This window comes from Anopheles gambiae, chromosome 2 (assembly GCF_943734735.2).
Source record: "Anopheles gambiae chromosome 2, idAnoGambNW_F1_1, whole genome shotgun sequence".
In the NCBI taxonomy this organism is placed as follows: domain Eukaryota; kingdom Metazoa; phylum Arthropoda; class Insecta; order Diptera; family Culicidae; genus Anopheles; species Anopheles gambiae.
The window spans coordinates 66,147,082-66,218,442 of NC_064601.1; the positions used below are offsets into that span (position 1 = coordinate 66,147,082).

General features: G+C 39.2%; 7 protein-coding genes across 9 annotated transcripts; 3 read left to right on the forward strand and 4 right to left on the reverse strand.

The window, feature by feature from the left end:
- Positions 1 to 4,936: 4,936 nt before the first annotated feature.
- Positions 4,937 to 8,169, reverse strand: LOC1278518 (probable arginine--tRNA ligase, cytoplasmic). The gene is made up of 5 exons (XM_318119.5): positions 7,847 to 8,169; positions 7,435 to 7,766; positions 6,307 to 7,369; positions 5,929 to 6,235; positions 4,937 to 5,836 (listed from the first exon to the last, which is right to left on the reverse strand). Exons 1-5 carry the CDS (start codon positions 8,024 to 8,026, stop codon positions 5,727 to 5,729), a joined length of 1,992 nt encoding a protein of 663 aa, XP_318119.3. The 5' UTR covers positions 8,027 to 8,169; the 3' UTR covers positions 4,937 to 5,726.
- Positions 8,170 to 11,315: 3,146 nt separating this feature from the next.
- Positions 11,316 to 12,073, forward strand: LOC3289841 (large ribosomal subunit protein uL18m). The gene is made up of 2 exons (XM_554644.3): positions 11,316 to 11,560; positions 11,619 to 12,073. Exons 1-2 carry the CDS (start codon positions 11,391 to 11,393, stop codon positions 11,965 to 11,967), a joined length of 519 nt encoding a protein of 172 aa, XP_554644.2. The 5' UTR covers positions 11,316 to 11,390; the 3' UTR covers positions 11,968 to 12,073.
- LOC5667168 (cytochrome b-c1 complex subunit 9) lies at positions 11,987 to 12,435 on the reverse strand. The gene is made up of 2 exons (XM_001689050.2): positions 12,185 to 12,435; positions 11,987 to 12,100 (listed from the first exon to the last, which is right to left on the reverse strand). Exons 1-2 carry the CDS (start codon positions 12,314 to 12,316, stop codon positions 12,062 to 12,064), a joined length of 171 nt encoding a protein of 56 aa, XP_001689102.1. The 5' UTR covers positions 12,317 to 12,435; the 3' UTR covers positions 11,987 to 12,061.
- A 2,317-nt stretch (positions 12,436 to 14,752) lies between these two features.
- LOC133391241 (uncharacterized) lies at positions 14,753 to 17,365 on the forward strand. 2 transcript variants are annotated; one of them, XM_061643442.1, is made up of 4 exons: positions 14,753 to 15,226; positions 15,295 to 15,688; positions 15,754 to 16,061; positions 16,131 to 17,365. In XM_061643442.1, the coding sequence occupies exons 1-4, from the start codon at positions 14,806 to 14,808 to the stop codon at positions 17,309 to 17,311; spliced, it is 2,304 nt and encodes a 767-aa protein (XP_061499426.1). In that variant the 5' UTR covers positions 14,753 to 14,805; the 3' UTR covers positions 17,312 to 17,365. The 2 variants fall into 2 exon arrangements, with proteins under 2 accessions (XP_061499426.1, XP_061499427.1); XM_061643443.1 differs by having other exon boundaries at positions 15,754 to 17,365.
- Positions 17,366 to 17,404: 39 nt separating this feature from the next.
- LOC133391242 (uncharacterized) lies at positions 17,405 to 18,987 on the reverse strand. Of its 2 annotated transcripts, XM_061643445.1 has the most exons (3): positions 18,867 to 18,983; positions 18,494 to 18,649; positions 17,405 to 18,418 (listed from the first exon to the last, which is right to left on the reverse strand). In XM_061643445.1, exons 2-3 carry the CDS (start codon positions 18,642 to 18,644, stop codon positions 17,544 to 17,546), a joined length of 1,026 nt encoding a protein of 341 aa, XP_061499429.1. In that variant the 5' UTR covers positions 18,645 to 18,649; positions 18,867 to 18,983; the 3' UTR covers positions 17,405 to 17,543. The 2 variants fall into 2 exon arrangements, with proteins under 2 accessions (XP_061499429.1, XP_061499428.1); XM_061643444.1 differs by having other exon boundaries at positions 18,494 to 18,987.
- Positions 18,988 to 20,199: 1,212 nt separating this feature from the next.
- Positions 20,200 to 22,308, forward strand: LOC1278516 (ATP-dependent RNA helicase abstrakt). The gene has a single exon (XM_318117.5). It carries the CDS (start codon positions 20,258 to 20,260, stop codon positions 22,202 to 22,204), a length of 1,947 nt encoding a protein of 648 aa, XP_318117.5. The 5' UTR covers positions 20,200 to 20,257; the 3' UTR covers positions 22,205 to 22,308.
- A 32,537-nt stretch (positions 22,309 to 54,845) lies between these two features.
- On the reverse strand, positions 54,846 to 57,087 carry LOC133395107 (uncharacterized). Its single transcript, XM_061663804.1, has 3 exons — positions 56,599 to 57,087; positions 55,192 to 56,514; positions 54,846 to 54,875 (listed from the first exon to the last, which is right to left on the reverse strand). The coding sequence occupies exons 1-3, from the start codon at positions 57,085 to 57,087 to the stop codon at positions 54,846 to 54,848; spliced, it is 1,842 nt and encodes a 613-aa protein (XP_061519788.1).
- Between the last annotated feature and the right edge of the window lie 14,274 nt (positions 57,088 to 71,361).

The following is a 71,361-nucleotide window of genomic DNA, read 5'->3' on the forward strand; positions in this document are numbered from 1 at the left end:
AAATTTAGAAAACCGCGTATCTCCGAATCCGCGTATAAGAGGTACCGTGTATCTCGGGGACCGCCTGTATATTCGTTTTATCAAAACATAAGTCATTTCGCGTAGCCAACCCTGAGCTATAAACGTCATTTCCATACATTTTCAGATTGCGCCAAGATTGCGCATAAATTTTCAAGATTATATGTCCGAGATATATAAATATTTTTTGACAGATAAATATATCAAACCGACCCGTTTGACAGATAAATATATGCGCAATCTGAGATTGCGCATCGTCTATTGCTACGGTAATATGCCAAATAATTTCCTTTTTGCTCAAATGTTAAAAACCATTATAAAGGTTTATAACTTATACATTCAGTCATAATCATATCAAATAAATAATTAATAGGCTAAAACCACCCCCTGCTTGCAAAATTATTCGAAAATATGTGATATTTTGGCTAGAAATCACGAGATTCGACTTACGTGGAAACTTAAGATACGCGGTTTTTTACGGCCGTTTTTGGTCCCCATGTATCTCGGGAACCGCCTGTATCTGTCAAAGCCTGTTTAAAGGATAGATTCCAAAATCGAATCACAGTATTTTCCTCCGTCTCAGGCCCATGGACGCCGTCAGTACGAGTAGGTTTAGTGTAGAGAGTAGCTGTGTAAAGGTTGCTGGTTGGAACAAGACTATATTTCTAGAATCTTACATTAATAATCATAGCCTACTATTTTACTCAAGGCTTGCTCTTCAACACTCCTCCTCAAGCCTCAGAGATACCCATTAACTCGCGACTAATCTCGAATTTAGTCCGTTGCAATGGTTTAGTAAGTCCATCTGCAATCTGGTCCTCCGTGCTAACATATTCTAGAGTGACAATCCCACGGCTGAGAGCATCTTTGATGAAATGGTGACGAATATCAATGTGTTTCGTTCGTGGATGATACCCACCATTCTTCGCGATCGCAATGCAGCTTTGATTGTCACAACGAATTTCAATCACTTCATCCGCATTCGCCAGTTTCGCAGAAAGTCCGCGCCACCATGAGGCTTCCTGTACCGCCGCCGATACAGACATGTATTCAGCCTCACACGTAGATAAGGCTACCGTCGGTTGCTTCTTGCACATCCATGAAATTGCTCCTCCTTGCGCCATAAAGATGTTGCCAGTGGTGGATTTTCGTTCATCTGGATCAGATCCCCAATCAGCATCACAGTAACCGATAATTTTCGAATCTACATTTTTTTTGTAAACCAATTTAAAATTAGAAGTCCCTCGAAGATAGCGCATAACATGCTTCACTCCGTTCCAGTGTTTTTGTCCTGGATTTTTGTTGAATCGACTCAGCATGTTCACCGCGTACAGAATGTCTGGTCGAGTACTTTGTGCCAAATACATCAAACACCCAACGGCTTCTTGATACGGCACATCTTTCATCGCAGCAGTTTCATTGTTACTCTTCGGACTTTCTTCCTTGGTCAGCTTCTCACTGTTGTTCATTGGAACTGCCACTGGTTTACATTTATCCATATTGAACCTCTTTAAAATAGATTCTATGTAGATTTCTTGATCCAACTTGATGGTTTCTTTTGTCCGTTGAATCCTTATACCTAGGCAGTGCTGTGCTGCTCCTAAATCCTTCATACGGAAACAACTACAAAGATGTTTCTTCAGCTGCTTTTTCCATGCCACATCGTTGCTAAAAATCATCATGTCGTCAACGTATATAGCAACGATAATGATCTTACCTCCTTCGCTACCTACATACACGCAAGGATCGTACTGAGTTGGTATCAGGCCGAACCGTTGTAATGCTGCATCCAGTTTGTTGTTCCAAACTCGGCTCGCCTGCTTCAAACCATAAATAGCTTTGTTAAGTTTACATACCAACGTTTTCCGCTGTCCATCAACGAAGCAAGGTGGTTGCTCCATGTAAATATCTTCATCAAGATCTCCTTGCAGAAATGCTGTTACTGCATCCATTTGATCTATCATCAGATCATGCTTGATAGCCAGGGCAAAAAGGTATCGCAGCGAACAATACCGTACCACGGGAGCGTACGTTTCATCATAATCTTCCCCCTTTCGCTGTGAGAATCCTTTGACGGCCAAACGAGCCTTGTATCGAGTTAAATTTCCAGATGAATCGCATTTAGTCCGATACACCCATTTGCATTTTATGGCTTGTCTTCCTTTCGGGAGCGAAGTTAGCGTCCAGGTTTTGTTCTCCATCAGAGCGTTATACTCCTCCTGCATGGCAGTCCCCCATTCTTTGCTATCATCCCTAGCGAGTGCTTCTTGGTGTGAAACAGGATCAGCATATGTTCCACTGTACATACCAGACGCAACTGCTACAAAGCCATCGACATCGCTTCCGGAAAACCCAAGAAAATCACTCGAATCGTCTTCAGATTGTACCATCGTTTCTGTACTACTGTTGTTTTCGTCATCTGTCGTACTTTCATCGAGTTCACCATCCGTTTCTGCATCATTTTCTTCCAACGTGCTGTCTGATCCAGCATCGGGTGCAAAATTGGGAACCGGGATTTGCACAGGTTGGATTGAAGTTGTTTCCTCGATGTCCAGTCTAACGAATGTTCTTCTTGGCTCTTGCATTGCTGTAACTGTCACGTTCGATGAACAACCTTCATCTAAAAAAATTACTTCGCGGCTAATGATCGTTTGCTTCTTTTTATGGTCGTACAGACGATATCCTTTCGTTTCTTCATCAAAGCCAGTCAGAACGCACTCATGAGATTTCGGATCCCATTTACGTCGCTTCTCCTTCGGAATCATTACCATCGCTTTCGTTCCAAACACACGCAGATGTGAAAGATCAGGTTTTCTTCCATTCCACGCTTCTTCAGGAGTTAAATTGTGTCCACGTGTAGGAGAACGATTGATAAGATAAACTGCTGTTGAAACCGCCTCCGCCCAAAAACCTTTGGTCATGTTTCCTTCGAACAGTAAACACCGCGCCATTTCCACAATAGTTCTGTTGGCACGTTCCGCCAGTCCATTTTGCTGTGGTGTGTATCCGTTCGAAGTTTCATGGCGGATGCCCTCTTTCTGCAAGAACGATGTTAGGGATTTGTTCATATATTCCTTACCGTTATCTGTACGTAGTGTTTTAAGCTTCCTTCCGCTTTGACGCTCCGCCATCGCGTGGAATCTCTTGAAGGCTTCGAAAACTTCTACTTCAGATTTCGTCTTAAGGAAATAAACGAATATACGCCTCGTCTTGTCATCGATGAACGTGATGTAGTATCGATGTCCACCAAGCGAGTGCGTTTCCATCGGTCCATTAATGTCCGAATGAACCAAATCCAAGACATTTTCAGCTCGAGAACCTTTCTTCGGAAACGGTAACTTCGAATGTTTGCCTAACGGGCAAACTCTGCAATCCGCACCGTCCATATTTTTCAATGTGATGCCAGTTGCCAAACCACCAGCAAGTTTCTTGAGATTCACAGCACCCAGATGCCCCATCCGTTTATGCCACAATTCGAAACTTTCTGCTGTGTTACACGACAGAGCCTCCTGCATGTTGTTCGCTACCTGTTCCACCTTGAACTGATTATTGTTGTGAATACCAGTAAGCACCAACTTGCCGCTAGGGTTATATACTTTGCAACCTTTGGTGTTGAATTGAACAGTATATCCCTTTTCTACCATCCTGCTAACCGAAAGTAAATTCGATGTTAAACCTGGAATCAGCTTTACATCGCTGATCGTTACAATCTCTTCCATGCATTTCGGTTGTATTATAGCAGTTCCACGAGCGACAATGTCCAGAGTTCCTCCGTTAGCAGCAACTACTTTACCTGTTGCGTTTTGCAGGTTGCTCAATAAATCCTTGTTGCTAGTCATGTGCGCATATGCTGCCGAATCCAAAATCCACTCGTTAGCTTCACTGTTTCCAAATGTCGATAGCACCGTACACAACGTTGTTCCTCCTTTTCGATCATCCTTGCAGAATTTCGCAATATGACCATACCGGCCACATTTCCTACATTGCGGACCTTTCGACGAAGAAGGCTTCTGTTTTGGCTTGAAAACTTCACGACGTTTGTTAGTGGCTAACGCTTGAACATTTTCGTTACGTAGCAACGGCCTCTCTTGAAGAAGTTTTGTCTTCACATAGTCGCCTGTGATTGCAACACCAGAATTCTCCATAGCCAAAATCATCGGTCGATACTCTTCCGGTAAACCAGCCAAAAGAATCATTCCTACCCACAAGTCGGGCAATTTGAAACCAATGGCATTTAGTTGGTTTGCCGTGGATATTACCTGATTCACGTATGAATTCATTGAGCCACATGTATCCAAATCAGACTTAATCAGCTTGTGAAGCAAGCCGATTTGCCTAGAAAGCCCTTTATCCTCAAACGCCATTTCCAATTTGTCCCAAGCAGATCGAGCCGATTCCGCGTCTTCAATATGGACATAAATTGTTGGGTCGAGTAAAAGGATGAGCTTCAATCTGGCTTGCAAATCCTTTTTTTCGTCCACCGTTTCGAAAGTTCCATCCTCTTTTTTCACAGGTTTTACTACTTCCCAAAGTCCTTCGAGTTGTAGAAACGTTTTAGCAGCAAACTTCCAGGATGTCCAATTTTCCCGACCGAGCAGACGTTCAATGGAGGGAATACTTGTCGAACCGACGAAACTTGACGAGGAATTGCTTGAGCTAGGAAGCGCCATTTTCACTAAACTTTCTAGATTCAAGTCTTCGATATTCTGGATCTTTAATCAATTTTCGAGTCTGGGCCCATAACCTGTAGAGAGTAGCTGTGTAAAGGTTGCTGGTTGGAACAAGACTATATTTCTAGAATCTTACATTAATAATCATAGCCTACTATTTTACTCAAGGCTTGCTCTTCAACATTTAGCCATCTTGCATGCTTTTTAAAAGCAGGAAGCGCTGGAAAACTCATCAAACCCTAAAACCATTTTTATTAAAAGAGGCATGAATACAATTGGTGAAACATTCAATAATCAATTTACAATTTTCTTTTGATCACCAGACCGATTTATCATTTTTATCACAATTAAATTTTGAATCGAAAAGGGCTCTTAGATGTCAAACTGCCTGTTACGAACTGTTGGCTACTTGTCAAATCGTTCTACATTACTTGTCCTCGTTCCTACACAGTCCTTGCTCCGTCTAATAAGGCCTTGGGTGATCATTCGGGCGAAAAACTGTCAAGAAAGTACAGGCGGTCCCCGAGATACACGGTACCTCTTATACGCGGATTCGGAGATACGCGGTTTTCAAAATTTGACAGTTCTTGGAGCAAATTGTACTGATTTGACACATCCATTGTGAAATACCAAATAATTTCCGTGTTGATCGAATGTAAAATGCCATTTAAATAGGTTTAAAACTGTTCAATTCATTAGAAACATATCAAATAATTAATTTGGTGGCTAAAACCACCCCCTACTTGCAAAATTGCACGAAAATTAGTGATATTTTGGCTGGAAATCACGAGATTCGACTTACGCGGAAATTCGAGATACGCGGTATTTTGCGGCCGTTTTCGGTCCCCAATAACCGTGTATCTCGGGGACCGCCTGTATATTTTATTATTGAATCATGAGAATGAACAAAAATTGAAAAAAAGATTTCGAGCAGCAAATATACTAGTCGAAACATTTGCAATGTTAACCGGGTAATTAGTAAACAGCTTGATTTAATTTTGTTGTTGCTGCGCATGCTACCTCAAGTGGATGTATCGTTTATATTTTATGCACAGGCTTCAGTCCTAAAATATCGAAACATTTTTCCAGCACCTTTGATGTTGCTTCGCATAGCAAGACGCGAGAGGGATAAACAGTAATAATTTCACCTGAAAAATACAGACAAACAAAATCAATTAGCACTTAGATGAGATGGACTTGAATGTCATCCATTATTAATAGGTTCACTGTTTAAAAATACCTTGCTTATTTTTTTCGATGCAATAACAACTGTCATAAAACTCACTAAAAGCAGTGCATATTTCGTACACAAACTCACAAAGATGATGTAACGATAGATTTTTCATGATCAATAACATAACGTCGGTAAAACGAAGCAACACCTTGGCGAGTTTCCATTCCTTTTCATGATCTAATTTAATAACTGTGGAATCGATCACCTTTTGCATGTCATTTGCAAAATCTCCGCCACATTTTCTTGCAATAGAACGAATGCGGGTATAGGCATACAACAGATACACGGCAGTATTTCCTTTGTCCTCCAGCATCTGGGAAGGATAAATGAAAAGAAAGATAACATAAGAAAAGTCATATCGCACGATTTAGCCAAAATGTTTACCTTATCGAAGGAGAACACATATTCGTTGTTACGATTATGCGACAGATCCGCATATTTAATACAACCGTAGGCGACTGATTCTTGTGCTGCAACTAGCTCCTCTTGTGTGAGCACTAAGTTCCTTTCCTTCTGAACTAGTTTTTCCATAGCCCTCCTCAAACCTTCATTGAGAAGTTCTGTCAATTTCACCGTATCACCAGAACGAGTCTTGAATTTTTTACCATCTTCGCCTAGCACCACACCAAATCCGACGTGATCCACACGATGTTTGCTCTCTTGTAGGATTTTGGCTCGTTTTGCACAAGAAAAAATTGTTTGGAAATGAGTCGCCTGCCCAGCGTCAGTTACATATATCAACCAATCAGCCTTTTCTTCTTGCAAGCGTTGTTTGATGGCGGCCATATCCGAAGTATCATATGTAAATCCTCCGTCTGATTTTACGATGGTTAAAGGAATTCCAGCGCGATTTTCGCCCCACATGATAAGACGGCCTTCGTCTTCTTCAAGGAACCCATCCTGCTTAAGTTCTTCTACGATTTTTTCCATTCTGCTTTGATAAAACGATTCACCACGTTCAACTAGTTTCACATCCAATCTGTTGTAGATGGTTTGGAATTCTTTGCGTGAAACATCGCAAATTAGATTCCAGGCCTTCAAATAACTCAGCTCTCCACTTTGCAGTTTGACTACACATTCGTAGGCACGCTTTTTAAATACTTCATCGCTGTCAAATCGGACCTTTGACTCCTTGTAAAATGCTTGCAAATCGCTGATAGGCGGGGACTCGGTTTGGAAATTAGGGAAACGGTCCTGCAAATGAGCAATTAACATACCAAATTGCGTTCCCCAGTCTCCGATATGGTTAATACGAAGCACATCGTGTCCGAGATATTCCAAAAATCGACAAATTGAATCACCAATGATGGTCGAACGTAAATGACCGACATGCATTTCTTTCGCTACGTTAGGCGAGGAAAAATCGACTATCACACGTTTCTTTTCTATTAATGGTACCACAATCCCATGCCTCAAGATGCTCATAATGCGTTGTTCTCCATAAGATCTGCAGTAAAAGAAACAATAGAATTATCAAAATACTGAGGGTAAACAATTAAAGAAAATGCATACCTAGACAGGAAAATATTAACGTATCCCGCTCCAGCGATTTCTAATCTATCGACACAAGGTATTGGTTTTTGCAATTCAGCTACCAGTTTTTGGGCCACTTCACGTGGCGACGATTTAACAGATAACTGCTTCAAATGCTGCGCAATCTGCATAGCACTATTGCATTGATAATCGCCAAACTTGGGGGATGACGAAATAGTAATAACCGCCTCAACCAACACACTTGGAAAAGCTTTTTGAATGGCTTCGGTAAATACTTGCTGCAGTTCGCCAACAATGGATTGGTTGCCAGAATCGGAGGATGCGATTGATCCGCCTTCCTGTACAATAGCCTGTAAACCATATAAACATAATAGGATTGGAAAATGGTTTAGTGAAAGCCTCGGTATCCATACATTGTCTTCATACTTACCGATTGCACTATCTCCAAACGATGCTTTAATCTCGTGTTTTCCTCCATTAACTTTTTAAGTTCCACGTTATCATCTTCCAGCCCAAGCCCCTCACGAGTCTTCAAAACTTCGGATTGCAAGAGAAGAATTTCTTTTTCAATGTTTCTGATACATTTAGTGGCACTATCGAAGTCAGCCATCCTAAAGTCTGAAATTTAATATCCAACAATGGACAATATTTGGTTTCTATGTTTATATTAATCGGCAGAACAACGTGTTTATGATAAGCTGGTTCCAGACGTGACGTCTAGTAAGCGGCTATAAATGACAGCTATAAAGATTACAGTCTGCTCCCGAGATACGCGGTTTATGCGTTCTCAACAAATCTACGTAAGGATGCGCTCTGACACCAATCAAACACGACATTCGACTCGAACAAACCCATATAATCATATGGAGCTTCACTGTCACACATAAACAAACAGACAAGCAAGAATAATGTATTTAGAAGGTTGATTTTTATCAAGGTGTGTTTATTAAGGAGGTGAATTGTTAGCGCGTTTTCCGGGCGCCATCATTGAGTATTGTTATGTCAAATCGCATACAATTTTCTATACCCCCCTCCAGCCCTCCCCGATTTTAATACCGGAGCCCCCAGTATTGTTATGTCAAGTCGTGAAATGTCAATTTGCTCTGAAGCACTTCACCTCCTAATATCCATACACCTTGGATTTTTATCGCTTTTGCTGGGTGACATTGTGGGGGACATCTGTCACTTTCTGCATACAAAATTTCATTACCCCGCACCAGCCCTCCCCGATTTTTATACTGGAGCCCCCGGAAGAGAAATGTCAAGTCGAGAAATGTCATTTTGCTCTGAACAACTTCACCTTGTCATTTATAACACCTTGCAGACAAGCCAAACCTCGAGTCGAACATGCCAGATGATTCAGTCTGTGTTGCACGGTACCCACCAGCGCTGTGAGTACCTTGACTGTCAAAGGCTTCAAAGCTACAGTAGATAGAATACAATTGGGGACATTTTCAAGTTTGGGTACGTAGTTTGTCTCTTTTCTTCTACACTTACGTGCAAAACTTTAAAAATAGCTATCAAAAATGATTGTAATGCTTCACAATCAATTATAACATTAAATATGTATGCAGGTTTGAAACGTATAAAAGTATTATGTGTACATAATGCATGTGTTTGCACTGTACAGGCGTCCCCCGAGTTACGACCCCATCGAGTTAAGACGATTCGCAGATTTTGATTTTGACAGTTAAAAGTTGTCATTGACAAGAAATTAACCGTTATACACACATTTCCAAAGATTCCACAACTACTCTATCTTGAATATCTATATTGTGTACGTCTTTTCAAATATCATTATTACATTATCGAACATTATTTCAAATAAAATACACGATATCATAGATTCCAACTCTTCAACTTCGGTTATAAACTTTATATTCATAGATATTCGACACACGACTTTTTCGACTTACGCCTTGCTTTGTGACATTTTTTCGGTCCCAAATACAGTCGTATCTCGGGGGACACCAGTATGTGTTTTGGCATGGACGTTTGTTTACATTTTTCAATTTTAAATTTGAATCATTTTTATAATCTTATTAATTATAACTAGTAGTAAATTATTTGTTAAATCTTCCCCCTGTAGATGGATATTAATTTGAACTATGAAAATGCTTCATTATCAATATGAAAAGACAAGTGTCAGACAGACAGACAGACATGACAGCTCTATAAGACAATCGAACAACTGACAGAGAACCTATCGAACAGAGTCGTGTTTGTTTGTCTCGTTCCATTGTTGCCAGAGCGCCGTCTAAGGCAGCGCTCTAGCAGCAATCGAACACGACATAGAACAAGGTGGATTTAAAAATATTAGGTGGTGGACTCTAGCAAAGTGGGTATAGGGACTAGGTGGGCTTATAGGTTTGGCGGAAAGGCCATATTGGACGAACGAATGACAGGAGGGGATTCGATTGTGATACGTAGTTTTTCACCCACACTACGACACATCAACCAAAACAGCCATTGGAATTCTCACGCATACATCAACAAATGATCGAATCCCCTCCTGTCATTTCGTTTTCATTTTTCTACAGCACGGCTGTCAGATTTATGCGCACGGTTAACCTTCGTTTCTATGAACAAAAATACACCCTCATCTTTATGACCACCTACCCGGGTAAGTAATACATTTTATAAGGAAATTTGTATTTTTATTGGTCAAAAAATGTCTTATTCAATTTATTCTATGCAGCTTTAATAACAATATTTCTTTTTATTTTATAAATTTATGAAGTATGGCTTTTAGTTACATAAATTGAATGCATAGCAATTAGTTCAACTGACACTAATACACCGCCATTTCTTCCCGACTGTCGGTGCAATCATTTCAATCTATGTGACTTTAGAAGAATATTTAGAGCTAGAAAACTTTTGGAATAGATTCTATAAATATAACTACATGCATTGCTATACATATCATTACAAAGTTAGCGACTAATCGAAACCAAAATCCTTTATTGTATGTGTTACCTACCCGGGTAGTCGGTTATAGAAGTAAGGGGTAAAAGTTGATTTTATTTTTTAAAGCACATTTCAAAAAATTTAAAAATTCTGAATTTTTTACCATTTTTGTAAAACATGTTTCTCTAGGCATTCTAATTTTTTTGGATCGATTTGAAAATCCTATAAAAAGTTATCATAAAAAGAATATGTAAAACATACCCGGGTAGGTGGTTAAAGAAATGAAGGTTAAGCCGCCTGCCGATTAATCCGTCCCCGGATAATCGACGTTTTACTGTACATCATTTGACTCATTATCCGTGGTATTCGCTTAAGGCGGTGGCAACGCTCAGGGCGGTGGCAACGCTCATCGGATGCGATTTTATCGGATGAGATTTATATGGGATTTGACTGATAACGTCGGACGACGAAATCGCACGTCCGACGTCATCTGTCAAATCCCATATAAATCTCGTCCGATAAAATCGCATCCGATGAGCGTTGCCACTGCCCTCATCGGATGCGATTTTATCGGACGCGATTTATATGGGATTTGACAGATAACGTCGGACGTGCGATTTCGTCGTCCGACGTTATCTGTCAAATCCCATACAAAAATTTGACAGGCCGTCCGATAAAATCGCATGCGAAAAAGCGTTGCCACCGCCCTTAGGGCGGTGGCAACGCTCATCGGATGCGATTTTATCGGACGAGATTTATATGGGATTTGACAGATAACGTCGGACGTGCGATTTCGTCGTCCGACGTTATCTGTCAAATCCCATATAAATCTCATCCGATAAAATCGCATCCGATGAGCGTTGCCACCGCCCTTATTCGACCCTCCCAAGGGCCCTTTTCCACCACCTGAAATTTTTAATCCACCTTGATTTGATCTGAACAACTTCAGCTTTTCATATTTATACACCTTGGTTCCCTCGCAGTCCTTGATAGGAAGCTATTCATGTTGTCACTTCATGACCACCTACTTTATATGAATCCCCCTATTCAAGAAATTGGCCTTAACTATGGCGGGTAGTGCAAAACAAATCTTTTCTAAAATTCAACAAACTAATAATGTTTCTAAGGGTACCTTGTACGTAGTTAATAGGAACCCCAGAAATCTCGAACGATTAAGACTAGCATACAAAGTGGACGGATATCATCTAGAAAGACCCGTTCGAAACTTCTGGCATAGGTTTGTACAATTTACATTGCTTCAATGAACCGGTTTAACTAAAAATCTCATTACGTAGGTTGGAGCTAAATGCTAGCAAAAAATACGTTACAGCTAAATTGGTTCACTTTGAAAACGGACCAGTGATCGAATGTAGCACTAATGAATGGGCTCTGAAGCGGCATCTGTACAAAGGAAATGACTTCACGGCGTTCATTACGCTGGGAAAAGTATTCGCCTCGCGTTGCTTGGATGCTGGACTAACCGAGGTGCGATGTGATTTTATACCGTCAACCGGAAAGAAGGTGGACCTTTTCCTACGCACTGTCGAAGAGAGTGGTATTTGTCTCAAGGAACCGAATAGAATTCGCCCGGCGTATTCTTGGGATATGCACCGACCCGAAAAGCCGTGGGAAGTGATGGAGTAAATACAAAAAGAAATACGTATTCAGAATTTTAGTGAGCTAAGGTTTATTAGTCAATAAACAGCAAGCTGTTCGGCTTCATTACGTTAGTCGATCTTTACTGCTCGTATTTGTGCTTAATGTCTTTCCATAATTTCTGGAATAGAAGAAAAAGAGTCACCACAAAATTACATAACTCATGTCGCAACGTTACGCACGGCACTGCTCTTTTTATACATACCCCTTTGTTATGGGATTCGAAAATGGTATCTGTTATCATATCGAAGCCGCGCTCGAAGAAAAATACAGCTCCCGCAATTCCGACCAGGTAAGTGGAGGTGCGCTTCAACAGCAAATTGTTCAGCAGCTTCATTTTGGCTCGACTATTCCTTGGAAATTTTCTTTGCACTTGCAATCACAACACAAGCTGATAGAAGTGCGAATGTCAACTTCGACCAAAAACACGCAAGATTCTTAAGTCAAAGGTGTATGTATTTAGCAGGTCATTTGCATCGCACCGAGCCCAAAGTCTATGAAGAAACGAGGTCACTTTCTATTAACCATTTTCGAGCTACAGGTAGTCCCAGAGATACGCCATTGCACATTGGGCAAACACCTGTATAAAAATCGAAAAACCAACTTCATCACAGGTTAACACCATAATCATTTTCTTTAAATAGATATTTAAACTTAGTTGAAAACAAAATATTTCACGTTTTCATCTTAAACTTACTGAGATATAGGCCATCAAATTGTAAACTTTGTGTTTTTTGTTCCAAATTTAAGCTATTTTTCGACCGAACATAAACCATCATATTTTAGTAGGGTAACTGTACCAGTTTTCGGCAGGCTAGTGCAGCAGTTTCACAAAAATTGCTCACACATCAATATTTTTCATTATTTTTCTTGAAAGTGTAGTTATTCTGGTTGATAAACTATCATAGTATGTTACAATATTTTTTTTATTTGCCGGTTCAAAGCCCTTTTTCATAAATATTGGTGAAAATGCAAACATTGATTTTGCTCCTATTTTCGGCAGTTAGTTCCTATTTTCGGCAGGCTGTGTTCCTATTTTCGGCAGCGCGAATACGGGTCAGAAAATGTTTGTATCACTGTAAATATGTACAAAAAATTTTTTAAAGCAATTTACTTTCCTAAGATTGGTCTTAAAAAGCACTTTAATTATTAATTTTATGTTGCTTATTTTGGCCCGTTTTGACAGCCATTTTGATGCGACGTTTAAACAGAGCAGCCATTGACAGTTTCATGGTTATAGCGTACGGTGCGAACTGGCTTACACTGCTTCTAGACGACCCAAAAAATCTTGCGCGACAATTTTTTGCGGCACTTTCTATCTGTCAAACCATCCTTGTTTTAGCACGAATGTATGGCTTACTTTGATCGTAATGTCGCGAAACGCGAGCGTTGCCTTTCTGTGAAAATTTCACAAACCCGCGACAATCACGGTTGCCTCTGATTTTGTTCTAAAACTGAGATGTTGTGTTAGAACAAAGAGCTCGCAGAAAATTGGTCGCGGTACATAAGTTGGTCGTCTAGAAGCAGTGTTACAAATATTTATTTTTCTCTTAAGTTAGTGCATTTTAGGTCGTAAAATTGGTGATACAGCAATTATCCGCAGTACGCGATACTCGATATACGCGAATTCGCAGTACGCGATTCCTCTAAATTTGACAGCTCCATGTGTTTTTTGCAAATATTTTAATTCTTTGAAATATTTTATGGTTTTTTTTTGAATTTCCTTAATGTTATTAATGCATTTTGCATTAAATTTATGCAAAAGATACCTGTTTTATAACAAAAAACTTTAATGCAAAACTCTGTGTCGATAGTTTTCAATCCTCGATCCGGTAGTGTAAACTATTTTTCCATAGGAATCCGCTATACGCGAAAACTCGGTCCCGTACGATAGCGTATATCGGATAATGACTGTATTTGGTACAAGAAAGGTCATATTATGTGTCGATATACGCATTGTAGTGTTCTGATCTATTTTAAAGAAATATTCAGCCAAATCCAAGGTGTGTTATTGTTCCGAGTTTCGGCAGGAGCCCACAACATTAGCCGGCATCGCGAATAAATGAACACATTTTAACAGTCGTTTAAAGCAAGGTGGAATATAGAGGAGGTGTCTTCTTAGCGTTTGGCATGTTGCCATTTTGAGATTCAGTTTGACAACAGCCGTCGATATTTGTTTACAGGCAGCAGCTGCATTATAACGTGTAAAATGCCGATTTATGGATTGTGGATGCAAAATACCAAATTTTAATGCTAAAAAAATGTTTATTAAACGAAAACAATTCATATACCATATCCAAATACCCGCAGCATTCGTCGCATTTGACAACTGCCGTCGATCCTAATTTTGTGCTTTTTTTCTAAAGCCTCGATGCCCAATTGTTCTACATGACGACACCTCCTTTCTACCCACTTTGGTTTAAAGTTCATTTTGGTTTAACCGAGTTCATTTGTTGTTCATTCCTGTTAAAATAAACGATCGTCAAAACAGTTAACGACTGCTCGATATCGCATATAGGCAAACACGGGTAAAAAAATTCGAACAGTATAATTAAACGACTGTTAATTTGTATCGCATACGCTCTTGACACGATACGTTTGTTTAACGGCGGCATAGGACCAGTCGTTAAAATTAACAAATGAATTCAATGCGTTCGCGATGCCAAATTCTAGCAATTTTTAACGACTCTGGTTAATTTTTAACGACTGTTAATTTTAAACCAATTCTTTCGCGATGCCAGCTATTCAGTGCCAGTGCCATTAACCACCCACGCAACAATCGAGCAGGAAAATGTATGGAGATCTGTCAAATTCCGTGTTGTTTGTATGGACACAGTACCAACGTCATTGGTTTGGAAGCTCCCTTCACCTGGTTTCGCTTTGTCTGCCCGGTTCCCCGTCCTGAGCGTGTTGCTTCCATACGAGTTTCAACTTGTCGCCGGTAGCTTCTTACTCCTCTTACGAGTTGTTTTTTCTTCAACGGTAGTGAGTGGTTGTGCATCAGCCATTTTCAGTGTTTTGTTTGGTGCAATCAATACTGTAGTGAATATTTGTTTGGCGTTTATTTTTGTTTTGGTCGTACAAATCAACTATTTCATCGAAGTTTCAGGCTTATTTCAAGCTAACACAAGTTTCGAAAGCGATATGTACTCAAAGAAATTGAGAAGATCGGGGCAATTCGCTAAAATTCGCCGAGTCAACCAAACCAATTTTGAACGTGAAATGCAAGCATTGATGGATCCCTCACGTAGGTTTTTTGTTGTTGTACTAGAGTTAAGTGAATTTTTTAACATTATGTAAACATTTTTTTTTCAGCTGGCCCTTCAGTTGTTCCTACTTCGATTGAAGAAGACTTTGGCATGCCAGAAGGCATTGATAGTGATACTCAACTTTTGGAAGATGATGAAGACGTGGAATCTATTCCGTCAACTAATACTGATGCGGAGAGTGATACCGAAGAAGAAAGCGAAAATGACTTCCAAAAACCATTTGAAACACTTCTTAGACTATGGGCTCTTTCATGCAAAGTTCCGCTAACAACTTTAACCAAACTGCTGAAATTGCTTAGTCATAAAACGGATTTCAACCTGCCTAAAGACGCCAGAACGTTTTTAAAAACTCCTATTCTTATTGGCAATCAAATAGAAAATGTGGCTGGTGGACAATTATGGTATCGTGGAGTCGAGAAAACCCTAAAACAATATTTTTGGTGAGTGGATAAAACAATTACATGTTAAATGTCATACATGTTTTAATACAAAACAACTATTTCAGCCAAGTTACACCCGCAACGAGCCTAATTAATATCAATCTTTCCATGGACGGATTGCCGTTACATAACAGCGGGCCAACACAATTGTGGCCGATTTTAATGACGTTGCCGGATTTTGATCCAATGCCAGTGTTGGTGGTAGCCATTTTTTGTGGAGCATCAAAGCCAGAAAATGCTGAGGGCTATCTTCGTCAATTGGTGGACGAACTAAACCATCTATCAGACCAAGGAACCATTATTAATGGAAAAATGATAGATATTCAGTTACGTGCAATAATTGCTGATACACCTGCGCGGTCGTTTTTAAAAGGTATAATGGTTTGATTGAAATGTTCTATCAAAATAAACTAATCCGTACCTTTTACTTTAACTTTTACAGGAGTTGCGTATCATAATGCAGTGCACGGATGCATAAAATGTAAGAGTCTAGGCACTTTTATTAAAAGCGCACGAAAGGTTGTTTATAAAAGTGTTCAAGGTGAACCTCGCACTGACAAGGAACTAAAAGGCGGTGTGTACAAAGAACACGTGAAACGCACATCTCCACTATTTTATTTGAATTACTTTGATCTTATTGTTGGTTTCATTATCGCTGATCTACTTCATCTTATAGATATAGGAGTATTTCGTAAATTGATACAGGGTTTTGTCACTGGCGCGCTCAAGCCTTTTCCAAAATGGTCACCAGAACAACAATCACAGGTATCAGCGCTGTTACTTAAAATTATATTTCCCAGCGATATAAACAGGAAACTACGTTCATTGAAATATTTGCCCTTTTGGAAAGCTTCAGAGTTTGGAAGCTTTTTACGTCACGCAAGTATTCCAATACTTAGTCGTTACATAAGTAAACAAGCTTTTGAACACTTCAAGTTATTTTATGTCGCCGTCATATTTCTATCTTCTTCGAAATTTGAAAAACACTGGTTATATGCCGGGATTTTATTAGAAAAGTTTGTTGCACAATTTGCAACCATTTACCACGAAAATCATGTTACAAGCAATGTGCATAATCTTCTCCACGTTGTAACTGATGTAAAAAATCATGGACCTCTTCCCAAAATTTCCACTTATCCTTTTGAAAACAAGTTGTTTTCCATGAAAAATTTGGTAAGAAGTGGCCCAAACCCATTAGCACAAGTAGTTAACCGTGTGATAGAATTACAGGAAATTGAAATTGCTACAAAACGTTCTGAGCAAACATATCCTTTTACAAAAATAACTAAACAGGAAGTAGTACTGCACATAAACAAAAATTTTATGCTAAGACAAAGTCATAATAATTGTTGGTTTTTAACTAAAAATCTAAAAATATTCAAATATGTAACAACATTTGAAATATTGGATTGCGTTACAATTAAGGCATATGAATTTACAAAAACGGCGAATACATTTTCGGAACCAGTTCCGTCAAGTGTAATATACAACTTTAAAGCTAATGCTACAGATTTGTCATCGAATTTAAGTGATGTATGCATTGCAGATGTTATGTGCAAATTAGTGCTTATAGATTTAGGTAACGAATTTTATTTCACTCCTTTGTTACATACGCTTATTTGATAAATTTAGGAGGTTATTGCGTAAAACAAATAAATTTCTTATGTTTCCACATGATCTAATTAGTTCAGAAAAGAATGAGAAACGTGCGTCAAATAAATGTCTTAATATTTAATTCAGTTTGGTCTTTTATTCTAAGAACCCGAAAATAAACGCGCAATGCCATACGGTACGGTTCGCTTAATAAAAAAACAACGTATTACTTAGATAAAAGCCAGGATTATATCAATAATTTTCAATGAATTCGTCTTTTGTGGCAACTTGTTTTTCTTATACCTTGTGCTTTTGCTCTATCCGTGCCGTGCGAAAGTTTTTTTTGAATAAATTTTTTGACAAATTCTTCTGTAGGAATTTTAAAATTATTACCAGCAAATAGTTGAAACATTTTTAAAATGTTGTGAAACTCTCCAAATGCATGTTTTTTTTCTAATTTCCCTTTACCACTCCAGGTGCACGTGCTAAAAAAATCCCTGTCTATTAGAATATCTAATGCATCATGCATTCTGTTTTCTATGTCTTGTTCTGTAATGATGGTCTTCAGCCAATCTATTGTGCGATATAAATATGTCATATCCGCAAGTTTTTCGTCAAATTCCTTCATCTTCTGCACTGAACTAATTTGCTGATATTCAAATCTTACGCGCCGCTGGGTATTCCTGTCGATGCATACGTTGTCTACAATACAATCAATTTTTACCTCCAAGTTTTCTAATTTCCGTACGATTTTTCCTAACATATTTTCCCACCTAGTTTCTTCACTGATGCTCAATAAATTACAATCTCTTTTAGTTGATTGATTAGTTTCTAAAATTGGAATGTTCTGCTGTTCAGGTGTTCTTGGGGTAAAATATGTATGGTCAATATTATTTCTCTCTTTTCTAAAATTTGAAGTTGACGAACACGGCACTGGAGTTGCTGATCTGTTCTGTGATAAAAATATTCCTCGATTTGGAGAATAATGGTTTTGAGATTTTAGTCCCTGTTTTTTTCGTTTGATATCACCAAAACTTGTTTCTGCCACATTTTCACTATGTAGTTCAGACGAAGAAAAGGAAAAAGTACTCAGTTCTAACCATTCTTCTTCTTCTTTGTCCGGCTGATGCATGATGCCTACGAGGAGTAAATCGAGTTTTATTTTTCAAATAACCACATTGATCACAATCGTTACGATAGTCAAATACATACCGTGCTGTACAGGAACACGGACGGCTAAAGATCGATGGTAAGTATAATATACTTTGTAGCAATATGTTCTTCTCTCTTCTTTCAGATACAACACACTCCGGCTGCCAAATGAGTATAAATGACTCTCGCTAGGATCCGCGACTGACCACATCGAAACTTCGAACAATAAAAACAAATTCAAGGAATAACGGTGCAATGGCAACACGGGTGGCACTTGTGAAAAAGAGGGAGAATGAAGTAGGTAGTCGGGAGGAAAAACAAGACAGATTCAATATGATTAACACAAGCCGAAAAGGGGAGGAAGCGGAGGGGAGGGGATAGGTGGAGTGAGTTCTTTTTTTTTTCCTGTCGATGTGTTCGAACACACACTCACCATCGTAGTCAAATAATAAACATGGCCGCTTCTACAAATGTCATCAGGCTTGAACTCGAATAACCGGCTAAACGGCTCTGTCAACATGTCAAACTCAATCTTATCCGGGTGAACACTAGGCTAATCCGGATTGCCTTATTGCCCTTGGTCTTAAGGAAATGTTGTCAAGATTTATATGGGAAATTGTTGCGTGGGCAGTGCCAGATTGAAAAGTACGCATGTTTTGTTTTGGGCCGGTAGCTTGTGCACAACGTGATAACAATTCTCAAAATGGTACCAGAAAAAACGCTCCACTCTGACGTTTAAACTTTTATAATAAGCTAAAACTCTGCAATATCGCTTGCTCTTTAAGCCAATTTTAAGCCTGCTGTTTAAGCTTCTAGCAACTCGAAAAACGCTAACAATCTGCTCGAAAATGTCACTTGGGAAATCCCAGTCAGTCAAATCGGACTTAATTTACCCCTATATTACCGCTAAATTACCGGTAATTTAAGAGTAATTTAATGGTAAATTAGCAGTCGTTAATTTACCCATTCGAGCAGTTTTGACAGATCCTATTCCTTCCTCTATTTTATTTTTATTTTTGTCGGCCAAATTGTTATTGAATAACACGAAATGTATTATATTACAGTTGAATGCTTTTATTCAATCATTGTCCTTAACTTATACAAACGATTACAATGTATTTTTTAAGCAAACTCGACATGAATAGCCGCTTCACCCGGAGAAGGTGGTGCACAAATAGCACTAATAAATGCAATTTCTCGGCTGTTTTTTACATTTAACAGTTTTAAACACGCCGCCGATGTCTTCTTCCACTAAAAAATCATTAAAACAATACTCTTTTTGTTCTAATTTACATCTTTTCACTGACAACAAACGACAACACTTCGTACCGCTAAATTGCTCTAAAATTACTGTTATGACAGACACAAAACTGCTCGAATGGGTAAATTAACAGAAGGTTGCCTGACTGGGGGGGGAACTTTTATTGAAGGATTTATTTGGCTGGTAGCCACGGAGCTGACAAAATGTTGAAAAAAGCTTCAACTTTGACAAAACTGCCTTTCAATTGCAAAAAATACCTTTCTCGTGGCCTACACACAAGAACGACAAAAAGCTCAAACCTCTGAAAATCATCGATATTTTGTTTAACAAGTGCTAAATAGGTAAATAAATCAAATAGAAACATGCATTTTAGCACTATTATCATAGGACTGGGTCACAACTGCGCCAAATAGCTGTTTGTTTACGCTTTTTCGCGAACGTCAATTTTTGACGCTTTTTGTCAACTCTTTTTCCTGGCTGCTTCAGGTTCCGACATTTTGACAAAAGCTCACGTTTTGATTTTTATTCAGCATTTTGTCACTCCCGTGGCCTTGCGCCTATTGATGTCAATAAGATATGTAAATAGGAAACTTGAGACAGCAAGTTTGTTGACAAATCAAAAAGGGGTATTGAATAGTTTTACAAATTCGAATTCATTTTCTATAAAGATGTCTAGTCCGCGTGTTAAAAGATATAGAAGAGATTCTCAAAAAAGCGAAGATGAGGAAGACAATTCGTTTGTTCCTTATGTGTCAGTAAAAGAACGAAAAAAACAACAGCTGCTCAAGTTGGGTCGTATCGTTCAATTGACTGCCGAAGCATCTACGGTTGGAAAATCATCCAGTGAAAATGAGCACGAGGAAGAAAGCACAGAAGAGTCATGGGGAAGAAAATTTAATATCAGCTTGTTGGATCAACACACTGAACTTAAAAAGATAGCAGAAGCTAAGAAAATTAGCGCAGTAGAAAAACAATTGAAAGAGGAGGAGAAAATCCTCGAAAGTGTCGCTGAAAAGAAAGCACTCATGGGTGTTGCTGAGTTGGCCAAGGGAATACAGTATGAAGATCCTATCAAAACCAGCTGGACGCCTCCAAGATATATCTTATCCAAACCGGAATCCCGTCACGAGAAAATTCGCGAAAAGCTCCGTATACTGACGGAAGGAGAAAATGTACCACCGCCATTGCGTACGTTTCGTGAAATGAAGCTCCCAAAAGCCGTGTTAGCAGCCTTGGCGAAAAGAAACATAAAGAAACCTTCTCCTATTCAAGTGCAAGGTATACCTGCAGTTCTGGCTGGACGAGACTTGATCGGGATCGCATTTACTGGCTCGGGTAAAACGTTGGTTTTTGTTTTACCAATCATTATGTTCTGTCTAGAGCAAGAATTACGGCTACCATTCATTAAACGTGAAGGGCCGTACGGATTGATCATTTGTCCTTCTCGGGAGCTAGCGAAACAAACACATGACATAATTCAGTACTATTGTCGCCATCTTCAGGAAGCTGGTATGCCAGAAATTCGCACTGTTCTCGCAATTGGCGGAGTCCCTGTAAATGACGCCATTGCAATCATTCAGCAAGGGGCACACATCATGGTTGCCACGCCGGGTCGACTAATGGATATGTTGGATAAAAAATTGGTAACTCTAGATGTATGCCGTTACCTGTGCATGGATGAAGCTGATCGAATGATTGACATGGGTTTTGAGGAAGACGTCCGCACAATATTTTCCTATTTTAAGGGACAACGACAAACTCTTTTATTCTCGGCAACCATGCCAAAAAAGATTCAAAATTTTGCTAAATCTGCTTTAGTAAAACCAGTTACAATCAACGTTGGACGTGCGGGTGCCGCTTCAATGAACGTAACTCAAGACGTGGAATACGTAAAGCAGGAGGCAAAAGTTGTGTATTTGTTGGAGTGTTTGCAGAAAACACCACCTCCAGTACTGATATTTGCTGAGAAAAAGCAAGATGTCGACGCAATTCATGAATATTTATTACTTAAAGGGGTAGAAGCAGTAGCTATCCACGGAGGAAAAGATCAAGAAGAGCGATATCGGTCGGTCGAGTCATTTAGAAATCAAGAGAAGGACGTGCTAGTTGCTACTGACGTCGCATCTAAAGGTTTGGATTTTCCGGATGTGCAGCATGTAATTAATTATGATATGCCAGACGATATCGAAAACTACGTACATCGAATTGGTCGTACTGGTCGATCTGGATCAAAAGGTTTAGCGACAACATTTATCAATAAGGCGACAGAGCAGTTTGTACTATTGGATTTGAAACATCTTTTGATTGAAGCTCAACAAAAAGTTCCTCCGTTCTTGGGTGAACTATGCTCGGAAACAGAGAAATACGCAGATCTCGGTGATGGCTGTAGTTATTGTGGTGGTTTAGGTCACCGCATCACGGAATGTCCTAAACTTGAAGCCGTGCAAAGCAAACAAGCTTCTAATATTGGACGCAGAGATTATTTATCGAACACTGCTGCTGATTATTAATGTAGTTTCAGTACAGTAGCACTGCAGATGCACTATCTTATCTACAGCATTTATGATTAAGTTTGATAAATAAAGAAAACTGTTTTGTTCCATAAAATCACAAAGGTAATTGTAATATCTTTTATGTTTTGACCTATGACACGTTGATGAACACAAATATCACAATATTAATGTAAAAGTAACCGTTCAGTTAGACATACAGCGACAACGTCGCGCGCGACGAAAAATAGCTCTAAATTTCACTTTGTGTAGATCAAAGTAGCTCATTTGACTCAGTCAACCAACTTGTTTTATATTTGAAAACACACAAAAATAGGTTGAAATGTGTTCAAATCTAATTTTTTGTGTTTGGCATTAATCTGGCTTGTAAAAAAACTAGATAATTCGATTATTTCGGATGAAGCAAAATTGTCGCGCGCGACGAGTAGCTCTGTTTGCAAAATTAAGCTACAGTCAGTCCAAAAAGTATTCGTCTAGCTGAATATTTCACAGAAAAAGGCAAATTATGGCCGCAATACGTATAGGGCGATAAAAGTAATGATGAGGTTTGATAAAGAGACCATCAATACACACGTTTTGTTATAAAATAAGCATTTAAATAGTGCAATAGCAATCAAAATACATAAAAAACTAAAAAAAGTCGTTTGACGGGCGCGCAAAAAGTATTCGTCCATCTAGGTTTTTAATTATTTGCGCTGGACAAACACTACGTAGACGTGAATTAAATTTATTATTATCAATCTGCTGATGACTTCCTTCTAAATTAATGCATTTCTGTTGTTTCAATTGCACTTCAAGTGGTCAGAGAGGCACTAAAGGCAGGGGAGTTAAATTAATGGAGCATGATGGCGAAAATCGTATCTTAATCCTATGCATTCTATAATCCTTAAACCTATCCTACCCATTTTTGAAGGTTATAAAATGTGGAGGTCTCGTAGTACAGTCGTCAACTCGTACGATTTAACAACATGCCCGTCATGGGTTCAATCCCCAAATAAACCGCGCCGCCATACGTAGGACTGACTATCCTGCTATGGGGGGGAATCAATTAGTCACTGAAAGCTAAACCCACAAGTGGGTACAGGCAGGCCTTGACCGACATCGGTTGTTGAGCCAAAGAAGAAGAAGAAAATGTGGAGGCCTCGTTCCTTCATTTGATCAGAGTTTGGCCATTTTTCTGACACTTATTGTGTGACAAACTGCCATATAAGCAGCCGTCCTTGACGGTTAATCTAACGAAAGAAGCGGTTTATTGTCCAAAAAATAAAAAAAATTCCAAGGAATCAGTGCATTTTGTGATGGCCAATAAGATCAGGAAAAGAGATGGGTCACATTTGGGTGATGGGTCATGCTGCATTTCATCGTAGCTGGTCATGTAAAAGCTTGAATGAGTGAGTTGTTACAAACATGTTTAGTTTGAATAATACCATACACAGAAAGTAGCCAAATCTGGTAATGAGCATCAAATAATTCAAAAATTCATTTCAAATTAGGCTATACTAATATATTAAAACACGTTTAAATCGCCAAGGTCATACGGCCGACGTCTACCATAGCGAAAACAGTCTACTAAGATGCAGCAGCAAAATCTCGTGTAACGGTAGCACCATGATATCATGATACTAGAACTCAGTGAGGAAAGGTGAGCTAGAAAAATGATTCAAATTGATTGGAGACGAGATGGGGAAACATATTCATGCAGTTTTTAAGTACTTTGAGTCCGTGTTTTGAGAAATTTTACTTAAAATGTATCACATGGTTCACGAACAGTCGAGCTGGAGAACATACAGAGCATTGTCATTTGCCCGAAACACCAAACCAGCTGAAACCAAACTAATGAAAATGATTTAGTAGGCTCTAAATATGATATATGTTGCCAATTTGTCAATGGAACTTGGCCACGTAGTTCGTAAATGCAATATTTCTACCAGAGAATAATTGGAACAAGTCTTGTAGGATGAGTGGATCAAAAATACGCCATTTAATGGTTCAAATGAGTTCTTGCGTTGTGCAAGTAGTCACCAATAGTCATAAATGCAATAAGAAACAAGATCAGGACATTTTTTGATTCCATAACCTTTGTTTTCATACGCATATTACGCCAAAAGTCAGATAGACGAATACTTTTTGCGCACCAATCAAATGACTTTTTTAGTTTTTTAAAATAATTTAGTTGTTTTTGCACTATTTTAATGCTTATTTTTAGCAGTACGTGTGTATTGATGGTCCCTTTATCAAACCCCATGATTACTTTTACCACCTCATGCCTTTTGCGGCCATAATTCGCCTTTTTCTGCAAAATATTCAGCTAGACGAATACTTTTTGGACTGACTGTACTTTTTTTCGCGCGCGACGTCGTCGCGCGCGACGTTGTCGCTGTATGTCTATTCGGACGGTTACACACACACATTTCCAAAGATCCCAAAAAGCCAGCTCGAACTCCACAGCTTTTTTGAGGCTGTAAAACGAAAACTCGTTCCGATGTCGTACTTTGTGGCTGATTAAGAGATAAGAAGTACTTTGCGGAACTATGGCGCTTTTTAACAAGCACACGGTACTCTTTGGAACTTTGCGGCTGATTCTCACTATGTGTAGGGATCATGATGGAACTTGAAGGCTTGTTAAGACAGCGTACCGAACTTGGAAGAACTTTAAAGCTTTTTAATGCATGACATCGGTACGAGGTGGCTCTTGTCAAAGGCTGCCACGCAAACAATCGGGGCGAGTACCGGCTTTGAACGACGAAATCCGTTCGACGCTCATGAGAGAATGAGAATCATGAGATACAACCCAACCCCATGTGCATCAAAGCTGTCTACAACTGTATCGTTCGTTCGGTTCTGGAATATTCGTGCGTAGTCTGGAGCTCAACTACCGCTTCTTCAATTGCTCGACTTGAGGCGATTCAACGTAAACTCACGCGATATGCCCTACGCCTACTTCCCTGGCAAGATCGCAATAATCTTCCTCCGTATGCTGCGCGGTGCCGTCTTCTAGGCCTTGAACCTCTTTCGGTTAGATGACGCAATGCACAGGGTCCTTTCATCGCTGGATTGCTAAATGGCTCTATCGACTCATCGCCTTTGTTGCATCGAGTCGATATCTATGCACCATCCCGAACACTTAGGTCTAGAGAAACTCTACGGCTCGCTCAACCCCGTTCCAGCGCTGGTCGGTCTGACCCTATGTTCCGCATGTCGGCTGTCTTCAACACTGTCTCGGATTGCTTCGACTTCGACATCTCAACTCAGTGCTTCAAGGAACGTCTCCGGCTTTTGCCATGGCCGCAGTGAATTGCGCTGCAAATCATGTTTTGTTATGTTTTTTTTTTTAAATGAACTGTTACATCTTAATTAGGCCATAGGGCCCGTTGAAGATTAATAAATAAATAATAATAATAACAACTGTCAAGCATTTAAAGACGTTTATATCTACGATTCAAGGATGGTTACACACAAACCAATTGCATATTGAATGAACCACACGTGCCATTTTGAGCAGACCGTTTACAAGGACAGTGAACCCAAAAGCACAAAAGATAGAAACACGTGGAGTGATATTTTTGTGAATTGGACGAAATAAATCGAAGAAATAAGTGAAAAAGGACACTAAGCATACGAATTACCGAAACGATGGGGGTCAACGACCCCGGAGGGGGAATTTCCCTCTCAAATTACTATAGTGGATTAGGAGTAGATTTCCAAATAGGATCCGCAGAGGAACCTAGAAGGAAAATAAAAAAAGGGACCCAATTGAGGAAAATAAGTGAAGTGCACGAATCGGAAAAAAGATTTTTGGTGATAGAAGCGGAAAAACAAGACAAAGACTTAAGTCGTGCAAACCCATTCTTAGTGAAAAAGACAATTGATGTGATAGTTGGAGAAAACAATGCTAATATTACGAGAATAAGAGGAGGAAAACTACTAGTGAGAGTGAACTCAAACAAAAATGCGGAAAAACTTAAACGTCTAAAAAAAATAGGGGTGGGAGAAAACGAAACAAAAATTGTAGTGATAGAACATCCCACACTAAATACGTGCAAAGGTGTAATAAGGTGCCCGGAAATCGAATTCCTCACCGAAAACGAAATCATGGAGGGCCTCACCGAGGACAAAGTGACGGAAGTAGTAATATTAAAAAGAAAAGTTAATGATAAAGTAATAAACACACGCACGGCAGTAATTACTTTCAACACGACCAAGGTGCCTAGAAAAATAGATTTTGGTTGGAATCCGTTAAAAGTAGAACTATACATACCAAAGCCAATGCGATGTGGAACATGTCTAAAAATAGGACACACCAAAAAAGTGTGTAGACGAGAAAAAGTATGCGCCAAATGTAGTGAGAATGTACACATTGAGGAGTGCAAGAATCTGAAATGCGTATCTTGTGGAGGAGATCACCATACACTTGACAAACAATGTCCAGTGTTTGTGGATGAGATGGAGATACAAAAAATAAAAACAGTAAACTCAAATGACATACGGAGAGGCAAGAAAAATACGCAGATCACAATGCCCGAGTATTCCAAGAATATTCACTAACGGACAAACATACGCCCAAAAAACAAAAATAACAGATAAAACAAAAAATAGAAGTCAAACAGAGAATATTAAAAAAAAACATATTCAAAAAAAATAATGACCCAAAACACAACACATACAGAAAATAACAAAAATAATCAAAATATAACAGAAAAGAAAACACAAGAAAACACACAAAAAGAAAATAACACAACAGAAGAAACAGAAAACACGAACAATACAGAAAAAAACAATTCACATCAGTGAAACTAGACTATCAATGAACACGCCTATAGACGTGGTACAACTAGACTTAGAACAAATTTTAATACAAAATGAAAACGATGAACTAATCCCACTGCAACATGAAAAAAAACAATAGAAAAAAATTAAATAAATGTAAAAAGAGCGAAAAAAAAACAAAATATAATATGATATCCCTTTTCTCCATAAAAAAAAAACAATATAAAAAAACAATAGTAAAAAAACCAAAAATAATCAATTAAATGAATAACTTAAATATCTTACAAGCAAACGTACAAAGCTATAGAAAAAACAAAGATGAAATAGAACACATAATAAATGGAGAAAATCAACATAGCATGCATCCAAGAAACATGGATAAAAGAAAAAGATAACACAAAAATAACAGGATATAATATTATTACAGAAAATAGAGAAGAGGGATATGGCGGAAGCGCAATCATCAGAAAAAAGGGTATGAAATTTAAACAAATAAAAATACGAAATAGGATAAAAACATACAAATAGTAGCAATAGAGTTAATAGAAAGTAGTATAAATATAATATCGATATACATGAGCCCAAAAACAACTCTACAAGAAATAACAGAAGTAACACAACAAATCAACTCAATATTCAACAGAAGAACAGTTATAATGGGAGATTTTAACTGTCACCATACATTTTGGGGAGACAAAAAAATCGATAATAAAGGAACTAAATTAATAGAAGAATTTGATTATACAAACTTCTTAATTTAAAAAAAATGAAATAAAAACACATGCATATCAGAAGAAACAAGAGAGACACTTTAATTGATTTGACCATAATCACACAAGATTTATTTACTAGGGTAGAAAAAAATATAATAGAACAACATATAGGAAGCAGCAAACACAGGATAATAAAAGCATGCATAAAAGAAAAGACTAAGAAACAACAAAGAACACAACTGAATTAGGGAAAAGTAATTAAAAACTTGCAAAACCTTAAAATAGATAAGATATCAACAATTAACCAAATAACAAAAAAATAGAAACAATAATTAAACAAAATATAACTAAGGTTGATTATGAGCCTAAGTCGTGGTGGAATAAAGATATTAAAACGGCACTAAAAAACAGAAATACAGCAAGAAAAATATACAACAATACAAAAAATATAAAAGATGCCATAGAGTACAAAAAAATGAAGCAGTACTAAAAAGACAAATAAAATTAAGTAAAAAAGAATTCTACAAAAACTCAATAGAAAAATTAAACAAAAACACCACGACAAAGGAACTATGGAGGCTAGTCAAAAAGTTAGATGGTAAGGAAGAAATTATAAGAGAAGAAAATATAATTTATAACAACGAAGAATCGGCGAGAGAACTTCTCAGAAAAACATATGGAAAAAATGAAAAAATAGATATTGAATTTATTGATACCTGAGTTTATAAACGAAAACAAACTGATAGACGAAGAAGAGTGGAAAAAATTCTAAACAAAAAGAAAAAATCAGCTCCCGGAGTAGATAAAATAACATACGAAATGCTGAAAAACATTAACCCAGAAACATCAAAAATTATAAGGGACGAAATAAACGAGATGTGGGAAAAAGAGAAAATAAAAACAGAGCTAAAAAGAATAAAAACTATAGCCATACAAAAACCAAACAGGGACAAAACAAAAATAGAAAACTATAGATTCATATCATTAATCAATACGATCATGAAAGTAGGCAATTCGACAGTCCTAAAAAAAATAAACACTGTGCGATAAACAAAATACTCCCAGACAGATCTTTTGGTTTCAGAAAAAATAAATCAACCCAAATGTGCGCAAACTATTTGCTAAACTGGATACAAAAAAAGAAAAAAACAAAAAAGAAAAATAGGTATTATCTTTGCAGATCTCAAAAACGCATATAATAACGTAAAACTAAAAATACTGACAGAAGAACTCGTCAAGACAAACATGAATAGCCAAATAAAAACCTGGATTAGTCAATTTTTTTAAAATAGGACAATAGAATTAGAATATAATAAAAAAATAATCAAAGAACTAGTCAGTGATGGACTACCACAGGGTGACGTGATGTCCCCAACATTATTTAATATTTATACGAGAAAAATACATAGTAGGATAAACAAAATACCAAAGATTAGGCTAATACAGTACGCGGATGATTTTGCTATAGTGGCTGCAGATAAAAATATAACACTATTAAATAGAACACTCCAAAGAGGTATAATAGAATTCCATAGAGCAATAAGCGAACTAAAATTAGAAATGAACATTAAAAAACCAAAATGATAATAACGGGTAAAACAAAACAGAAAGTCAGATTAAAAATAAATAACATAGAAATAGAAAACGTAACAGCATACAAATATCTGGGAATAACTATAGTCAAACAACTTAACTTCAAAAAACACATTGAAGATATAAAAAATAAGGCAAGAGACAGATTATATGTCTTCAAAGTGCTGTGTGGAAAAAATCGAGGATTAGGAACAGATAAAGCAAGAAATATAAATAGAGCTACATTCCGCAGTATACTTGAAAATGCATCATCGATTACAAAAAAAGCAAAAAACAACACCAGAAAGAAAATAAGTACTATAGCCAATACGGCCCTAAGGAAAATATCAGGATGCACCAAAACAACCCCGATTAATTCACTACATGCCATAAATGCAGAAATCCCACTAGAAATAAGGTGTAAATATATAGCAAACAAAGAAATGACCAAAACTTACACAGTTAGCCCCATAATAAGAGAACAACTGTTGAATGCAGCACGAAATAACACAAACAAGAAAACATTAACAGCACAACAACAATTATTTCAAGAGAACAGAAGTACCATACAAAACATAGCCATAAGTAAAATAAACGACATAGAACATAACGTAAGCATAAATACCAGCATAAAAAACAAGATAGAAGAGAAGAAAAATAGGAATAACCAAGTAACAAAACAAATAATATTAGAGAACATAAATGAACAAATGAAAAAAAGAAACAACATATTCACAGATGGAAGTAAACAGCAAGAAAAAAACGGAATAGGAATATACATACAGAAAGGACAAGAAAACTGGTATCATAGCATAAAAGCATATAACGAAGCTTGCATAGCAAGCCTAGAACTGACAGCAATTGAAATAGCTATGAAAATGGCAGAAGAACTAAAGATGGAGAGACCAACAATATACACGGATAGTTTAACAAGCTGTTTATAGTTTAACATCCTGAAAAAAGCCAAAGATTAGGAAGAAATTGAAGAAACGATATATAATATAATAGAAATAGGAAATAGATTAAAGGCAAGAATATGGTGGATACCCGCACATGTAGGAATACATGGAAACAAATGTGCGGATAGTTTAGCCAAAGAAGGAACAATCTCAAATATAACAACAGAAAACAAAATAAGATTGGTAGATGCGTATGAAAGATACAAAATAGAAATGATAAAGAAAACAAAAATCTGGTACGAGGAACAATGTCAATGTAGGTTTCTACGGCCTACTCCGTCTCGTGGACGGTATTAAGAAAGGGGAGCAGAACTCCCGAGCAAAAGCCTTGAAAAAGGTTGGCACCCCGATGTAAACTTCCGCCTAACTAACAACGGATTTTACCAAAGGGGTCTTGCCACTCTTAATGAGAATCGAATTTCCCAGGAAGAGCAATGCTCACAAAAACTTGAAGGAAGAATTAGTTAATTACATTGGAATTCTTTATTGATTTATTGATAATTTCTGGGGTGTTCTTATCAGGAGCCTACATGCTCCGTTAGCGAAACATACACTTTCTTGGTAAATTCTTGTTGCGTTGGCACCATTCCAACTGGATTCTGTTTGAACTGGTTTAAATGGGATTTCTGTCTAATGGGAAAATACATGTAATGCGTGTTGCCTATGCATAGGCGTTGTTAATTCATTGCCTAACTTGCGGGTGTGTTCTGCCTATCTCAATATCCAACAGTCAAAACAAAGGAAAAAATTCCAGGCATTTCAAAGAAAAATTGAAATGATACCGTGGGAGAAAGATATTGACATAAACCCGGAAGAAGTGAGAACAATAAATAAATTGTTAACAGGACACGACCTGTCACCATTTTGGCTGGTCAAAATGAAATTAGTAGAATCAGGAGTGTGCCAAATATGCCAAACACAAAATACAGGGCGGCATATGGTTTTTAACTGTAAAAAATACGAAACAAATAGAGGAGACATAACATTTGATAGATTAAAAGAAAGATGGAAACAAAAATCAGGATATGAAATTAAAAAAATTACCAAATTCATGAAGGAAAATCAAATAGAAATTTAAAAAATACAAACAAAATAGCATAGAAAGACAAAATGAAAAAAAAAATAACACAATAACATAAAAAAAACCAAATGACAACTGTCAGGTTAAAATATAGAGTGGGTAAAACCTTGAATACATTTGAAACGTCAAATGTAGGGGAATACATCCTCACTCACCGAGGAGAAGAAGAAGAAGAAGGATGGTTAAGTTTTGAATTTGGATTTTTTGCCGTTGGTATTGGATTTCATTCGTTACATCATTATTGGATGATTTGTTATCAATTAGAAGGCAGCTTTTCATTCTGTCGCCAACCACGAAGCGAATCGGACGTTCTCGATACGCGCTCCAGGTGGATGATTACGGCCAAAGTCAAGCCACTGACCCCACCATACACACACGAAGATTTACGTACGCTTAGTTGAACGTGAAGCGATCTGTGCTTGCTGTGCGTAGTAAGTGTACAGTGCGTAGTGTACTGTGTTAAGTGTGTGTAGTGTATGTGATTGTCCGTGTGTTACCCGTTTGAGAGTGTTGAGCGACAATACAGGTGCGTACGGCACGCATCTCTTGTGCTCGCATTTTGTGCGTTCGCATCTCGCGCGCTCGCATCTTGAAGAGCGCGCTCTCCTCTCATTTGTCCTGTGTTTGGTAAGTGATCCTCTCTTATCCTACTATCCTTGTCCTCCACTCAGTTGAATTGTTAGCTCGGGCTCTCCCATGGAGGCGGAGCCTATGGACGAATCTGATGAAGGCTTCATTACAGTGAAGCGCAAAAGTTCTGACCCAGGGCAGATGGCGAAGAAAAAGGTTTTACATGAACCTTTGGCTTCAACATCGCGAGATGATTCTGCTAAGGCGAATGTAAATTCAAGGGCCAAAACGTACCATGCTGCTTTTAACGGGGCACATAATGTTTTTTTATGCCTCGTACCAAGCCGCTTGACGTTAGATCGATCACAGCATCGATATACAAAAAATACCCGGGTGTTTTGGACGTCATCCGACTGCATCCAAAGAAGTTGCGTGTCACCGCAAAGGACCGGGTGCAGGCCAATGCAATTGTGGCCGATCAGGACTATACGGAGGATTACCGGGTGTATATTCCTGGTGGATTGGTGGAAGTCATCGGTGTGGTAGATGACTTTGAATACCCCTTAGAGGATATCCTTCAGTACGGACAAGGGGCATGCCTTTATCAATCCTCGCCTCGTGTCAAGGTCCTCGAAGTGAAAAAACTGTACGCTTCGAAAATGGTTGACGGAAAGAAGGTGTTCCGTGAGACTTCCTCACTCCGGATCACTTTCGAGGGTACAGTACTGCCGAACACGCTGTACTTTGAGGGTCTGCGGGTACCCATCCGTCGACCCTTTGTTACAAAGGTGGCTACCTGTTCTAAATGCAGCCAGATTGGGCATTCCGAGCATTACTGTACCAACTCTGTTAGGTGCGGTAAGTGCAAAGGACCGCATTCTTCGGCAGAATGCAAGGCTGACACCCAAAAGTGCGTCCATTGCAAACAGGAATGGCACGAAGTGTCTACTTGCTCAGTGTACCGCAAAAAGCAGGCCGAGCATAAAAAAGCCGTCCTCTATAACTCAAAGAGGTCATTCGCCGATGTTCTGAAGAAAACCTCAGAAGTGAATCCGTTCGATACACTCTCACTCCTTGAGGGTAATGAACCGTTGCCCAATCTGGCCCCTCTAACAGGAGTAAAAAGATCGATTACACCGAGAGTGTCAATTAAAGGTATCCGAAAAAAACAAAATTGTTCCCCCTAAAAAGGCACTTCGACGTCACGTTGATGCGACCCAACGCCAATCCCAGGGTCCCATGCCCCCACGTGATGCTCGATCTCGTCCACCTTCCTGTAACCTACCCAATCCTAGCAATCTGGCTTTCCCCAGTGAACCCAGATCCTTCTCCAGGCAATCCCTCCCAAGCCTGACAGAGATTTTACAATCCCTCCTAGACTCCCTTTCCCTCCCGGAACCTCTTTCCGGGCTGATCCCTTTGGCATTTCCTTTCCTAAGAGGAATGGTCAGGCAATGGTTATCAAAATGGCCATGTCTAAGTATGATGGTCCGCCTGGATGATTAATGCCTCCAATGACTACTATACTACAATGGAACTGCAGAAGTTTTTTTGGGAAAAATAGATTCTTTTAAAGTATTACTAGGGTAATATAATTGTAATGCATTTGCCCTAAGCGAAACTTGGCTCTCACCCGATAAAAATATTACCTTCCCGGGATATAATATTATTCGTCAAGACCGACATGATCCATCTAGTGATAGGCGAGGTGGGGGAGTGTTAATTGGTATTCAAAGTAGTCACAGCTTCAACAGAATACCCCTCCCCACACCCGAGGGAATCGAATACGTCGCAATCCAGGCAAAGCTAGGGGATCTTGACGTTTCTATTGCTTCAATTTATATCCCACCGGGAGCCAATCTGGACCCAAAGAAGATCAACAAGGATCTTGAAACCCTAGTAACGGTACTACCAAAACCGTTTTTCATCCTGGGCGACTTTAACGCCCATGGATCAGAATGGGGTTGTACGCATGACGATAATCGTGCACCAATCATTAGGGATATCTGCGACACATACAGTTTGACGATTTTAAACTCTGGCGAAGCAACTAGGGTGCCCTCACCTATGGCACGACCCAGCGCAATAGACCTATCTCTTTGTTCATCGTCTTTAGGGCTGGATTCTATGTGGAAGGTAATCCAAGACCCGCATGGCAGTGACCATCTACCAATAAAGATCTCGATTATCAAGAGGAGTCGCACAGTCGATCAAGTCCCCGTTACTTGTGACCTAACGAGGAACATCGACTTGACGAAATACGGCGACCAAATGACCGCTTTGCTAAACCGCGTAGAACCCAGTTTCTCCGTGAATGAGGAGTATACAAATCTCGTTATGGCGATAAACGAGTGCGCCCTCGGTGCCCAAACGAGGCCGCCCCCCCAGGCAAGGATTTTTAAAAGACCTCCCACTCCTTGGTGGGACGCGGATTGTAAAGCGGCATTCTCAGCAAAGCGGAAGGCTTTTGCCAGGTATAGAGACACCGGTTCCATGGATCTATACATCCATTATAGAGGCCTGGAGCGTAGGTGCAAAAACTTGCTTAAAGCAAAAAAAAGGTCATACTGGCCGAGGTATGTCAAAAACCTCAAGCCTTCCACTTCGCTAACGGAGCTTCAGAGTATGGCGAAGAGGATGCGCAACAGCAAAGCAACAAACGAGAGCGAAAGGGTTTCTGGGGCATGGCTAGAGCCATTTGCACAAAAAGTCTGCCCAGATTTCGCTCAAGCACACCCTTTTAAACAATGTGCACTTGGGAGTGATCCACACATGGATTCACCGTTCACAATGGTAGAGCTATCGCATGCTCTGTACTCCAGCAATAATTCGTCTCCAGGACTGGATCTGATTCTGAACAAATTGCTCCATAATCTGCCAGATCTGGCGAGGAAACGGCTGTTGAGATTATTCAACATTATGTTGGAGCTTAACACCGTCCCGTTGGAGTGGAGAGAAGTGAAAGTAGTCACCCTTTTGAAACCTGGCAAATCGGCATCAGACTATAATTCTTACCGACCGATAGCAATGCTATCTTGCTTGCGAAAACTATTTGAGAAAATGATTCTTTTTAGACTGGACAATTGGCTCGAATCCAAAGACCTTTTGTCAAGTACCCAATTTGGCTTTCGCAAAGGCAAGGGTACCAACGATTGCTTGGCGCTGCTTGTATCCGAAATCGAGATAGCTCATTCTCGTAAAGAAATGATGGCATCTGTATTTCTTGACATCAAGGGGGCTTTTGACTCAGTATCAGTCAATGTTCTGTGTCAAAAGTTAGAATCTGCGGGCTTAACCCCAAGACTGAATAACTTCTTATTTAACCTCCTTTCGGAAAAGGCAATGAATTTCGACAATGGCCACATGAAAATTCGGAGAGTCAGTTACTATGGACTACCACAAGGGTCCTGTTTGAGCCCCTTGTTGTATAATTTTTATGTGAATGATATTGATACATGCCTTGCACCTGGCTGCAGCCTTAGGCAATTGGCGGACGACGGTGTTGTTTCAGTCGCCAGCAACAGCATCGCCGACCTTCAAAGTCCTTTGTAAACCACACTAAACAATTTAGAAGTGTGGGCCACAAACCTGGGTATCGAGTTTTCTCCAGAGAAAACGGAAATGCTGATATTCTCTTTCTTTTACAACACTGAGAGTAATAGACGCTTGAATTTGGTTGACCCAAAGGTCGATATCTTTTTATATGGTAAAAAGATATCCATTGCCAGATCTTTTCGATACCTAGGGGTTTGGTTTGATAGCAAAAATATATGGAGGAAACATATTTACTATCTGGTACAGAAATGTACAAGAAGAATCAACTTTCTCAGAACGATTACCGGACTCTGGTGGGGTGCCCATCCCAAAGACGTCCTTAACCTATATAAGACAACGATACTGTCCGTCTTGGAGTATGGTTGCATATGCTTCCACTGGGCAGCCAAGTCGCATTTAATCCGACTTGAGAGGATACAGTATCGCTGTCTTAGAATCGCACTAGGTAGCATGAAGTCAACTCACAACATGTCACTCGAAGTGATGTCCGGAGTGATGCCGCTAAAGCTGCGTTTTGAGCTACTATCGCTTCGCCTCTTCGTCCGCTCTACAGTATCAAATCCATTGATAATCGAGAACTTTGAAACACTGCAAGAGATAGGGTCTAAATGCAAAATCATGGAGGTCTATCGTGATTTTGTTTCTCTACAGGTGCACCCTAGTACATCTCAAAATACTATCTGTGCCAGCTTATCAGAGTCCTACAGTTCCATTTTAAGTGTAGATACCTCGTTGAAGGAGGCAATTAAAACTATCCCTGATAATCTTCGCTGGATGACAATTCCCAACATCTTTGTGGAAAGACATGGCCAACCAAATGTAAACCATTTTTACACTGACGGATCCTCATCAGAGCAGGGCATTGGTTTTGGTGTATACAACACGTGTACCGAAGCATATTTTAAATTACGCCAACCATGCTCAGTTTATGTAGCGGAGCTCGCCGCAATCCTTTATGCCTTACTGTTGATAAGTGCATGCCCTCCGGATCAGTATGTAATTTTTTCAGACAGCCTAAGTGCTCTTGAAGCATTAAAATCCGTGAAGGCTATTAAGAGCCCAGACTATTTTGTAAAAGAAATTCTAAAAGTCCTAAGCTCCCTGTTTGAAAAATCGTTTCGAATATCCCTGGTATGGTTGCCTGCTCATTGCGGCATCTTAGGAAACGAGAAAGCAGACCATTTGGCCAAGAAGGGTGCTTCGGAAGGGTCCGTTTACGATAGACCCATCCTCCCTCACGAGTTCTTACGGGCCCCACAAGCTTTCTGCATTGCACGCTGGCAGAGCTTGTGGGACACGGATGAACTTGGGAGGTTCCTGTACTCGATCTCTCCTAGAGTTTCTTTGAAACCTTGGTTCCGCGACATCTCTGGAGAGCGTGCGTTCATTCGAATGATGTCTAGACTTATGTCTAATCATTTCGCACTGGGCGCACATCTCCAGCGTATAGGACAGGTCGACACGAAAGCATGTGGCTGCGGCCTTGGATTTCACGACATAGACCATCTTCTATGGTCTTGCGAGGAATACGAGGCTGCACGACCCACTTTGTTGGATGCAGTCGAGAAACTGGGAAGATCTCCTGGTATCCCCATCCGGGATGCACTAGCTGGGTCGGACTGGAGCCTCTTGGGGATTATCTTTGGGTTCTGCAGAGCTAACGGTTTAACTGTGTGACATCCCTATGGCAAGACTCTTGTGGCTGGCTGTGCGGTGGTCGGTCGTCTGTGTTGGCATGCGCTTGTGCCGTCGGGTTGCGAACGTTTGTCATCGTCGGACGGCCTGCTATCGGTTGGTTGGCCGGAAGAGTAATGTTTCCCATCCATACTCCATTTGTGTGTCCTTGTGCTACATGTTGTAAATCGCTAGTTTGCTTGTGATGAATGACTGTATGTGTGAATGTATAAATGAATGTGCGTGATGTGTATGGCTGGAAGTTCAGGCACGGCTTGAGACAGAAGATCTTTGCATGGATGAGGTCCTTGCAAAGATTTTAACCCTCGATCCCGGCATATAGATCCTCGCCAAGGGCTAGGACAAGGTCCTTCGTAAAAAAGGTTCCTAAAAACATGCTAGATGCATACTGTCACTCGAAAGCGTTGGAAGCTAAACTTCATAAAGACCCCTGATACGCTTACTGGACTATTCAAAACGGACTGGATCGAACCTGCAATGGATATTTCGAAAACTCCAAGACTATCCATATATATACAACCCGGACAAGTACGCCGGATGACAACGTACAACACGATCTCGACCCCTGCCACGAATGGACTTCACAAAACAAACTAGAATGGACGACGACGGATTGCACGATCTCGACCCCTGCTACGAAAAAATAGGCCATTCGAGAAGGACTTGGATTGGATAATTCCTGCACTGTCCGAGCACACCCGGAATAAGGTGTCCTTCCATAATTGCGAGAAGGAAATGTCTCGCAATCATTTGAATTGTATGATTATACCCTAACATTAAGCAATACGGCCAAAGCCGTTCCTTCTGAATAAAAAAAAAGAAGGCAGCTTTACTCACTTTATTGAAATTTGAATTCAACTTATTTCAAATTTAGGAGGGACGACAGGATTGGATTTACTTTATAAAAATGTATAAAAATACTGATTGATTTTGTTTTAAAAAGTTATAAACGTTATTTACATAGTGAAAATGTTTTGCGATATTTTTCTAAAAAGTTTTCAGCAGTGTAAAAATCTTATATGAAAAACATTAAATTTGTAAAGGTCAAATGAATATTCAAATATCTATATATATATTATGTTATTGCATAATACTTAATGTGTCCGAATCCACGGCTCCGAAGCCGGATCCGCACCAACAGCAGAATTAGCAGAATAAACAGAAAAACACCACAAACAACAACACAACTAACAAAACAAATCCAAACCATTATTTAAAAAAATCGACACAGGGTAAAACACAAACCAAAATCATGGTGGAATAAAGAAATTAAAAAATGCATGGAAACAAAAAAACAAACGCAAGAAAATCCTTCAACAATTATAGAACCATTGGATCCTTAATTGAAGTAAAGAAAACATCAGCAAAATTGAAGTTAGAGATTAGTAAAAGTAAAAGAAAATACATAGAAAATACAATATAAACGATAAACGAAGATATATCTAATAATAACAACTGTGGGAAATTGTTAAAAAAAATTAACTAACAAAGAGGAAAGAACGCAAGACAAAAACATTATCCATAGTAATGAGAAAAATGCAAAAAAAACTACTTGAAATAAATTTTGAGAAGGACAAAGGACTAAAACTGGAAACATTCAATATACCAGAATTTATCAACGAGTAAACTGTGTTAGAGGAAGAAGACTGGGACAATATAATCAGCAAAACAATCAGCACCAGAGGATGACAAAATCACATATGAAATGCTAAAAACTTCTAAACACAAAAGAAAAAAACAATTTCATACGAGAAATGAATGAAATGTGGCAAAGGGGCAAAATAAAAAAAACAATACAAAAAAATAAAGACAATAGCAATCCCAAAACCAGGAAAAGATATACAACCAATCGAAAACTACAGAATCATCTCACTTCTACAAACAATAATAAAAGTAAGCAACACAGCAGTACTTAAAAAAATAAACAGGCACCTCACAACAAACAAGATACTACCTGACACCTCTCTTGGATTTAGGAAAAAAAGGTCGATACAAATGTTTACCAACTATGTCTGTAATCAAATTACAATGAACAAAAAAAACAATTTAAGGACAGGTATAATATTTTTTTTTTATTCAGTAGGGACGGCTTTGCCGTATTGCTTACGGTATAATATTTATTGATCTAACAAATACATATAACACGGTGAAAAGCAATATATTAATAAAAAAAACTTAATAGAAGCGAATATGCCTAGTCAAATCAACCACTGGATAGGAGATTTCTTAAGAAATAGGACTATCGAAATGACAAACAACGGAAAAAAATCGCAAAATTAGAAACGGATGGTCTCCCACAAGGAGACGTGATGTCTCCTACACTGTTCAACATACAGTGCCTCAATCGGAAATCCAGAAAAGTCTAGCTAGAGTTCAATGAAGTTTTGTCCGGATTTCCGATTGAGGCACTCTACAGTGTCGGACAAATCAATAGGACCACTTATCAATCTATTATTCACTTATCATAATATTTCATGACTTAAAGTAATTCAATCTTTACCAAACTTTCATGAAAGCACTTTTCGGATGTTGGCTTAAAGTCTGCTTTGAAAGTTTGTTGAAAAGTTAACAAACAAAAAAGTTATTATAAGAAATGTTAAAAAAAACCCAAAAATCATGCGACAAAATAATAGGACCAGTATAGAACTTTTTTTTATTTTAACCATTTATCATTATTAAATAACAGCTCCGGTTTTTAATTCGCAATGTGGCCAGGCCGTACATTTGAAAAACTAAAGAAAATAACAAAATAGCCTTATCCTGGGCTAACTTTGTAGCATTTAATATTTTGTTGCATGCCCTTTGTTCCGGATGACAGCTCGCATCCTTTTAGGCATGGATTCCACCAAACTTTTACAAGTCGATGGCGGAATGCTGTACCAAGCATTCTCTATATGATTCCACAGTTTCTCTTTAGTTCGAGAACCTGCCGGTGGAAGCTTAGCTTTAACAATCTTCCACAGGTTCTCGATCGGATTCAGGTCAGGCGATTGTGCAGGCCAATTCATGACGTCAATTTTTCGATCAACAAACCATTTTTTAACCGCTTTTGCAGTATGTTTTGGATCGTTGTCATGCATGAATTGCCATTTCAATGGAATCTCCCACTCTGCATGAGGCAACATGACAGTTTGGATGATGTTAAAGTATCGGTGTTGGTCCATGATATCTTTTATCCAAAAGATAGGACCGACACCGTACCAAGAGAAACATGCCCAAACCATTATTGTTGCCTCCGCCGTGCTTCACGGTTTTTAAAGTGTACTGTGGCCGGTAGGCGGTATTCTTTGGACGACGCACAAAGCGTTTCCCATCCAAACCTACCAAGTTCACTTTGGACTCGTCCGACCACAGTACATTTCGCCACTTGTTCAGGTTTTTACCTGCCCAGTCGTAGTGCTCTCGAGCAAACTGCAACCGGGCTTGAACGTGGCACTGTCGAAGTAACGGAACTTTGCGGGGATTCCGGCCGACCAGGTTGTTTTCAAATAGGCGACGCTGCACTGTCCGATCACTTACGGACAGTTGCAGCTCGTCCCTAATTGCCCTGGCCGACTTGAAAGGATCAGCCTTGCACAATCACGTCATCCGAGCATCATCCCTAGCGGATGTCTTGCGTGGCCTACCCGTTGGTATTTTCGTGCCCGTACTGTGCAGCGCGTTATACACGAATGTTTTGGATCGGCCAAGTATTTCCGCGATTTTACGCTGGGAGTACCCAGCAGCGGACAAACGTTTGATATCTAAACGCTGTTGTTGTGTGGAGTGTGCACTACGGCCCATCGTTGGAATTCCTTCAATTAAGCGCTTGAAGTAGTGCACCCAAAAATACACGAGCTAATTGATCTGGCTAATTGGCTTAGAACACAGTGTAAGCGATCCAGCGCTGTGACGCGCTTTTATACCCGTAGACGAAGGTACTCACCACTATTTCGTCTCTCAGTGCAAAGGGAGCTCAATGGACCAACACCGATATTTTAACATCATCCAAACTGTCATGTTGCCTCATGCAGAGTGGGAGATTCCATTGAAATGGCAATTCATGCAAAACAACGATCCAAAACATACTGCAAAAGCGGTTAAAAAATGGTTTGTTGATCAAAAAATTGACGTCATGAATTGGCCTGCACAATCGCTTGACCTGAATCCGATCGAGAACCTGTGGAAGATTGTTAAAGCTAAGCTTCCACCGGCAGGTTCTCGAACTAAAGAGAAACTGTGGAATCATATAGAGAATGCTTGGTACAGCATTCCGCCATCGACTTGTAAAAGTTTGGTGGAATCCATGCCTAAAAGGATGCGAGCTGTCATCCGGAACAAAGGGCATGCAACAAAATATTAAATGCTACAAAGTTAGCCCAGGATAAGGCTGTTTTGTTATTTTCTTTAGTTTTTCAAATGTACGGCCTGGCCACATTGCGAATTAAAAACCGGAGTTGTTATTTAATAATGATAAATGGTTAAAATAAAAAAAAGTTCTATACTGGTCCTATTATTTTGTCGCATGATTTTTGGGTTTTTTTTAACATTTCTTATAATAACTTTTTTGTTTGTTAACTTTTCAACAAACTTTCAAAGCAGACTTTAAGCCAACATCCGAAAAGTGCTTTCATGAAAGTTTGGTAAAGATTGAATCACTTTAAGTCATGAAATATTATGATAAGTGAATAATAAATTGATAAGTGGTCCTATTGATTTGTCCGACACTGTAGAGTGCCTCAATCGGAAATCCGGACAAAACTTCATTGAACTCTAGCTTGTCCGGTTTTCCGATTGAGGCACTGTATGTTGAACAGTGTAGGAGACATCACGTCTCCTTGTGGGAGACCATCCGTTTCTAATTTTGCGATTTTTTTCCGTTGCTTGTCATTTCGATAGTCCTATTTCTTAAGAAATCTCCTATCCAGTGGTTGATTTGTCTAGGCATATTCGCTTCTATTAAGTTTTTTTTATTAATATATTGCTTTTCACCGTGTTATATGTATTTGTTAGATCAATAAATATTATACCGTAAGCAATACGGCAAAGCCGTCCCTACTGAATAAAAAAAAATATTATACCTGTCCTTAAATTGTTTTTTTTGTTCATTGTAATTTGATTACAGACATAGTTGGTAAACATTTGTATCGACCTTTTTTTCCTAAATCCAAGAGAGGTGTCAGGTAGTATCTTGTTTGTTGTGAGGTGCCTGTTTATTTTTTTAAGTACTGCTGTGTTGCTTACTTTTATTATTGTTTGTAGAAGTGAGATGATTCTGTAGTTTTCGATTGGTTGTATATCTTTTCCTGGTTTTGGGATTGCTATTGTCTTTATTTTTTTGTATTGTTTTTTATTTTGCCCCTTTGCCACATTTCATTTATTTCTCGTATGAAATTGTTTTTTTCTTTTGTGTTTAGAAGTTTTTAGCATTTCATATGTGATTTTGTCATCCTCTGGTGCTGATTGTTTTGCTGATTATATTGTCCCAGTCTTCTTCCTCTACCACAGTTTACTCGTTGATAAATTCTGGTATATTGAATGTTTCCAGTTTTAGTCCTTTGTCCTTCTCAAAATTTATTTCAAGTAGTTTTTTTTTGCATTTTTCTCATTACTATGGATAATGTTTTCTTCTTGCGTACTTTCCTCTTTGTTAGTTAATTTTTTTTAACAATTTCCCACAGTTGTTATTATTAGATGTATCTTCGTTTATCGTTTATATTGTATTTTCTATGTATTTTCTTTTACTTTTACTAATCTCTAACTTCAATTTTGCTGATGTTTTCTTTACTTCAATTAAGGATCCAATGGTTCTATAATTGTTGAAGGATTTTCTTGCGTTTGTTTTTTTGTTTCCATGCATTTTTTAATTTCTTTATTCCACCATGATTTTGGTTTGTGTTTTACCCTGTGTCGATTTTTTTAAATAATGGTTTGGATTTGTTTTGCTAGTTGTGTTGTTGTTTGTGGTGTTTTACTGTTTATTCTGCTAATTCTGCTGTTGGTGCGGATCCGGCTTCGGAGCCGTTGATTCGAAGCTGGCTTCGGAGCCATTGTTGCGCTCCGAAACGCCCATCACTATTCGGCAGTAACACTATCTGCCTCAGCACAATTTTTCGATCGAAAAAATTCGATCGATCCGGCTGTCATATTGGTGTCAATTGACACTCATTTCGCCGCCAAGGTGTTCATTTTACTGGTCTTTTTTAAAACTGGTATACCAAGACACTCACCAGCAAAATGAACTATGCTACAAAAATTCGAACGTTCCGCTTTGTATGGGGCAAAATCCGCGACGCATTGAGCTGCGGAAATTATCGGATATCAGAAAAATGCCATAAATCAAGGTTGATGTTTTTGAATAACGTTATGTAAAAACAAGTTGGTCAATGTTTTGGTTCAACAATCATTTATTAAATATTAAAAAAATGGTTTACCTGGGGGGCCGACTTCATGTAGGGGTATAAAAGAAATACAGTGAACCCTCTCTTATTTGAGAGGCGATGGGACTATCGAATAAGAGGGGTTTTCAAATTACAGAGGTTGAAAGTGAATGAAAGGTTCATACAAGACAAGAAAGAGACAGAACATTTAGTATGCAGCCTTAACTGTTGCTATAGGAAACTGCGAACAGAATCGCCAATTTGAGCATACATCTTTCAATAACCATGGCAACACCATACTCAAATAAGAGGGACACAGATTTCAGTGGTTTTCCAAATTAGAGGAACAAAAATGTACTGGAAATCAAGGGACTGTGCAAAATGTTCAAATAAGAGAGGTTTTTCAAATTGGAGAGGTGTCAAATAAGAGAGGGTTCACTGTAGTTATACTGTCAGTTTTACGTGAACGCCTACCGATTTTTTTGATCGAAAAATTGTGCTGAGGCCGACTGTCAGTTTTGCGTGAGCGCCTATCGAATTTTTTCGATCGAAAAATTGTGCTGAGGCCGTATAACAAAAGTGTGAATGTGTGTGTTAACTTTCAGCCAACGAAATCTATTTCTTTTGCTTGTAGTGGTTGGTATCATTTTGAACAAGATGATTTCAGTGTTATGTTCAATAAATTGTCAATAAAGACATAAGCATCCACTCAAAACATGCGGCAAGGCCGGTTGGGGTGTTGGAGCTACAGCACATTTTTGATTGAAAAAAATATTGATAGTAATTTTAAAATTCTTATTTTACTACGATATGTCATAAAACTTTATTTTGAACCTATTAGACAGTATTCAAATCTAACTAGATATTCAAAATATATACGCTTTTAAACACGAAAAACATTATTTTTCCATACAAAATATATCGCCTACGCGTGTAGACGGTTGTACATGTGAAGGGTATTTTAACTTAAATAATTAAAAAAAACTAACATTTTTTGTATTTAAAAAAAAATCTTTTTCACATGGTTAGAAAACATCTTTTCAGAGGCATTTAAAAAATTTGAAGCCGATACGACTGCTTACTCCAAAGTTATTTTGGAATAAAGATGCGAAACTTACCCGTGTAGGCGGTCGTACACATGACGGTTAAAGGCATTGAAAATCTTATAGAGTTTCTAAAAAGAATATGACATTTGCTTGCGTTCCAGCATAATGACATGTGCTGTTACCCTGTTTTTTTCGACTGGGGCCAATATACTCTCTCTTGTTGGCCTGCTCACGATAGAGCACGTCGATGTGACATGGCCCAGTCAACAATTATTCTCCAGGATGCTTGGTCCCTGGCTGCAGCCTCCCATCCAAGTAGACACCCGATCTCCGTCAGGTCTCGTTTCACCTGGTCCAGCCATCGAGTTTGCTGTGCTCCCCTGCGCCTTATGCCGAACTGGAGATCGCTGTCGAACACCTTCTTGGTGGGGCATGAGTCCGGCATCCTCATGACATGCCCCAGCCATCGTATCCTGCCAGCCTTCGCCACCGTCAGGGCTTGGTACTTGTTTCGACGCAGCGTATCGCAACGCATTGCGTGACGCACGCTGGTATCTTTTCGCTGCGTTCTGCATGGATATGTCAACACATTTTACTAAGAAAAACATCAACAAACAGCAATAGGGTAAATGTACCAATAGTGGTGCAATTTGTAGAGGTACCGATGTGTTTTAATGGATTTAAAGTGTCAGGAAGGACAATTTCTGAATATTTTAACACATAGCAATTGGAATATGTTTTATCTTCGCAATCGCAACCATTTTTACCATGAAACACATCACATTTACGAAAAAATACATATTTTTGTGATTGCTTCGTTGTACCTATAATGGTGGTATGGTTCCTATAGTCGTCGTATTGTGTTCCTATAGTGGTGGTAAATAAGGATGCCTCAAAACAGTGTATAATATCAATATAACTTAGTTTTGAAGATGTTTTCGTGTGAATAGCAACGATTACTGCCGTAATATAGGTTTCTTGCGTAATTTGATCATAAAAAAATGTATAAATTTGATTGATGAAACTATTCACTAAAGTACTGCATCACACCTGTCATCAACCAACACCCGGAAGAGTGTGCTTGATTTGAAGTCAATTTTTCATTCAGCCAGATAAGCGAATTTTGGCCTGTTTTTGGTAAATTACCTACATAAAACTCATTTCTGTTGCTTATTTTAGTGAAAACAGTACGACATGCCAAAAATTTCCTTGAAAAAATCTAAAATGACCTGTATTTATTGATTTTATAACTATAACCACTATAGGAACATGCCTGTTTTGTGTACCTATAATGGCACTATGGTAAAAAACACTTAAAAATGCATAAATATGGTCAAAATGCCAATAATTTTAGTAAAAAATAACATTTCATAACAGTTATGTTGAAAAACTAGTAATTGCGTGAGTATGTGATCATTTAGAACGTTAACAGAAATATGAGTTTCGTTATGAAATCCTAAGGATTTTGGAAAAATGTTGACACATTTCACAAAATAATGGATTTTTCGGTCACTAAGTAACGGAATGGCCCCATTTAACTTTTAAACCCTTTGTAAAAGGCTAAAGAACATTTCACACTAACTTAAATAACTTAAATACTTTTAATTTGCCCTATGAACCGCATTTTAGAGCAATAGCACCACTATTGGTACTACCACCACTATAGGTACATTTACCCTAATGCCTCTTATTTATAGGTTCTGATGTGATTATAATGTTAAATTACAACTGTAAAATCATTTCCAGTTCTGCTCAAAACAGTGCAAAGCATGTTTTCGCTTTTTTATTGCATATTGCATACTGACCCACACACACCTGTTTTGCAGCAATTACGAAATTCCTTTCTCTACATTTATTTTGTTTTGTTAATAAAATTATTTAGTAGTCCAATTACACACAAAACTGCGCTCGAAACAATTTAACGTGGAAAAATATCGATTTTCACCCGATATGGTTAAACCATTTTGACAGACGCATCACGACGTGCGTCGAAATAGAAATTTTTCTACTTTGACGCTGCGTCGTGCGTCGTTAACGCATGCGTCTGTCAAATCCCATACATTTTGGCAAAATCGCAACGCATTGCGTCGGAACAAGTACCGCTCTCTCAGGATGCTCGGTTTACCGTACAGCACAACAAGCTCGTGGTTCATCCTTCTCCTCGACGCTCTATGCTCGAACAGATCGCCAAAGATGGTCCGGAGGATGCGTGGCTCAAACACGCTCATAGCGTTTGCACCCTCCGCTCGAATGGTCCAGGACTCGTGTCTGTAGAGGACCACAGGGCGAATCAATGTGCTCACATTTCGTGCGGGCTCGAAGTCTTCTGGATCTTAGCAGTCGGTGAAGCCCATAGTATGCACGATTCCCCTGCACAATGCGTCTCCGGATTTCGCTGCTGATGTCGTTGTCCGAAGTAACGACCGTCCTGAGATAGCAAAACTCCTTTACTGCCTCGATATTGTCGCCGTCAACTAATACGCTGCTTCCCAGATGGTCTGAGTCTCCAGCAAGTAGGTACTTCGTCTTCGTCGCATTGATTCTCAATCCAATTTTTGCTACTTCGCATTTGGGTCGGGTGTACACCTCACACACTTACAGTCAGTCCAAAAAGTATTCGTCTAGCTGAATATTTTACAGAAAAAGGCAAATTATGGCCGCAATACGTATGTAGCGATAAAAGTAATGATGAGGTTTGATAAAGGGACCATCAATACACATGTTTTGCTAAAAAAATTATTTAAATAGTGCAATAGCAACCAAAATACATAAAAAACTATCCCACACATTTTGTAACCTTCAAAAATGGGTAGGATAGGTTATGCATAAGTTAAAGATACGATTTGCGCCATCATGCTCCGCCTCTATGACCGCTTGAAGTGTAATTGAAACAACAGAATTGCATTATTTTAGAAGGAAGTCACCAGTAGATTGATAATAATAAATTTAATTCACGTCTACGTAGTGTTTGTCCAGCGAAAATAATTAAAAAGCTAGATGGACGAATACTTTTTGCGCGCCCCTCAAACGACTTCTTTTAGTTTTTTAAGTATTTTGGTTGCTATTGCACTATTTAAATAATTTTTTTAGCAAAACGTGTGTATTGATGGTCCCTTTATCAAACCCCATGACTACTTTTACCACCCCATGCCTATTGCGGCCATAATTCGCCTTTTTCTGCAAAATATTCAGCTAGACGAATACTTTTTGGACTAACTGTACGTTGTTGTCCAGCCGATGATGTCGATGTCACAAGCGAAGCAAATGAATTAACCGTGCATACAAAAATGTACTTCTACAACATTGAAGTGGCCGATTCTGTGGCCGTGTGGTTTAACCCACCAAACTTACAGTGTTTTCTCTTTGTTTGATGCAACTGGATTTTTAGTACAAGAAATTGCTGGCGTTTTCGGCATCTTGCTTATTTGGGTACAAACAAACAAAATCAACCATGAAATACTAAGCCTAACTAAACTAATCCTGACCTAGTAAAAAAAAAAACACAGGTAGAGCGCAGAGACTATCATAATCTTAGAGAAATAAGAGAGTAAAAGAAAACAAAGAAGATGTAGAAATTAAAAATTCGAATTTGTTTATACCTCACACATACACCTTTTCTTTATGTACATCTTGTTTGTGCGATCACACCTAGGTTTAAGTATCTCAGGCAATACTGTCAAATAGAGATGTCATTCGTGATTGAGTGCAAAAACTGAAAACACGCAATTCTTCAGCCTTCAGTTAATTCTTCCGAAATTAAGAGAGATTACAAAGACAAATTCAAGATAATTAGAAGAAAAAATGGTTACGGAAAGAGTTAAGAGAGGAGTCGAAATCAAAGAGATAGTAAAAGTGGTTAAACAACCTGAAACAGGATATAAGAGTGTTGTGTCTTTGGCTTGTATCAGGTTTTTTATTCAAACACTGATATAACAGTACACATAATAAATATAAACTCACAAGCACAATACACACTAAAATACTCGGCCGCGCGCCAGCCGTACCGTGCCCTGCCGGGAGCCCTGCTCGACCGGCTGCTCGCAACACTTGCTTGTCCGAGCCCACCACACGCACTAAGCGGCCCGCGCTTAGTGTGTGGACGACAGTGTGCGTGACACACTGTCGTCCCCTGGACATTGACCAGTGGTAGCACAACTACCACGGCAAGTCCAGGGGTCGGCACGGCTGCCCACAACATCTCCCCCTTTTACTTATCCGGAGGGGGTCGAACCGACACGCGCATATTCCATTGCGGGAATATCGGTATGGTGACACCCTCCGGCCATAGATCCTTGTCCTGGGGCATTTTTGCGCAAATGCTGCTCCTAAGCTGCGACCCCGCTACCCGTCTACCGCAACGCTGCTACGATGTTGCAGGAAATCTCCCCGGCGGCGACCGTAATGTCCCGCTAGCCTCATCCGGCTGAAGAGCATATCCCAGCAGCCCGTTATGGCATCCTGTAGCGGTGGTACAATTGCTGCAGCAAGGATGGCACACATTTCGCCCTTCACGTCGGGAACATCACGTCGGTGCTGCAACTGGGGACGGAATACGACCTCCTCCTCTTTCCGACGAATACAACGGCACCAGCGGGACGGCATGGGACCTCGCCCCCCTCTCCGTTAACACTACAGCTGCAGCGGGGCGGCATGGAACCTCGTCCTCCTCTCCGTCAAACACAACGGCAGCAGCGGGGCGGCATGGGACCTCGCCCCCTCTCCGTTGACACTATTGCTGCAGCGGGGCGGCATGGGACCTCGCCCCCTCTCATTGGTTTACGACGGCTGCAGCGGGGCATGGCATCTCGCCCCCTCACCGTCGAACACAGCGGCATCAACTCAGTGACCTCTCGCGTCACCAATGATGGCCCGGCAGCTAGGCAGAATCACAATTCGCCCCTTACACTGCCGGCGCTCCTTGGACTGCAGCCCGACGACACCTAGAGTCGCTGCAGATGGCCCGGTAATCAGGCTTCGACCTTCCCATTGCCAGCGCTCCCAGAGCCTGCAGCCCGGCGAATCAAACATCGCCGAGTGTGTGTGTGCGGCTGTCCCTTCTGTCCCCATCGCGGGACGACACGGTCTTAACGGCGGCGGCGGCAGCGGTCCTTGTCGAACGGCGTCCCACTGTCGAGGGGACCCGTGCCATCGCGATGGCGCCGGCTCCAACCGACGCGCTCGATCGCGATGGCGACCGCGGATTCTTCTAGGGATCCTCCTTACGCAAGAGGATCCCATCCTCGTCCCCACTGTTGTGTCTTTGGCTTGCATCAGGTACTTTATTCAAACACTGATATAACAGTACACATAATAAATATAAACTCACAAGCACAATACACACTAAAATACTCGGCCGCGCGCCAGCCGTACCGTGCCCTGCCGGGAGCCCTGCTCGACCGGCTGCTCGCAACACTTGCTTGTCCGAGCCCACCACACACACTAAGCGGCCCGCGCTTAGTGTGCGTACGACAGTGTGCGTGACACACTGTCGTCCCCTGGACATTGACCAGTGCACAGTGGGCAACGGCCATACAAACGCCGGGATGAAAATCAATTCCTCGTGCTATTGCAGTTTTTCTTCATTTAATACAATTGTTCTTACTATACAGGGTAGTCCTACACTAAAATCGTCAAGACAGCGAATAAAACTTAATAATTATCGCTCACAACATTGCATTCTTGCGTATCAGTTAACAGAATCAACAGTAAGTGTTAGGAATTAAAACGAAGGTGCAATAAGTTTCTGACTGAACATGAATTTTTAAAGTATTACGCACTAAAAAAGTTGTGTTTTTTAATGGTTTGTTTGGAAAAGAGCTGATTCCTATCTTACGACCTTTTTTAAACTGTTTTTCCTCTCTTCAGCTTTGTTTGTTACCTGTTTGTTTCAAATGCCCGTTTATGACAGGTAGTTGGATACTAGTGGTTAATGGCTCATACAACAACACGTCAAAATCGCTCGCACTATTTTCAAGAAAAAGTTTAATAATTTTCGGGGTCGCAGATGGTCGCAGCTAATTTCAACGTCAAAACGTAGGAAAAATGTTGATCTTTCCTATGATATACGACACACGAGTGAAATCGAGTCGAATCATAAAAAAATTCACTCTCCAAAATGAAAATATCCAAAAATTCAGCAGTGATGTTTGGTTTTCAATCATTAATGAACTTTAACAACAAGTTTTTGCAAAATTTTCAGACATTACATCAAAGTATGACAAAAAACCTTTCCAATGACACATTAATTATCAAAATCTAACCATCATATACTAAAATATGATGGTTTATGTTCGGTCGAAAAATAGCTCAAATTTGGGACAAAAAACACAAAGTTTACACTTTGATGGCCTATATCTCAGTAAGTTTAAGATAAAAACGTGAAATATTTTGGTTTCAACTAAGTTTAAGTATCTATTTTAAGAAAATGATTATAGTGTTAACCTGCGATGAAGTTGGTTTTTCGATTTTTATACAGGCGTTTGCCCAATGTGCAGTGGTAGCACAACTACCACGGCAAGTCTAGGGGTCGGCACGGCTGCCCACAACTAAGAGCATCATTGAAAGTATAAAGAGTATGACGTATTTCATTTGACCGAAGATCACGTGGACGAAGAGAACGAGAGGGAACATACAGCGTGATAGACGAGAGTAAATCAGGAGCATCAGTAGTAGAAAGTAATGAGCCACCAATAAAACAAGCTTGAAACACTTGGCAGCGGAAGCTTAAAGAATGAAGATTAAATAACTGCAATGGCGTTTCATAGGGAGGTAGTGAGGCAGCACCGAACAAACGACGAAAAGCAATCCTGGTAAAGGGGCGCTGAATGCTTTAAATTCTCTTACAGCCATCGATAGTAGAAGGATTCCAAATGATGCTAGCATATTCAAGAAAAGGCCTGGTTTCGTTCAGTCCGAACGTTTATTGTCCAGTCCGAGACCTCTAGCGGCCGCTAGCTGAAGTACGGACGCCTTGTCGATCCTCGAACGATCGCGTCGTCACCATAAGTGACAGGCACTATGGTAAAAAATGCATAAATATGGACAAAAGACAAATAATAATTTTAGTGAAACAATAACATTTCATTAAACTTTTATTGAAAAGCTAGTAATTGTGTGATTGGGTCATGGTCATTTAGAACGCTAACAGAAATATGAGTTTCGTTATGAAATCCTAAAGGCCGGGGGACACTCGTTAGTGTAATTTCGATTTTCACTAGCGCATCTCGCGGCGGCTGCTAGAAGCTTTTTTTGTCATTTGGACAAAAATAACTTAATTACTATTTTTACTAAAAGTATTTTAGTACAATACCACCACTATTGGTACTACCACCACTTACCGTAATGGTACGTTTACCCTAATGGTTTTAACATTAAAAAATAAATATCTGAAATAGCATTCTTCATAACTCATATGTTCACTGTTTTTATCTAACTTTTATGTATTTTCTACAAATCGCGGAAAAGACTGTCCATATAGTTGTGGTAGGCGCTGTATGTAGAGGAAGGTAGCTAAAAACGGACACTGCGGGTAAGATGGACACTTCTCATAAATGCATGACAATTCAACAATTCAGAATCCAAACTGAAGGTAAAACAACACATTTGAAAATATTTTTGGCATAATACATGTTTTTTATTATTATTATTATTTTTATTTTTTCATTGTTTACTATTTTTAATTACAATATAGTGGAGCTCTGATTGATATTAGACCTTTTGTGCCTTTTACACAATATACTGGATAAATTTAACAGTTTGCACGTCATGATATAGATCATGTATCAGCCATCGCGTTAGAGTGGAGTTCTTCTGCAGGGAAACATTTTTTTTAAAAAAACCCTGGTCACATTGAAGACATAATATATGTAAAATTGGTTAAATTCACGAACAAAACAAATTTTCAATATTGCACTTAAAAAAGTTGACGAATATCAAGAAAAGATAGAATTATAGTACAATTATTGATTATAACATGATCAGTGCCCAAAATTAGGACGAAATCATGTGCAGCTCAAGAGGACCAAAGCAAGTAGGGTTGTTTCCTGATTTTGGTCGTGTTTAACTGATGAATTAGTGAAAAAACTACTCCATGCCACGTACATGAGAAGAAATGTATAGTAACACTAGGTTTTGTGCATAAAAAGCACAATTGACCCTAAAAAGTGTTTGGTTGTGTGGAACCGTTTACAAACTTTTTCATCTAACCGTCAAAAATAAGCTTTCAAAATGGTGGACCAAAATCGAGCTATGCATCGACCTCTGTATTATATAGACTTTGTGTTTTATATAGAGGTTGACAGAGGCTGAAACCATGGAAACACTCTTTACAAAACCACACATAAACCTAGCCTGCGATTTTCAGCCTAGATTGTTTTAACCTCAAAGTCATTTATCTCAAGGTGAATTAAAGAGATCAGGTGGTGGAGTCTCCAATCAAAGTGGATGTAGACCAGGTGGTCTAATAGCATGTTTTTTCTAATCAAATTTGAATGTGACTTTTTGACAGTAAGGATGATTTTTTTTTTGCTCAAACAGGTTTTCTGGTAGCTTGACAAATACACAAAACATTCTTAACACTTTGACGGTCGCCCGCAGGACTGTGCTGCGATTAAGAAAACATTGGTTGACTGCTGAGTACACCACTGTGGTATGATGCAGGTTTTCAATACAATTTACAACTGAATCCTGTCCAAATTACTCAGAACAGAATATAACAAGAGAACACCTCGACAAAGTGAGTAATTTTTAGAACAATAGCTGCGGCGCCTGGCGAAGAAAAGAAAGCGAAACGTGCGGCCGTCAAAGTGTTAAAATCTACATTCAGAAGCAGAAGCGATAAAAATCAGCCTGTTTCGTCGCGAATAGTTTTCGGATAAAGTTTCCTTTTCTTTCTTTGGTTTTTGCTGCTAATAATTACCGAAGCCGTTGTAAGAAATTGCTGGTGATGAAGAGAGGGAAAAAGCCTTTTCGCCCTCTATTTATTAATTTATGATCGATAGAGATGTGTACATCAACGGGCGCGGATGTGATCCGATCCGCAGTTCAAATCTGCACGATTCGCGTAGCTGCTCGAACATCCTCCCCACCTTGACGAATGTCAACAAAAAGTTGCTTCCTAGACTACACGTGGTTTTCGCTATCAGTTCTGAGCGGTAAAACGCATATTTTCGTGATCGGTCGCGTAATTATTCCCTTAGCTGTCTTAAGCGTAACGACGCGTACTATCTTGTCTTCACCGGGATGGATTTTAACGATACGCGCGAGAGGCCAACGAGTGGTGGGTAACGATTCGTCCATGAGGATCACTAACCTGCCGGGAAGTATGTTGCTGTTGTTGCTGCCACCACTTGCATAACATTTCTGCATTTCTTGTAGATACTCAGTGGCCCAATGCTTCCAAAAACGCTGAACCAAAAGCTGCCACTTCTGAAGATCATCTAGCGTGCAGGATTTCAGCTGGGTGTAGTCCGGTTCAGGCACGGCGAACATCGATGTGCCAATAAGGAAGTGTGCCGGTGTGAGTGCAGCTAGCTCGTTGGGATCGTCGGACAAAGGCAACAGCGGACGGGAATTCATCGCTGCTTCGATTTGGTGGAGCACAGTGCAGTAGCCTTCGTACGACAGCCGCGTATTGCCCAGGTGACGATAGAGGTGTCGCTTCGCCGTCTTTACTGCTGCTTCCCATAATCCGCCGAAGTGTGGAGCCTTTGGTGGGTTGAAATGCCAAGTGATTCCCCGGTCAGCGCATCTAGTAGCCACGGTGTTGCGGTGTTGTTCGTCGTTGAACAGCTCAAAAAGCTCCTTCAGTTCACGTTCTGCGCCTTCGAAGTTTTTCCCATTATCAGAATGGATGTGGGCTGGCAATCCGCGTCGTGATGTGAATCGGCGTAGCGCTGCTAAGAATCCCGCCGTTGTGAGGTCTCCTACGAGTTCCAAGTGCACAGCTTTCGTAGCGAAACACACGAAAACGCACAGATAGCTGCTGCCTTCCGGTGCGCTGGCTTCAAGTAGAATGGACCGGCGTAATCCACTCCGGTTACAGAAAAAGGTCGGCTCGGTGTGATGCGGGATGGTGGAAGCTGGCCAACCGGCTGCCGGGCGAGTGCGGGATCTTGCCGAATACAGCGGAAGCAGTTTCTTGCAATGCTTTTTACCAAGCGACGTCCGTCCAGTGGCCAATACAGTTCTCTAATGCGGGATAGCAATAGCCTTCCACTAGCATGTTTCATCTCTTCATGATAATCTTCCGCAAGTAGACGGGTGAATTTGTGGTTCTTCGGTAGAACAGCTGGATGCTTGGACTGATACGGTAGTTGCGACAAGTTCAATCGTCCTCCCACCCGTATTCCTTCTTCTGTATCCAGGAATGGGGTAAGTTTTCGTAAAGGAGATTGTTTCATCAATGCTTCTCCCTTTTTTAGCTGCTTGATTTCCGCGGAAAATGCATCTTGCTGGGCTAGTCTGCAAAGCACAATTTTTGCAGCATCCACGTACTTGGGCGTGATCGTCTTGGATGCATTGGTGTGCGGTATCGATCGCTGTGATCGCGCCTTCTGCTTGGTGTTGCGCACAAAACGTATGCAGTATGCAATGATGCGTACCATTCTGGTGAAGGATGAAGAAATGCCAAACCATGGATGAGTTTGTGTACAAACTAAAGCGGCACTCACCTGGCGTGTTTCTAGGTCCGCCTCATCGCTTGGTTCTGGATCTGAGCTGGGCCAATGGGACGAAGGTTGCACAAGCCAATCTGGACCGTTATTCCAAAGCTGATTCTGCGTGAAGTGTGCTGCCGACATGCCTCGGGAAACCAAGTCAGCAGGATTGGATGTGCCAGGAACGTGCCTCCATTGCCTTGGATGAGAGTAGTGTTGCACCTCAGCTACTCGATTTGCCACGAACGTCTTCCAGGAGTTGGGAGGTGACGCAATCCATTTTAGCGTCACTGTTGAGTCGGACCAGAAAAACGATTCGGCGCACACGATCTGCATTGCCTCCTTGACGCGATGATGCAGATGGGCGCCCAGGACAGCTGCGCTTAGTTCAAGCCTCGGCAACGTGACGCGCTTCAGTGGTGCCACTCGAGACTTCGAAGCTAATAGGCTGATGCGGACTTCTCCCGCCGCGTTTTCACAACGAGCGTAGACACATGCTCCGTAGGCGGCCTCAGAAGCATCGGTAAATGTGTGAAATTCTACTGTTGCATCTGGTAAGAGAGCGTAACGGTTAGTCCTGTACTCGGATAACGTTTTCCAGTCGCTCTGAATCGCCTTCCATTTTTTACAGATGTGATTAGGAACAGGTTCATCCCAGCCGGATTTGAGTAGCCATAGCTCCTGCATCAGCATCTTAGCACGCACGATCACCGGTGCTATCAATCCGAGCGGATCGTACATTTTGGCAATGCTCGACAAAATAGATCGCTTGGTCGACGTGGCTTCATCAGCCTCAGTGTTGGATTCAAAACACAGCTCATCCGATTCAGGCTTCCACGAGATGCCGAGTGCTTTGACCGTCTCGTTGGGTATAAAATGCAGCGATGAGTGTGTGCCGATATACTCGGTGCTTAAGCCGGAGAGTACGCTCAGATTGTTTGAGGTCCACTTGCGCAACTCAAACCCACCTTTGGCAAGTAGCGCTGATAACTCCTTACGCAGCTGAACAGCTTCGCGAACGTTATTGGCACCACCAATGAAGTCGTCCACGTAAAAGTTTCGTTTCAGGGCTGCAGGTGCAAGCGCATACTCAGTCCCTTCATCCTCTGCTAGTTGGATAAGTGTGCGTGTAGCCAGAAACGAGGAAGGTGCTAGTCCGTATGTAACGGTGTTGAGCTCATATACTTGGATCGGAGCTTGCGGCGAAAATCGAAAGAATATGCGCACCAATCGACAATCATCAGAATGCAGCAGTATTCGTCGGTACATTTTAGCTATATCTCCCACAAGTGCTATTTGGTAAGTGCGGAATCGCAACACAATATCAAGCAGTTCGTCCTGCACGATTGGACCAACACATAGAATGTCATTCAAGGAATAACCGGTGCTTGCTTTTGCAGATCCGTCGAACACGACCCTTACTTTCGTGGTGGTACTGGAGGCTTTAAATACGGGATGGTGCGGTAGGTAGTACGCCCGTTCATCCCCACTATCTTTGTTCATGAGCGACATGTGCCCCAGCTCCAAATACTCCTTCATGAAGGCATGATAGTCTTCCTTGAGCTGTGGGTTGCGTTCTAGCCTCCTCTCCAGCAGCTCGAAGCGTCTCAAAGCGGTAGTTTTAGACTGGCCAAGCTTTTCCGTGAAGTCGGTCTGTTTGGGCAATCGTACAATATAGCGACCCGACTCGTCGCGCTGAGTGGTTTCTTTATACAATGTTTCGCATCGCCGCTCATCAGGTGAGTACGAATCATTGACGCTTAACTCTTCTAGCTTCCAAAAGCGTTCTAGAGACTCCTCCAGGGATGCCATGCAGACGATTGTGGACGTGGCGGTACAATCGGTCGGAGATGCAGGATTCTGAGGAGAGGTGGGACCAATCATGACCCACCCAAACACGCTGTTCAGCATAGTTGGAAGGCTCGGAGCAAGCTCGTGCGATTTTACGTTCGTAAAGAAGGAAGCATAATGACGGGCACCAAGGATGAGATCAATCGGTGCTGATTTATCGAACTGCGGGTCAGCCAAAACAAATTCCGAAGGAATGTTCCAGCCGCGAGTGGAAACATCATGCGCCGGCAGATCAGCGATCACCTTGTCTACTATCAGAAAATCGACATCCAAATCAAAGTGTTCAACACGTGAAGCAATTTGAGCTCGAACCGACCTCCTCACCGTTCTGGTGGATAGTCCTGCTCCTTTGAGGGTTATGTTAACCGTGCTACCCTTCAAAGCCAACCTCTGAGCAAGGCGATTGCTCATCAAATTGGGCTGTGATGCGCTGTCTAAGAGTGCACGCACAGGATGCAGGATGCCGTGTGCATCGGTTACATTTAGAAGTGCAGTTTGTAATAATATTTGTGAAGGTGATTGTTTTATTGCAGCTGCGTAGCTGCGTTGTATGCTAGCCGTGTGATCATCAGTGGCGTGTGTTGTGTGTGAAGGTTCATCTTGCGCAGCTAGCATTGGAAATGTAGTGGAAGATGTGCTGGGAGTGCTTTCAGTGTGAATCATTGTGTGATGCGCCAAGTTGCAATGACGACACTTGTACTGTGACGAGCAATCGCGGGCACGGTGATTGTCTCGCAGACAATTCAAACACAAGCGGGCATCAAGTACCTTACGGTACCGCTGGGCAGGATTCATGGCATTAAATCGCTGGCATTTTGTGATGGTGTGCGGCATATTGCACAACGGGCATTTATTAACATCGCGGTCAGTGGTAGCAAAACTAGCAGTGCGCGGAAAAATGGTGCGTCTTGGTGGTATCGGTGTTTCTATAGGTGATGGTTCGGGTTTGTTTACTAATAGCGTCTCGAGTACGCGCATACGGCGGTGTAAAAAGGCAATCAACGAATCGTAGCTCGGATTGTCATTGGTCGAAGCAAATTCTTCCCAATCGCGCAATGTGTTAGAGGGCAATTTTGTGCAAAGTAAATGCTCTAATATGCTGCTCCAGCCGTCAGTTTTCTCTCCCAAGTGATTTAGGGTTTTTTGTGACGCTCGAACTCGTCCACTAACTGGTGCAGGGTTGTCGCACTTTCCCTCTTCGCTGGTGTGATGCCGAACATCGCTTGCAAGTGGCGTTTTTTCAGCAGATATTCATTCGAATATCGCTCAGCGAGTGTTTTCCAAGCTAATTCATAGCTGGAGGCGCTTATTGTAATGGCCTCGATCACTTGCGCTGCTTCACCTTTTAGGGCTGCGCGTAGATAATGGAATTTTTGTATTGGCGGCAAATCAACATTATCGTGAATCAAACACTCAAAGGTATCCCTAAAGGTCAGCCATTGCATATAATCGCCGTCAAACTCCGGCAGAGCGATGGTGGGCAGTTTTATGCCTTGTAGCGGGTTCCTACCGGCTCCTTGCTGCGACACTTCGCTGCGCGGAATTTCTCTATATTTCGCTTTCAATGCCGATTGAACGCGAATCAAGCGCCGTTCAAAATCCTCCCTAAGGGCGGCATTGTGTGTCATCTCTTCAGCAGTGGTTGCACTGTCCTCCAGCTGCTGTTGAAGGTTCTCCAAATCCTTGCATATTTGGTCAAATTTGGCCATACGAGTTTCCACCTCGATAGAATCCCTATCGGGCTGGTAGTTTTGAAGAAACTCTTCGTAACGGGCCAAAATGGCAATCAAAATCGTTCGTCTCGACGACAAAATAAGCGGTTGAGCTGGCATCTTACTAAAACTGCGATTATCGTGTACGCGAGTGTAGTGTAAAGTGCAGTGTAACGGTCGGGCAGTGAAAGGCAAAGGTGTTTAGCACTTTATCGAAAAAATTGCGAATATTCAGGCTATCGGCACAATCCTGGTCACGGCACCAATGTTTCGTCGCGAATAGTTTTCGGATAAAGTTTCCTTTTCTTTCTTTGGTTTTTGCTGCTAATAATTACCGAAGCCGTTGTAAGAAATTGCTGGTGATGAAGAGAGGGAAAAAGCCTTTTCGCCCTCTATTTATTAATTTATGATCGATAGAGATGTGTACATCAACGGGCGCGGATGTGATCCGATCCGCAGTTCAAATCTGCACGATTCGCGTAGCTGCTCGAACATATACACTTTGGGATAAGCCCACCTGTATCCAATATCTACTGTAATAACTGCTCGAAAACTGCTATACAATGCTCTACAAACAGTTGATAGGCTGAAATTTCAGCCTACGATCTAAAAACGGAAAGGGGCCCACTCTTGGTATACGTACCCTACGTTAGAATAAAGGTAATTTAATAAATGATTTCAGCCCCAGATGAAAACGTTTTATGTCATATGTCAGATACCATGAAAAAAATCGAAATAAAAAAACTTAGAATAAATTGCAAAACTGTATTATATTTATTATAATTGGAAAGGTATGAAATGTGTTTAAAACTACTATATGCTATGTACCCATTATCAACCAGAAAAGAATATTCATTGCTTTTCTACAAATTTTACGATGGATGTTAAAATAAACGTATGATTACATCCAAATACGTCCTCGTTTTTGCCTGTTAATAATTATTGCTGTGAAAATCCAAGACAAACACGCGAGTAAACAATGTAAAAATATACACAATATGTCAAAATAAAGCATAATATACGTTTAAGTAGAGTCTTAGGAAAATTACACGTTTTCTGGGGCTAGTGATGCCGCATCACAGGTATGGTTTTTTTTGTTACATTTTCTAGACTGTCGTTTTTTGGATCCCATTTCTATATATCATACATAAACATTTATGGTTTGTTTTATTTACCTCAGGGAATATTCCTTTAGCCTTTATTAATCCCACAGTTATTTCCGTGCAGTGTCCGCTGGTCATCTTAAGGTTCGATTTTTCTATCTTCAATTGAGAAGGGTGACGACTAATCGGCCGTCCGATTGGAACGAATCCCGATGCTGAGTGCGATGTGATCCCCTGATGCTTCGGTTGGACTTAACGCCTACTCAAGTGGTAAGAATAGCAGCATGAAAAAAGAAAAGGCTCGATTTAAGATCTATTTCTTGTTGCTTTCCTATTCTACACCGTTTTATTGTTATGACTATTACTTCTTCTATCCGGGCACTTGCACCGGAATGAATTCAGTCTTTATGGAGTAAAGAATTGCAAAGCTACCAACAAACACATGACCGTTTCCGTTTTGGGTGGATTTTCATTTCGTTCGTTAATGCATGGTTTCTCTTTTTACGATCTTTGGCTCTGAGTAGTCAGCATTACAACATAATTCGTCTCAGCACTTTTCGGTGTGCCTTGCGTGACCTAGAGGCTATAAATGAGTTTTTGCATTAAATATACCAACTATCTTCAACAAACTGTAAGGTTCAGAACCGTAGGCCGTATAATCATTTCATTAAAAAAGTTCATGTAAATGCAATTTATAACATTCATTAAAAACTTTTAATGAATTTGAGGGGAGCTTGTCATATCATTTCACAATTAGTTAACAAAACATTGTTCAATTATGATGTAATCGTGAATTAATATCATAAATAAATGTTAAAAAAGTCAATACTTGACAATCATTGATATTAGAATAGGGATAAACCTATGTTTTATTATATTGTATATGCTCAAAGTTATAAGCTGTTATCTCTACGATCTCTATCTCTACTACTGTGACAATGGAACCTATGGAAATTGAGCAAATAATTTTTATTCCGACGATAAATTGGCATTCTATTACAATTATGAACAAGGGTTCAATTTGTGGTAACAGTTGTGGTTGTCTTTGTAACCCAATCTTTTTCAGCAATAAAATTCATAGCCATCCAGATTTATCATCATCTCCCGTAATCTAAAAGCACCTTAATTTGTAAGTATGTAGGTATCAATGTAGTCTTCAAATGGGAGTTTATAATTTTTATATTATTTTAATCAAAAAATAAAAAAAGGCTAACTCTTAGACTAGTTATTCGTATTACTTACATTTCGAGGTACAGGTATCATAAAAACATTTATAAAATAAATTATGTATTGCAAAGATTAAATTAAATTCTATTCTAGCGTGCGCTTTACAAATGTCAACGATTCATTTTAAAACGTTTATCTTCAATTTGCGCTGAACGATCATGAGCAGGTTTAAGCGAATTGCTAGAAATCACTCCCCGGAAACAAGTGAAATACAAGCAACACGTTTCTCGTACATCATAATCGTCCTACTACATATGACTCAGTTACGATGTCGGATGATTTCCTAAAGCAGGGGACGCTGTCCAGCCCCTCAGTAATTAACCTGCTATGCGGAAATACGCCAGCGGCTAAGGGAAGCTCTTGGCCAAGGGTCACCCTTGCAGCAATGGCTTATGACACATCCATTGCGAGGGGTTGCTGCTTAACGCCGTAGATGATTTACGATTGCCGAGAGTGTCATTTTGTGTGAACGAAAGATACATAATTTACTATGATGTCGATATGGCTCAAGAAAAGAAACCGTGTCACCCCTACTTCCATAGCGATTTTTTCCAAAAAGCCAGCTGGTAAGACTCTGATGTGAAATTATGGAGGAATTTTTCTTTTTACGCTTTTCTACATTTTCGTCCATTGTCTCGTTTTTTTTTCTTCGGCTACTAGGGCACGGTACTGTAGTCGATCCCTTCAAAAGACATGGTGTTAGATTTTTCTTTCACTTTTAAGCACGTGCTCGAAACGGAGGGTTCAAATCCAATAATTTATGATGATTTGTCCTTTCACCAAGGGAAACATTTTCTTCTAAAGGCTTTAAACTGTCGCACTTGACTGCTTGTCCTTCGAGTGTAAATTGCTCCAGAGCTGCCGAGAGAAGTATGAAAGATTCATTTTACTCATGCACCAGCGTTAGGGCTTTGATAATAAGCTTTAAATTAAAACGATGCATATCGTGCTACCAGTGTTATGCCCAAGTATTATTGAGTGGTATGTCCAATAGATTTAAAAAAAAGCAATTCAACAAAGAGTATTGATAAACGATAGCATGTCATATAATGGCTGGTAAAGGAATAAGTTTCCAGGGCAAAATATAAAATTCTATATGAGATGGATTGTAACTGATCACGTGTTTTGTTTTCAATTGGTTAAAAATACTTAAAATATTATCTGCAAAACATAAACAAAACACTTAGCCACTAAAGTGTTTTCAACTACACACTATGAACAAAGTCATACGCTTGACAATAAATATTGATTCCACGCTTCCTTTCCATTTCTTTGTCCTCAATCATATTGCTTTCGCATAAAACCCCTCCGGAAACGTATGGGCATGACCTTTTCGCTAATAAAAGGGGAACTGTATTTCAAACCCTCTAAACTGTTCGCTCTGTACCGGATTAAACTTTAATTGGTTCAATCTGGGTCCCTTTTATTTATGGTCAAAATCGAATTTTAAAAGCGAAAGTATTAAAAACACCCTCCCACAAAGTCCGCAGGGTAGCTGGAAGCCGCATCAAACCGCACTGATAATAGCACCTCTAATGTTGTAATGTGCCATATGTTGGCCGTGTCATGTGCTGTAAAAGACAGACGGTGCACACCTTGCGGGAAGACAACTGCTATCATCCAGCGTATAACCCGAAAAGCAAAGACATACAGTGCTCGGCGCTATCATCACAAAATCTAAACAAGTTCAATAAATGTTTTCTCATATTTTTGTCCCAGATTCTAACAACAATACTTGCTTTGCGGCGAATTCGAGGTACCGTGTCAGAACAGTTACAAAAAAGGAAACCGAAAAACGTTGTGGCTGGAAAATTCTGTTTCTTGGGGTGAAAAGCAGCAAATAATTGATGAGTTTCCCCGAGAAGCAGAAGTCAAAATACATATCGGACGATATATTTGTTGCGTGTTGTGAATAAATTTTTGCACGCTGCATTAAGATAACCCTGTGTGATAAATGAAGCATTGGTTTCGAGTTTTTCTTCTTTCTGCTCAAGAAAAGTCGAGCCATTATGTTACATGCCACTGCACTGGCATTTGTATTGGACAGGAAAATGTAAAAATCGCTAGCACATGGAGGCACACGTAAAACTGACCATTTATTATCCGGACAAGTCGATTTGCATCCAATTTCACGCTGTGACCTTGCAATATGTGCGACTTAAACATCCTGAGCTGGTAAATATTCATGCTCTAAAGAAACTAACTCATATCAACGTCACAATACATACATATGACTACTTTAGGTTTTGGGAGTGAAGATAAATGGCATTTGAAAGGTTTACTTCTTGGTAGAATTAAAACAAGATTAGCTTTTCATGGCTACAGTTCATGCAAACAGGTGCCGTACTATTCTACTACAATAAAAACTCTTCTAGAAAATGTGCTGAAAAGATTGAAAGATGTGCCTATATATACTAACTTCGTAGTATTAGTAGAATTAATGGTGGATGCATTTAACTATTTTCATTTTTTAAAATGGTACGATGTAGTGAAGTGAGATATACAGCATACGCTTTAAATGAAAAATTCTTTACCATTGTAAATGACGAACAATTGTATAATACACAACATGCCAAGTAGATTCAACGCCTTGTTCAATGCTCTAATGGTGCAAATGATCAATAATCAACCATTAAACATGAAGTTGTAAATTCTGAAACGTATTGCCCATAAATACTTTTTCATGTCAGCGGGCAAAACTGAACATATTTCCCATTTCTTCTATTTTTTCCGAATACCAAGGATCATTGCTCGTTTCACGAAGTATTTGAAGGGGACATATGCCAACAACAATTCCTGAATACGATTGCTTAGTGTCATGGGAGCGAGGAATATTTCAAATTTTGCCTTCACGGTGCAACAAGTCGTAATCGTAGTACAAGAAGGGAGTTTCACTTCCGTTTGATGTGGAAATTTTACATTCCCACCGCAAAAGAATCAGATTTTGAATATTCAAAAACTGAATTTGCTCTCAACGATTTTTTGTCCTTCGTGGCTCTAGATGGTGTTGGTGAACAAGATAAAACTGATGTACCATCTGATCGATTGCAATAAAACAATAAATTTCAAATGTGTCCCTATAACTCATCCTATCCTGCGATTTTTATGATATTTTACACACATAAAAGGGAATACTCGAAGGAATAGTTGTATTTACTTAGCAGTGTTGATTTAAGTAGAAAAATATTCAACAAATTTTACAGTTTTTTAAACTTTTTATTGCACCCTTCAAATTTTATTTTTACAACTGTTTGAATTTAGTATCAGAACAACTTATAATTATCATAACCAGGATCAAGAGAATGCGTAGAATTTAGTTATACACTAACACACAGGTCCGAGATTCTACGGTCTTACTGATCTATTGTTGGTATTAGTCCTTTTAGTCCTAGTCATTTTATGTTGAAATAAACAATTCCAGAATAACTGCACATTATGTAATGATTATTTAATAAATTAATTAATATTTAAATAATTGACATTAATTATATAATGCATATAAGTGCATGTATATAACTGCATACATTACAAAAAAAACAATAAAACATTATAAATACAGTTAAACAAATATCTATTCGTTTGATGCATATTATACATGATTTATAGTTCTTCATGTTAAAGGATAGATTGTGTTAGCTGAGTTTACCTATGTACTCATTTTTTTGCATTTAAAACGACCCAACAAAGCTATGTTTTTTAACTCCAGAACTCCAGAAGCAAATGAAAGAAATAAACTTTGAGCATCTCAATGCTAAATAATAATTTGATTTATAATTTGCAAATCTTTATTGAACCTTTATTGAACCTAGTATACAGTACTGTACGATGTTGTTACGATTATTTTATTAAATCTTTCTTGTTCATTTAAAGGTCTTCCATGACCTAATAAGACTATCCGCCTGATCATGGTACTCGAATGGAAGGACGAAGTGAAAGTGACAAGGATATTGAACGTAGTTAATTTGATTTTCTACAATTAGCATTTATTTATGTACCGTTGTAATATTTGATGTTTGTTCCATTACTAAATGCTTCTAAACGTAGGTAATACTTTCATTGATTTGAATTGGTTGGCATGATTCTAATATTTTGCTAACTAACGTTCGAGTTTCGGTGATCAGGCGAGATAATACAACTTACTTAATACTTAAACTAAACTAAACTAAACTAAATTAAAGAGCCCATGTACCGACCTGTGTGAGGGCTGCTATTATTTAATTTATCATTTTTTATTTAATTTTCATTGTTTACTATTTCTAATTTCTGGGCCTTTAAGATTTGGAGCATCTTTATTTCTCGGACCATTTGTTTCGGATGAAGCCAAGAAAATCAATAAATTAAATAATAAATATGAAAGGTGACAGAACAGTTTCCTTGCCTTATTACACGTACATTTTTGTACGAGGCATTTTTGTACCAAAGTCTTAGTTTGACAGATAAATGCCAATCGAGAAATGACAGTATTTTCCTCCGGCTAATAAGGCCTTCAAAGAGATCAGGTAGGACGATGTTGTATCGAAACAAAAAGTGATGTTAAGTCGTTCGCTTACATTTGATGTTGCTTACAATTAGCAATATTTCACGTGTTTTTAGTGAACTTTTAGTGAATGTAATGAAGATTTAAAAAGTGTTTTGTACGATAAAAAAGAATCTTCTAAATACATACAGATTGGGATGAGCCCACCTGTATATTATACCCACTTTGATACCTGTTTGAAAACAGCTACACAATTCTTAGTAGGCATGGGCAAAACGATTCTTTTCACCGAACGCGAACGAACTAGTTCGCTCACCAAAAAGAACCGAACGAGAACGACGATTCTTTCGTTCTTTATTTCATGGGGTTTTTATTCACAAAGAACGCTCGTTATCTTTTTCATTTACCCACCATAGACGCATACTGTAGCTAAAGAAGTACTGATTCTGCGGTTGAAACCAATAATTTAAAAATATTAAACACTCGGCTTATCTGCTGTCTGTTCAACACAAGTTATCGCAAATCCGACCAAAAGCTATCATGTAAAAAACTAATACGAGCAAAAATGTATCCAGCATTTATTGTACTCTATGCCTTGTACACACTCAAGGATTCTATAAAAAAAACTACTTAAATATGGATCAACATGATGAGCACAATCCATTCAGTTCAGTTCATTCGCGAACAATGACGAATCCGTTTGAACGGGCTCGATCTACTGAATTGCATAGGTATAATTTCCACACTAACAGAACACAGATCGAACACAAATGAGCCAGTTCGAACGCGTTCGATGAATTCAGTTGTGTAGGTACGATTTACACACCAACAGAACACAGATCGAACACAAATGAGTCAGTTCGAACGCGTTCGATGAATTCAGTTGTGTAGGTACGATTTACATACCAACAGAACACAGATCGAACACTGCTTAACCAATTCGAACGCGTTCGATGAATTCAGTTCAGTTCGATTTACACACCAACAGAACACATAACGAACACTTACGCATCAGATCAAACGCGTTCGATGAATTCAGTTGTGTAGGTACGATTTACACACCAAAAGAACACAGATCGAACACTGATGGACCAGTTCGAACGCGTTCGGCGAATTCAGTCGTATAGATACGATTTCCACACCAACAGCATACGTATCGAACACTGCTGGACAAATTCAACGGCGTTCGAGGAATTGAGTTGTATGGGTGCGATTTCAACACCAACAGAGTATATTTTGATCTCTGGCGACCTGTTCGCACGGTGCGAGAAAGAGCGAGAAAGCAATACGATTTTGAACGTTTCATTGTCACATTTATGTGTGCCGTCGAACACTGAACGGAACGTTCGCACGCGTACGGTGTAGTCAGTTTCTTCCAAAGGACCTGGTCGTTCTTTTTTTTAAGAATCTCGTTCGTTCGTGCATTTTACCGAACTGTTTGAACGGTGCGTTCTCGTTCATTTTACACATGCCTAATTCATAGGCTGAATTTCAGCCTAAGAACTTAAAAGGGAAAGGGGCCCAAATTCAGTTTTGATCGATCAAACCTTTGTATACTTCCCTTTACTAAATCAAACTTTCTACAATTGGGGAAAAATTAAGATTTTCAATAAATTTACTAGAAACATTGCAAAAAATCATTTAGTTGTTACAATATTTTGTGTCATAATTCGAACAGTTTCGAGTTTATGTCTCAAATTACGGACGTTTTGATTCGATTTGGCGGCAGCCTCTTAATTTCGTCTATGATCTTCAAATCCACACTACACCTTTTTAAGTTTTTTACTTATTTGAAGTTCCAAACACACAATTCTGAAGGAGTTCTCCGAGACCAACAGAACGACGAACCTAAAAACAACGGGGTTTGGATGCTGTTTTTCTCTTGTACTGGTAGAGACACATTTTTAATTGATTCTAGTAGATCATGGCAATTATGTAACATTAAAAAGCAGTACACGTAGGTACTAGATATCAAAAAATTCAATAAAATGTGTGCCCAATGTCTGGAATTTGAAGCTGCCCGTAATTTGTGTCATAACGGTAATGAAATCATAATAGTGTTTGAGATTGATTGCAACATGATGTCTGGATATATGTTTAATGAAATCGCTCACTTATCAGCGGAAATCCATGCGAAGAAAATTTCACTGCTGTAAATACGTCAAAATATTTTGAAATATATCAAAGCTCATTAAAAGAATGCATATTTTTAGTATAAACAATATTATTTTGAAAATACAGATTAATTTTAAAGGATCACAATTTGATCACAAAGATATTTCAAGGGAGTGCCATTATAACCATGACATGAAAAGCATTTTTGAAATTGCAATTTTTCTATTTTTCATGTAAATTATGAATTTGTTGATCAATATATCAACACGGCTAACACATATTGGATACACAAATCAACAATCACATAAGTAAAAAATATACAAAAAAATAAAATAAAAGAATACAAAACACGTTCTTAGAGAAAATTTATTTTTGATTGTAGAGTAAATTGCCAATTGTTGAACACTTAAGGGAACAGCTAACGTATAGTATTTCATGTGTTTGCTATAGAAACAGTGAGTTTATTTTATTTTTGACAGAAAAAATATAAATAATGTCAAGAAATATTTTTTTAAACCTTTTCAAAAATACAATTGTCGCACATTTACAAAAACTCAAAATTTTATGATTGCACACTTCATAGCCAATTATTGCACATTTTCCAACACACTGAAATAGACAACAACAAAATTCTCAAATTGATTTTTTTCTATCGAATAGTGTTTAGGAAAATACGATCCGCTGTTACATTACACGTATGTCTTTGGGTCTAGCCGGAATTCCGCAAAATAAGAAGCGAACTTGCACCTGCTGCCGCACGTTGATGGTAAATAAGAAACTGTCAAAATGATAGCACGATGAAAAAGGGAGGCATTGGCCTGTGTAAAAAATAGGATCGAAGTATTCTCTTTGTTCCAATTATTAAACAGTGAATTAAAAAAGGTGTTTTTTTACTAAAAAGTCAAAAATTCTACCTACCTAATCGTGAGCATAAACTATCAATCAAAATGTAGTGGTTCACAGGGCAAAATAAACCTTACTTTGTGATGCACAATTATTAGCGGTTTAGCTAATTTTGGTTGATAATTACAGTTATCCTACGGCACGTATTGACATTGTAATGATGTAACATTAATGATTTTCTGAATACGATTACTAGGATACTAGGATCACAAAACACGGCGATGTGACGAGCATTACATGTTCATAGCTAAAAGTAAGCGACTTTAATAAAAAAAAGTGTAAATTGGATTCCATTGGCTTATGATCAGAAGGACTTTCATGATCACACGGTCAGATCATTTGTAATCCAATCTGTGCGGCTAAGATAGTTTTAAACAGCATGTGGTTTAGGAGGCACTTGTGCAGGCTAACAGCATTTAAAAATTCCCATATGCAAGTAGATACTTCGAGATACGCGGAACCTGATATACAAGCATTTACAGATACGCGGTTTTACGGTTCTTTCAACAAATTGTATTGATTTGATACACTAAAAGTTAAGAACTATATGATTTTTAAATAAAGATCACTTATATTATATTTTCAAAATCAAAATGTGCTCTTGATTAGAAATCATATTTCATAATACATGTAGGGGATAAAATCAGCAACTGCTAGCAAAACGACATACAACTTACGCAGAAATTTGAAATACTCGGTTTCTCCTCGTTTTACGTTTATAGCAATTTTTGTGTACAGCCTTAATAGTATCCCTTCAGCCAAGACTTAAAATGCATTTTATAAGATCAGTTGATCTTGATACCTTAACCTCAAGTAAAAAGTCTCAAAACGTGTTTAACCCAAATTTTAGTTTAAAACTTCAAAACTTCAAAGACTGTTTAGCATTTTCAAAAGACTCTTTAAAAGTGATTTAGTACGCTCATAATAACGACATTTTTAGACATGATTAAGTGTAAAAGGTATAGGGCGTGTTTTTTGGGTAGTAAGGGGCACGGTCCATACGAACCTTGAACCCATGACGGGCATGTTGTTAAGTGCATGCGAACTGACGACTGTATGGCTCCACCCTCGAGAGTTATTCAACACTATTTCCGTTATTTATAAAACAGTATTGGCACTGAACAGAGTAAAATATCGATGCTTTATTCAGTTGCATAAATTTGACGCATTTCCAACAATTTTGTTAATGACAAAATGACTATCATGTTGTGAATATGAATTAAATTAAATTGTTCTCGGTGTGAGAATTATGCCGCAGGACAAAAAGTCCATTGGGCGTGAAGTTTATTAATAGAATGAAATTGTAGGGGGTACGGCAACTCAAATTTCACCTCAGTTTGAAATATAGCCGGAGGGCAGTAATATTCGACTATGCCAAGGGCAACAAATTCCGAAGAGCCCACCATTTTACCACACAAATAGCAATAATGATGAGGGCGGACATGTGCTGCACATAACAATATGTTTTGTACCAGACAAAATTATGTCAACTTCGTCTGCAAACCATTGTAAATAAAACCCAGAGGCACAACATGTATAATTTCTATATTTAAATCATGATTGTCATATTTGTCTATACATTATTTTTTAAACGAATTTCGCATGTTCTGTGCGAGCCAAAATTCCGATTTTAACGGTATATTCATGTAATCAATGACATTATAGCTTACACATCCAACTACAATTACATCGCTTGTGACACCGAAATATGTGTGGTGTTGTGTTGAAATAGCTGAATGATTGTTTTGCGTCTTTGTACTTCTGTTGTTTTGCTCATGATATACATGATAATATGCAATACCTGTTAGTACCATTCTATTTAACATCTCTCTCTATCTTTCTATATATCTCTCTCTTTCTTTCTCTTTCTCTGTATCTCTCTCTCTCTCTCTTTATCTCTCTCAAAGACACATGTTATGGCCATTTATGTTACAACATCAAAGAAAATGTTGATTCATCGTAAATTCTTTCATTCATTCATAAATGTGTTACATTTATTCTCCCGAAATTTCGATCTTATTTTGGTACAAAATATTGAAAGAATAATTATAATAAAAGTATTTGAAAAAATTGGCTATTTTCCGATGTTGTATAATTTTAAGTCGCTATTTGAAAAGCTTAAGCCGGTTTCATGGTACGTCAATTCGTACGACTTACCAACATGCTCGTCATGGGTTCAAGTCTCGAATGGACCGTGTCGCCATACGTAGGACTGAATATCCTGTTATGGGGGAATAAATAAGTCGCTGAAAGCCAAGCCCACAAGTGGTGCAGGTAGGCCTTGACCGACAACGGCTGTTGATCCAATCAAGAAGAAGATTTGGAAAGCTTAAGAAAAGTTAAACAAAAACTATTGAAAAATTTGGTCAGTAGTATACCAATCAAGATTTTCGTTGTGATGACAACGCAACAAAATATAAATTAATGCGGCTATAGAAAATAGACGGCCACAATAACGTTAATTGATTATTGTAAGAGCTTTATGGTAAAATTGATTTAAATATACAAAATTACTACTTTACAACCACAAGCAAACACCTCATACTGACCAATATCATACTGTTTGAAAAAATAGCACGAAAACTAGGAGTGAGTCTATAGAAACCAAAATAAGTGTACATACATACTAAGATAATTAAATAAGTGTTGTTTAAATTTGCGAAAGAATATATCTTAAAAGGGTACATTATTTGTATTTACATAAATTTACATATAGAGTTTTAAGAGTGCCAATCTAAGTCAATGTGTTGTAAGGGAGATTATGTGGTGAATTATTCTAATCCTTTCGAAATTACAT

Coding starts and splice junctions, on each gene's coding strand:
- LOC1278518 (XM_318119.5), bottom strand. CDS start 8,026: ATGGCTGACTTCGATAGTGCCACTAAATGTATCAGAAACATTGAAAAA. Junction 6,236..6,306: donor ATGTGTTCTCCTTCGATAAG/GTAAACATTTTG, acceptor TATCCTTCCCAG/ATGCTGGAGGACAAAGGAAA. Junction 5,837..5,928: donor CATCGAAAAAAATAAGCAAG/GTATTTTTAAAC, acceptor TGTATTTTTCAG/GTGAAATTATTACTGTTTAT.
- LOC3289841 (XM_554644.3), top strand. CDS start 11,391: ATGGCGGGTAGTGCAAAACAAATCTTTTCTAAAATTCAACAAACTAAT. Junction 11,561..11,618: donor GTTCGAAACTTCTGGCATAG/GTTTGTACAATT, acceptor CTCATTACGTAG/GTTGGAGCTAAATGCTAGCA.
- LOC5667168 (XM_001689050.2), bottom strand. CDS start 12,316: ATGAAGCTGCTGAACAATTTGCTGTTGAAGCGCACCTCCACTTACCTG. Junction 12,101..12,184: donor TCGAATCCCATAACAAAGGG/GTATGTATAAAA, acceptor CTTCTATTCCAG/AAATTATGGAAAGACATTAA.
- LOC133391241 (XM_061643442.1), top strand. CDS start 14,806: ATGGACACAGTACCAACGTCATTGGTTTGGAAGCTCCCTTCACCTGGT. Junction 15,689..15,753: donor ACCCTAAAACAATATTTTTG/GTGAGTGGATAA, acceptor CAACTATTTCAG/CCAAGTTACACCCGCAACGA. Junction 16,062..16,130: donor TGCGCGGTCGTTTTTAAAAG/GTATAATGGTTT, acceptor TAACTTTTACAG/GAGTTGCGTATCATAATGCA.
- LOC133391242 (XM_061643444.1), bottom strand. CDS start 18,644: ATGTGGTCAGTCGCGGATCCTAGCGAGAGTCATTTATACTCATTTGGC. Junction 18,419..18,493: donor CCGTGTTCCTGTACAGCACG/GTATGTATTTGA, acceptor TACTCCTCGTAG/GCATCATGCATCAGCCGGAC.
- LOC1278516 (XM_318117.5), top strand. CDS start 20,258: ATGTCAATAAGATATGTAAATAGGAAACTTGAGACAGCAAGTTTGTTG.
- LOC133395107 (XM_061663804.1), bottom strand. CDS start 57,087: ATGCTGAACAGCGTGTTTGGGTGGGTCATGATTGGTCCCACCTCTCCT. Junction 56,515..56,598: donor CCTCCAGTACCACCACGAAA/GTAAGGGTCGTG, acceptor CCAATCGTGCAG/GACGAACTGCTTGATATTGT. Junction 54,876..55,191: donor CGGACCTAGAAACACGCCAG/GTGAGTGCCGCT, acceptor TCCTGGATACAG/AAGAAGGAATACGGGTGGGA.